Here is a 72,089-nt window from a genome sequence, read left to right as displayed (position 1 = left end):
ATAAACATGAAGTATTGATTTGAAAACTCAAACTGTCAATTGTTGACAACCAACATATTTTTTCGTTTCATACATAGATTAGTAGGACTCATTGATGTAGTAATTCAAGTACGAATTAAAAAGAAAATATGAAACTTTGTTTTATGGTGCATTATACGCTTTGTTATGCCCAACAAAGTATAAAAGTCAAAACACTTAAAGAAATGATTCTTAAAGGTTATGAGATGATGTATGATAAGAAATATAGGAAACAGGGAACAAAGAAAAGGAATAAGATTCCATTTCTACCTATTAGTGATGAGTTCATGTTATTGTAGTTAACTTAGCAACTCGTTATCTTCACAAGAATCAGATACTGCTTGAGTGTTCTGTTTGATTTCATGATGTCCGACATCAAGCGGAACAAAATTCATCCCAAAATCCACACACAAATTAAAGTAACTAAACATGCATATTAATTAACTACTACATAATTAACTAAGAAAGAGAAAGACGAAAATACCTTTGACGTGTGCTTCGCTCAACTCGAGCTCTTACTTGAAAGCGTTCAAAGCTTCGTACTTGCGTAAGCCTCCAACGGCTCTCAGCCTCAAGACCCGACCCGAACGACCCCTACCCCGGAGCTTAGCCGAGGCTAGACCAAAATACTTACAGTATTAGAACGAAAGTGTTCTCGCTTGTGAAGATCCTTTCAAGTTCACAACTCAAGTGAATTTCCTAATTCCCAATGATGGGTATTTATAAGCAAATCCCTTTAAGAATTCCAATCTCTGATCAATGTGGGAGAGTTGATAAAATACCTTTTTGTAATTTAATTTTAATTTAAAAATAAAATCAAAAAGCAAATCAATCAACAAACAACAAGTGTCACTAGAGACTAAGGGAGTAAGTGAGGACCAAAAGGAGGACCACATAGCCTCCTTGCTCCCAAAGCCAAAATCACATAAGCCAAATCTCCACACACGCGACAAATGGCACTGACAGCTGGTGTGGCATGCCTTGGGTGCCAAGGGTGCCTTGTTAGCGGCCTGGCCCCCTAGTTGGGCCTGCCAGCTGGTCATATGCGCTGGCAGCCCGCTTATAGGGGGGAAAACTAGGTCGTTGACAAATCCTCCCTAAGCCAAACAAAATTTATAATCACTTAACAAACCTAAATACAAGTATAGAGATAAGTCAAGGGTCGAACCATTACGAAAGGTTATGTTCAAGTGCTTTCAATGTGCGCCTAAGCTAGGTCGAAGTCAAAGGGTGAAGAAGGTAACACTAACAACTACTAAAACAAAGAAGCAAATAAATAAAACACTAGGGAATGGGGATCAACAAGTAATCACGACAATTGCAACAACTTAGGAAGAACATGCCAATCAACGATTGAAAAGACTAATAATAAGAGCTATCAATTGGAATCAAAGAGCTATCTCCTAATCGTTAAGCTAGTGGTCTCCACGAATAACAAACTAGGAGAATCACAATCAAATCAATCGATAATTGCAATTCCTAAATCAATGGGTTGTATCATTAGAAATCACAATGTAATCTAGCATAATTCTCAAGGCCTAATCAAATTACACACATGCAAACTTACATTAATCACTTTAGTCTCAACAATCAATCAACATAATTCCCAAATTAATCACAATCAATCAATCATACAAGTTTCACCCAATCTCTAGCCGAACAACTACTCAAGAATCATCATCTAATCAACAAGTAACAAAAGAAATCAAGAATCAATAAAATATGAAGAACAAGTACACTAATCAAGAATCAAACATCAAAATCAAATCAAACAAACATGAAATTAAACAAAGCAATAAAATGAGATAGAGTTAGAAATCGTTATTGATTGATTATGGAGATCTTCAATACAATTCTTGAATCTTCAATCAAACAAACATGAAATTATGTCTAAAAGCTTCTTTCAAAAGTCGGATTAAAATAGGTATTTATAAGAGGCGCGGAAACAAAAAGAGCGAAACCGAAAACCCGGGAGGAGCGCCCGCGCGGGTCAGGGCTTCGCACCCGCGCTCTTTTGGGTTTCTTCCACTCTTCGTATCTTCGTGCTCTCACAAATGATTCTTCGTGCGCGCTCGCAAGGTCTTCGTGATAGTCACTAAGCATGGCATATTCAAATGGACTTGACGGTGGGTTCAACACCGTGATTTCATGAGAGCACAAGAGCTATAACTTGGAGCATCCACTTTCTTGCATCTTGAGCTTTTCTAATGCTATAAGCTTGCTCCAAATGCATCTTCCAAATTAGAAAACCACCAATATCAAGACGCAAACCTCGTACAATACCTACAACCACAAAAAGAGGAGAAATAAAGGAGAAAACGCTAGGAAAACCATAAAAACACAAAATAAGAGAGAAAAGGGAAATAAAGAGAAAAACGCATAAAACTAAGCATTTATTAAGAAAGAAAGCTATGAAAAGAAGGTAAAAACAACCTAAATACTCATCAAATGTGTAATACCCCGTATTTTTATGTATTTTTTATAAAGTATTTAAGTATTAATAAAATGTATTGTTAAGGGCTCAAGTATTTTAATTAAATATTTTAAAGGGTTAAAGTATTTTAAGTATAAGGTTTTATAAAAGTAAAATATAATTTGGACCAAACGTTTATTAATTATTGGGCAATGTAAATTATTCTTACATACTCTTATTGGAATAACCCGTTCCAAAACCCATAATTTAAGCCCTATCCCATAACTTAAGCCCACATTTTTATAAGCCCAAATTTAACCCTACACTCCCTACTCTATAAATACACCATGAATCCCCAAAAATTTCCCACACAAAAAGGTTAGTCTTATTTTCTTTCTCCTTTATTTTATTAATTTGTGGTTTTGATTTTATTGTTTGAAATTAATTTAATTAGTATCAAATTGTATTCTGATGATTAAACTTTATAATTTCAGATTTTATAAATTTCATAATTTTCAGATTTTGTAAATTTTATAACCTAGGGTTTTTAATTATTGAAAATCACGATTTTAGGGTTTTTACGAACAATTGATTTAGGGCTTTTATAGTAATGATGTTTTGAAATTTTGGTGATTATAACTAATGATTACTTTAACTTAATTCCAGATTATTTTGAACACGTAAATTCGTGTTTTAATTTTTAGATTTCCGTTCGTTAATATTAATCCCGTTTTAATCCCGATCAGGTTCTGAACTCATCCGATTTTGATAAAAAAAAGTAGTATTTTCCATGTGTAAGCAACGTTTTTGATTTTTAACGAAGTTTTTTATGCTTAAAATTTTATCCTTGAGTTTGATTAATAAAATTAATTATGTTTAATGTTAATTAAGCATAAATATATGTTTTATTGAAGTTTTAAGAGGTTTTTAATCATATTATATTGTTGGAAATTACGTGGGTTAGTAATATTAATTGTTGTTTTTTTTTAGGAAGTGATTATTTCCTAGGAGACTTTTAATTGAGTATTAAAGTGATGTGTTGATAAAGTTTTGAAGGGTTTTTTTTTATTTAATCTAAAGTGCTGGAAATAGTTTCTAAGTACTACTTTTGATGTTTTATAAAGAGGGTTTAATCACCCATTAAAAAGGGAGAGTATATTAGGGATTTTTAAATAATTTTCAGATTTTTATTAAACTTTAAACTTGGTGTAATTTCATGTATAAGAATATATTTTAAGGTTTTTATGAAGAAAATTTAAAGAACTATATATAAGCCTTTAATTTTAACTAAAGGGAAGGTTTTAAAGTGTTGTTTGATTTGGATTTTGAAGGTTTTAAAGTAAGTTAGTATTGCTGTAAATTTGATTGATTGGGTATTGATTAAGATGTTATTGTTTGGTTTAGGAGAGGAGTTTATTGAAGGTGATTTCTAGATAGTAAAGTGGCATACCAATTCGTTTATTCAAGGTACGTACAAATTACAAAACCTTAATTTTAGGTGCATGTTTAAGGACGAATCGAGAACTTAGTATCATGTATAGGGATGACTGGGTTAAATTGTTTGGTTATACATTGTGAATTTCATTTGATGTGCACTATTCCTTATTGCAATTATTGGTTATGCTCTAATTATGCAAGGTGCGCTTAGAGGCAAAGGTATGTGATTGGTGAAATGATTTATTTATTACACATTCATGATTAATGAAATAGGATGAGTAAAGGAAAGATTCAAGTCTTATAAGACAAGGTTAAGAATTTGGGGTGCCTTATGCACTCAAGGTGTTTATACACCGAGGTAGTAAAGGAATAAATAATAAATGTTGTTTTGTCACTAATAAATCAAGAATTGAAATCGGAAACTTGTCTTGCTTGATTTAATTGTGTTTGGAATGTTTGTATTGTTATGCATATGAGTAATCACCAAGTTTAAACCTGTAAATCACGTAAAGTGCAAGATGGATGAGCAATAAAACTCTGGATTGGTGCACATCTGGAGTAATGACAATCAGGGGTTGGGGTACATGGGGTATTAGCCGTGTACTTTTCTCGAGGCCGTCTGATCTACGAGTCACTTATTTCAAATATTTTTCTTAAAACTAGGAGTTAGGTGAGATCTCATACTAACTACGATCACGGAGTCGCGCCCGTGGTCGTTGGATGTTTACTGATGTGTCCGAAAGGAGGCATGGGGTTTTTCTTTATTGATGTTCCAAATGGGACATGGGTTGGACAACCTTGTCTATTGCTAAATCCAATGAGTAAATTGAAATGAGTTAGCTACTATTAACTAGTGAAGTCTTAATAAATTGGATAGTTGAGTCATGTGTTGAGTTTATTATTTAATGATGCATATGTTTGATTATTAGTAGCATGTTAGGTATTTCTTAAATTATTTCGCAGCTTGTATGTACTCAGCTTTGCTGATTGCGTGCTTTTGTGTGTGTCTTTCTTTGGTCACGGCCTTCGCCTTTCAATGACCCTGTGACGATCCAATTTTTACACTTGTAATATTGGGGAGCAGATTAACCACAGGTTCTTACACATTCAGCATTCACATCAAGGTTGTGGGATTTTGAGTGGAGTGTTGGTTACTTTTCACTATTTATTTTGCTATTTATTTTTGAATTCATCAAACTCAATTTCATTTTATACTATTTTAACTAAATTGGGTTTTGAATAAGGGCCTTGATGGTTCCAAGTTGTAAGATTTAATTTAGTTTTGGTTATTGGTTTTGAAACTTATTTATAACTGATTTAGTTTTCCGCTGCTAATTTCTGATATAGCCTTAACGTTTGAACACGTGGCGGTAGCACGCCAATAATTCTCTTGAATATTGTTCAGGTTACTCCCAGGTGTAAAGAGAGAATTATTGGGGTGTTACAAAATGAGTGCCATAAATGGCACTCATCAAATACCCCCAAGCTTAACTTTTGCTCGTCCTCGAGCAAAACAAAAAACGAGCAAAGGGAAATGATGAGCTATTCAAACAAACAAAAGAAGAAGAGGGGAGATGAGAATATACACTAACTCACTTTCGTAGGAATCACGGTTGTTTTTAGCTACAACAAGCCCTTAAAACCCTAAAGTCGCCAATGAGGGTGAGTGAGGTCTCGTGAGGGTTTCCCAAGAGGTTAACCCACAACTCTCTCAAACCAAACAAACGTGGAAAAGCATGCATGAAAAAGAAATCAAAGGAAAAGAAAAGAAAACAAATGTTCATGAATGGACTTTTCCAAATGAGCAAGCACAAATGAATGCAATTCTTTCTAAACAAGTAAGGGAGTGCACGTTTCAAGATATCCAAAGTTGATTGAAACATAAAATATGCTAAGCGTCGAGAACTAATAAGGCACAATTCACCTTCACCCCAAAAAATCTTACCGCGTTCTCCCAACTAGTTTCAAAATCCACCTCTAGTGAGCATCTCAATAATTCCTCAAAGGAACCGAAAAAGAAGAAATTTTAGGACTACTTGACATCTTGACTATGCAAACCGCTCTATAGGATTGACTCACATCTCCCTCCAACGACTTGTGACTCAACCAAAGAGGTCAAAAGGTCTTAAAAAAGGTTGTAATGTAAGGGCGAAAAGGGTGAAGGTAGGCTAAAATTTGAAATTTGGTGGTATACCTAACTTGTGAAGCAAAGGGTGATCAATCCTTAACATCATAATCAAGCATTCACCAAACAAAAACACCAACACCCCCAAGCTTATTCAAAGCGAAAATCACAATCATATATACAAAAAGCGTAAGAACGCTTCCCCCCAAACTAAAATGGAGCATTGTCCTCAGTGCTCTAAATAGGGAGAATACACTTACATCAAAATATTTTTGGGCTTTTCAATTTTCTCATTTTTTATCACTTTTACCAAAGCATTTGCTTGTGCTTTGCTCTTTCTCTCTTTTAATATATATTTTCCACCTTATTGCTTTGTTCTCGCCTCTTTTAACTATGGATGGCTTTTTCAACTTTGTATTTGCCTTTATTCACAAAATATTCACAATACAATCTTGCTTTTAACATGAGAATCAAATAACCAAACTCATACACCATATTCTCCAACAATAATGATTAATTGTTTCATAAAAACCAAGAATGGAAACAAGAATGAAACAAAAGGCTCAAAAGCTAAAGATATGGCTTGAAAAGATGGTATATGGCTCAAATGGTTAGCAAGGAGGCAAATGTAAACCCAAAATAAAGAAATAAAATCTATCCTAATAAAAAGAAAAATTACCACCCTGAAAAGATGCCTTTGTCCTTCCTAAATGGTTCGGTCGCGATCTCGAGAGATAAAAGTCAAGTTCTAGATAAAGTAATCGATAGTCAAGGATTCATGTGCCGCTCATGCAAAATGTGTAGAAGGCTAGAAAAGAATGAAACCTCACATGGTTGTATCAATAACTCACTATTAGTTTCAAATTCACAAAAGGAAGCAACACCTTCTTACCACAAACAAGTAGACTCCGGCTTCAAGGTCCCAAATGTTCTAAACACACTACCTTAGCATACTCTATCCTGGAATCAACCAAGCATACTCTCAAACCGTGCACTCCGTTACCATTTAAGAAGAAAAGCATTCAATTGTACAAGTCCAAAATTATTTTGTCCAAAGCAAGAACAAACAAAACACATTGCAAATTTGCCTTGATAGAAACAAAAATATTTTTGGAGTTTTTCAAAATAAAACATGAAAATGCATATAAAATCATGCATGGCATATATGAATCAAAATCCCATCAAACATGATAGAATACCCTTCCCCAAGCTTGAATGAGACAATACAATCAAATCATAAATCATAGAATCCATGGAAGGGGAAAACGAAGAGATCAATCTAACAAACCAACACATGTCCAACAAGTCACCAACCATTAGAGGAAGAGCAAGGAAAGATATTACCGGATTTAGGTGGGTGTAACTACATGTAAATGACCCAATTAAACCTTTCAAAACCACTATCCTCTAGAATTGAATCTTGCTTTCCATATGCTAGTAAATGAGAGTCATACTTCCTTGAATCTTGATTCAAACCAATGCACTAAAGTATATCAAGTCATGTACCTAGCAAAAGGCACACAAACATTTCCATGAGTAAAAATCTATTCTAAAAAGAAAATAAAATGAAAGCAATAAAACACGGGTTACTTCCCGAGAAAGACTTGCTTAGGGTCCAAGCTTGACCGCTCTAATAAATAATATTGTAACGAACACAAGAGCTTGTCAAATGCACTACTACACATTTCATAAGAAAGTAAGTATGTACATGACAAAATGAAGGCATGCAACAAGCTTAGTGCACACCTATGAGGAGAGAGATGCCAAGAGAAAGAAAAAGGATCAAAGGAAAATTCAACAAAATAAGAAAAGGAAGAAGAAGAAAAATAAAATAAGGCAAATTCTCCTCAAGACATTTTTAGGTGGCAAAATCACCCTTTTCCTCAATAGAACACAAATGAGGGACATGTAAATCATCATAGATAAGGGGGTCCCCAATAGGCTTATTGACAAAAGAAGGGAGGGATGTAGGAGTATAAGGGATATGGTTAAATTTCCATGAAAAAGAGACATGAGAAGAGGGAATAGGGGCTATGGTCTCACAAATGAACTCTTCCTCACCACCATGCCTCACATCACCAATAAGAGCATGAAAATCAATCATAGAACCCTCAAAAGAAGAACACTCATGATCTCCATCTCCCTCAAACATCCAATTTCCAATAGGAACTACATAATCCCCTCCATCACAACAATGAACAACAATTCCCTCAACATCCTTAAAGCCCAAAGTTTCAGAACCATGCATGAATGGATGCAAATTCATTTCAAATTCATCTCTCTCCCATGAAGCATACTCAATGAACTCATTCAAAAGGCTATGGGTTTTCATTTGACTCTCAAAGAACACATTGGACATAACCTCAAACGAGTCCAAATACTCATGGATAGAAGAATCACAATCATGCACTTTAGACTCATCAAGATGGGAGAAGGGGTTGGGATTTTCAAATTCAACACTCTCTTCATTCTCAACTCCTTCACCATCACTCAAATGCTCTTTAATGGGATCCTCACACTCTCTTGGTTGCTCAAAATCATCATCATCATCATCATCCTCAAAACACACATTAGATTGGAATTTTTCACAAACAAGAATTAAAGATGACAATTGACTTTCCAACTCTTCTTTTCTTTTCAATTCTTCCTTAAAAAGCTCCTCACGCTCTCTAATTATCTCCAATTGGCTCTTCAAAGTTTCCATCATTTGTCTCTCAAAGGGCCTAAGATTAGGATTCATCTTCAACTCCCTCAAAGATGCATCGAATTGGCTATAAGGGATTAGAGACTCGTCACAAGAGTTTGGAGAATGAATAGGTGAAGATGGTTGATCAAGAGTAAAAGAAGAGTCACGACCAAGGGTAAGATCATCAACATTAAAATCATGAGCATATACATCACATTGGGGAGTGGGGGCACAATCAAGCACACGAGATTCGTCATTAAGGGAACAAAGCACATCACAAGAAGGCATGCTAAATAATGAAGAAAATTAAAACACACCATTAGCATCGACTTGAGCATGTACCTCATCATCTTAGCAATAGAGAAAATAGAGTTGAAATCATCTATTCTAGGTTCACTTATGGGATCATGTGACAATTTATGGGAATTCGTGTTAATATTAGAATAATCAAGACATTGCACATCAAATTTATAAACATGATTACCCCTATTATAAACATCCCAAACAAACCAAACATAGATTTCCCAAACATCATCGATTGATAATGCTCTAAATTCACCATTATGCATGCATTTAACTCCATCCCTAGTTTGCTCATTCAAATCAAAATAACAAATCTCACAAGCCTCCCAAAGACTATGACAATTTTAGTCAAGAAATCCCTTAAGTCTATTGTAATATTCACAAAAAGGCTCATTGTCATATTGAGGAAAATGAGAGACATGCCATTTTTTTTTTTTTTTTACAAAACAAACAAAAATCAAATAAAAGAAAAGTATATACAAAGACCTAGACTCAAGCAATCAAAAACACTCAAACAAAGACACCGTTCCCCGGCAACAGCGCCATTCTGACAGGGGGGGAAAACTAGGTCGTTGACTAATCCTCCCTAAGCCAAACAAAATCTATAATCACTTAACAAACTAAAATACAAGTATAGAGGGTTGAACCACTAGGAACCACTAGGAACGGCTATGTTCAAGTGCTTTCAATGTGCGCCTAAGCTAGGTCGAAGTCGAAGGGTGAAGAAGGTAACACTAACAACTACTAAAACAAAGAAGCAAATAAATAAAACACTAGGGAATGGGGATCAACAAGTAATCACGACAATTGCAACAACTTAGGAAGAACATGCCAATCAACGATTAAAAAGACTAATAATAAGAGCTATCAATTGGAATCAAAGAGCTATCTCCTAATCGTTAAGCTAGTGGTCTCTACGAATAACAAACTAGGAGAATCACAATTCAAACCAATCGATAATTGCAATTCCTAAATCAGTGGGTCGTTTCATTAGAAATCACAATACAATCTAGCATAATTCTCAAGGCCTAATCAAATTACACACATGCAAACTTACATTAATCACTTTAGTCTCAACAATCAATCAACATAATTCCCAAATTAATCACAATCAATCAATCATACAAGTTTCACCCAATCCCTAGCCAAACAACTACTCAAGAATCATCATCTAATCAACAAGTAACTAAAGAAATCAAGAATCAACAAAATATGAAGAATAATTACACTAATCAAGAATCAAACATCAAAATCAAATCAAACAAACATGAAATTAAACAAAGCAATAAAAGGAGATAGAGTCAGCAATCCTCGTTGATTGATTATAAAGATCTTCAATACAATTCTTGAATCTTCAATCTCTCAAATGCCCAATGAAATCCCTCACGTTCTCTCTCTAAATCTACTCCTAAAACTAACCTTAAAACTAGAGAGAAAAACTCTCAACTAAGCTAAAATTATGATCAAGATTATGTCTAAAAGCTTTTTTCAAAAGTCGGATTAAAATAGGTATTTATAAGAGGCGCGGAAACGAAAACGAGCGAAACCGAAAACCAACGAGGAGCGCCCGCGCGGGGTAGGGTTGCGCGCTCGCACTCTTTCGGGTTCCTTCGACTCTTCGTATCTTCATGTGTTTGCAAATGATTCTTCGTGCGCGCTCACAAGGTCTTCATGATAGTCACTAATTAAGCATGGAAGATTCAAATGGACTTAATGGTGGGTTCAACACCGTGATTTTATGAGAGCGCGGCTTGAGAGCGCAAGAGCTAGAACTTGGAGCATTCACTTTCTTGCATCTTGAGCTTTCCCAATGCTATAAGCTTGCTCCAAATGCATCTTCCAACTTAGAAAACCACCAATATAAAGACCCAAACCTTGTACAATACCTACAACCACAAAAAGAGGAGAAATAAAGGAGAAAAGCTAGAAAAACCATAAAAACACAAAATAAGAGAGAAAAGGGAAATAAAGAGAAAAACGCATAAAAATAAGCATTTATTAAGAAAGAAAGCTATGAAAAGAAGATAAAAACAACCTAAATACTCATCAAATGAGTGCCATAAATGGCACTCATCTCCCACGCTAGCACGCCACACATTATTGCGAGCTGCTGGGTGTTGCTGCCCTCGCATATGCGCGCGAGGCCCAACAAGCAATGGCTTGCTGCTGGCCTTATTGCTATGGTGCGGGCTGTGTGAGTTAGCACGCCTAGCTATTGCTAGTAGATGCTAGTGAGGCACAACACGCAAGCTTGCGGCTTGCCTTGCTAGCACTGCTAGCTTGCGAGCTCAGCCATAAAGCACCAGCTAGAACCTTCATGAGGCTGTTGGGCTTGCGGCCTTGCTTGCGGCTATGGTTGGCTAGCCTATATAGCCTAGCTCTCGATTGGCTAGACCAATCCGAGGCTAGGGCTATATTTTGACTTGTTATTTGCTTTATTTCTCGTCTCGTCGATTCCTAAATCCGACTCGACTTATGACATTCGGTTTCGACGCTCCTAGCTCGATATCCGACGTCTTCATTCATAATACTCTAATGACTCGTTTAATCCTTTGGATTAATTCGTCATCAAAAAATCGGTTACTCAATTGGGTGTATACCCGAAGGGTTAAGTCAAGATTAATCTGTAATATTAATAATGCATTAATATTACTGATTGGAAGCGGCCTCCAGCTAGGCATTCCGATCACTTGACCTCACTGAATAATTAACTTTCTAATAATTCTGAACCCTCTATCGGAATAATGCACTTGTTCGAAGGACACTATTCCTTTCATGTTCCACTTTTTCATGTTCCACTTTGAAAGTGACCTCAAACTATTGAAGTTAAGCTAAGTTATTGACTTACAAGCTTAGAATAAGTGGTGCTACATCAGTTGTAAGGTCGTATGCTTTGGTTTAAGACCTTTTAAGCTAAGGCTGGAACGAATAATGGTTATTGTGTTCCATAATCAGCAAACAATTCGTTTACACATGGAAAGACTCACATTAAAAATAAAAGAACACTAGTTGTTGGTTTTATTTGAATGGCATGGTTGTTTAAGCCATGAGTCAAGGATGCTTGATTATAACCAAACATTTCTCTAACATGAAAACTCACAAGTTCAAATCATGAACATGATTTGTGTTCCGAACTTCTTTAGCAATGTCACATCGACAAGAACGTACTTAAGGCTCTATTTGATAGACACTTAATATTTGATCGATTCAGAATCGTTCTAAGGCAAGTGCTTTTTTTTCTAGTTATGGTTTTTATCCCATAAGGGATTTTCCTAGTAAGGTTTTTAATAAGGTAACCCATACCCCATTTCATGTGAACATTCAAGGGAAAGTGTTGAAGAAGATAAAAAAAAATGAAGTTCACATGTAATATATATTGGCCAATTGACCAGATTGGTATATAAAAAAGACCCTTAACGACAAATTGGTAAAAAAAAATAACTCCAGCGACAATTTGATAAAACAAACTAACCCTAAGTAGGGTTGAACTTAGTCTGGTTTGGTGCGGTTTGAGTCCAAACCAAACCAAATCGCAAAATACAGTTTGGTCAATTTTTCAAACCAAACCAAACCATATTAGTATTGAAATCGGACCGAATCAAACCGTAATAATATGGTTTGGTGCGATTTGGTTTGCGGCTTATGATTAGATGCCATTTTTTCCTAAAATTTGCCACATAACACATCATTAACTTGTAATAAAAGTTTAAATAATTAGCCCAAACGGATTATATTGTATTACAAATTTACAATAATAATAACAATCTAAGAGCCTGTTCACTTCACCTTAATTTTCATTTCAGTTCAGCTCCTTTCAGTTCAGTTCAGCTCCTAATTTCCTTCTCTCATAAAATATTCATTTTAGTTCAGTTCAATTCAGTTTAGTTCAGTTCATTTTAGTTTAGTTCAGTCCAGTTCAACTCGAATCAGCTCAGTTCAGTTTAGTTCAATTCAGTTCAGCTCTATTCAGTTCAGCTCAATTCTGTAAATGTGAACAGACCCTGAGCTAAGTGCTAAGACATAATACAATAACAATCAATTTATCATCATAAATTGAAAATACATTATAGTCATTATTGTTTTTTTTTAATTTATAATAATTATTTTAATCTATTTAAAAACTATATAAATATATAATATGGTTTATTGGTTTACGATTTGGTTTATAATTTTTGAAAAACAAACCTAACCAAAAACCGTATTTACAAAAAAAATCGAAACCAAACCGTATTTTAACAAACCGTAAACCAAACCAAACTGCTAAAATGTTGTTTGGTCCGGTTTGGTTATGGTCCTGACCAAAGTATGTACAACCCTAACCCTAAATGACAATTTGGTAAATAATATAATCTCAGGCAACAATTAACGAACCTAAAAAGTACAAAATTTCCGATAAATTACTCGCGAATGCTTAATTTAGTTTGTATTTCGTAGTTTTTTGTACCAACCCTTATAATGGAAATAACAATTTCAAAAAAAAAATGTAAAATATCAATTTTCATTTAAGTTTCATACCCTTATTAACGAAATATTTTTTAAAGAAGGGGTTGGAAATAAATTTGGTTATGGGAATCTAGCAAAATATAAATGGGATGACATATTAATTTAAAATTTTAAATAGGAAAAATAAATTTAAAGACACAAAAACAAATTAAATTAGGATTTTTAACGAGTTTGTCCAAAAAAATTAGATTTTTTGGTCTAAATGTCATCGGAGTTTATTGTTTTTATCAAATTGTCGCATATGATTAGCTTTTTTTTTACTAAATTGTCGTCGGAGTAAGTTTTTTTACCAAATTGTCGCTAGTGGTCTTTTCCATTTACCAATCTGGTCGATTGGTTAATAATTATTTGAAACACTATTATATGCATAAGAGCACATTAATGGGTATATTTTATTGTAATATTTGGCCAATATAATTTTAACTTCACGTAGTAGCATACTACTACATTTGACCTCGTCTTCTTTCACTTCCTTTTTATACTAGTAAAAATACTATCGGTAAAAAGATTTTAATAGAGGTATTATTGTTTTGTTTAGTTAGATATTTTGGTCTCTGAAAGACAATCTTATAATTTTACTTAAGTAGAATTTTACATAGAAACAAATAGGGTGGCAGATTATGTACCTCTTTATGACATCTGATAGTTTGCCAGTTTGAGCCTAATCTAAAAAAGATAATAAAGCATTAACTAGTTTTGTGCCCCATGCGATGTCCGGGTTATTTATTAAATTTTAAGATATTCTATAAATCAAATTTTAAAATATATCATTGATATAAAATTAGTTAGGAATTGATGTGCTTTTGTGACGATTAGTAGACATGTAATGACTAATAATAATGTTAGTGGAAATGTTCGATTTAATACATTTAAAAAATTAAAAATTAGCAAAAAATAAATTAAATTAAATAAATGTTCAAATCCCGTTGGGTTGACCCGAACCCAAAACTTTGGGCAACAGTTGAACATTTCTTGACTCGTAACCTGAAGTGACCCAATCCGAAATGACTCATGACCCGACCCTAATTGACAGGTCTACATAGTTATAAATACTATTAGATTGTGAATTATATTATTTTAACTAATTAGCATATATTATAAATGTACGTTTTACGCTTTGAACTACTTCCTTCGCTCCAAAAAATATTATGATATAAAAAAAAAAATTATATGATAATTTTTTAGAATTATAATCTAATAATTTTTTTGAATAAAATTATAATTCAATTTGTACATCTATAAAATTGGTATTTTATCGAAATTAAAACTCTAAACTAACAATTTTATCCTAAAATTCTATCTAAATAGAATTCTAAACTTTTTTTTTTAATCTTATGAATTCTAGTTAAATCTATCCAACGTGGCGCGACACTTGGCGAAAAGTTAGAATGTCAAGTGTTGCTATCTCGTGTCTGGCTAAAAATTTAGCTTTATATATTAGTTATATGATATGATATGATTGAAAAAAAGAGAGAGTAGTATTTAACAAAAGACCAATGAATAAAATAAGTAGTAGACTTGTAATTTGAATATGTGAAATACTGATATCCAAACAGATCAAAAAGTTTTGCTTGCTTATGCAAACAAACACAATGACAGCCCGGAAATTTGATTTGTTATCTAAATTCTCAAATTGCCATACACCAACTTGAACGATTGGTTTGAAATTGAAATTGATTTGTTTCCGAAACATAACAACTTCGTCTTCAATTCGAATTGAAATTGATTTGGCAACGGTGGAGATGGTTGTGGCCAAGATCGTCACAATTGAGAAAATCTCAGAAAACCTGAAAGTCTGGGCAGACTGAAGAGTGTGTGATACTGTAGCTAGATAAACACAGTAACTCTGGTGTAATTTGAACAATAATTTCATTGTTTGCCGCAAATACATAGTACCCAAGTGTGAAGGTTCAGCTATTTACAACAAATCCTATCGTAAGCCAAGTTAATTAAAGTTCCCTTTGCCTTCTCCACAATTCCATCCCACCATTTTTACACCGAAGAAACAAGTTTCTAAGAAAATAGCATGCAATTCCATTACGGAGTCTGTCATTGTCTCTTTGCTAACGTCTTCTTCAATCCTCTGAGTATCTTCCCGAACCACATCAAGTTCATTGCAGCAAGCACAGATGGCACAACAAACACCAAAAAGAAGCCAAATACATGCATTTGCATTACCTACAATTATAATTTGATAGAAAAAACAGAAGTTCAGCACCTATAGTTATGTTGGTGGCTATATCATCAAGAAAACAGATTGAATGTTGGCATTTGATTGATGAAAAATTCAACTAAAGAAACTAGATAGAAGCCGTTTAGCAAATGTACACATCCAATTTTGGTTTGTATCACGAAGTAATGAAATAGCTTTACCTTTTTAATATGGATGCAACTACACATTACCTTTAACCTAGATGTCATATATATTTCTTGCCGCATAAACAAAATAGGACTCGTAAATGTACGATTTGCATATGAACAAAATAAAATACAACCAGGGGTAGTTAGTGAAACAGACAAAACATAGGCAGCGTTACTATGGTCTTTTTTGTCCCTTTTCTTATGAGTAATATTAAGAAGAAAAAAAACTATTATATAAGAAAGCAGTAGTGTTGACAAAATATTGTAATAGTATTATGCAGATATGATGAATCCAAACATTAATTTATTATGCTAAGTTGCTAACACAATCTCAACTTTGTACCCAGTACTTGTTTGTATTATAATCTTATGATCTAATTCCACATTCAAGACAGGTACCAATACTTACTAGAAGTAAGATGCTTCCCGAATTTCCAGGTTTGATATTTCACTTTTGTGTCTTATATAGTAAACCCTCCATTAAGGTAAGCATACCCAAGGGAGAAGAAATAACCAAAACAATATGGGATAAAGACAGACCAGTTCCATCCTAATGATTGCATCAAGCCAATCCACAACTAATTATCAAGATTAAGTTTTTACATGACCCATCTATAGATTTATAGTAAATCTTGATATATTTTGACTGATATAATGATATTATGCTTCAAGATGCTATCATCCTTGTTTCAAATGCCGAAATCAGAAATGAATTTTGATCAAAACATTCAATGACGGGCATTTGGTTCTTGAATGGATGACTTTTGATGACAATTTATGGGCTTGATGTTATTTAAGTTTACGTAAAGGACAACTCCGTAACAGAATTGGCTAAGCATGTTTTAGTGCACAGAAGATACAAGGAGTTAATTAGAACGGCTATTTCACCAAATGCCACTGAGTAATTTAAAAATTCACCAAATGCCATCGGACTTTTCAGAATTCACCAAATGCCACCCAGTTTTTAAAAAATTCACCGAGTGCCATTAATGACCAACGGCCGTTAACTCCGTTAGTCATTAGGGGTTAATCATGACACATGTCATGATATAATTGGTCAATTTATCTTAATTCATAAAAATTAAAAAAAAACAAAAAATTAAAAAAATAAAAAAAAAAAAAACAAAACCCCAAAATTTTCCCAGCCACCCTCACCACCACCAAACCCTAGCCCCACCCTTATCTCGCCGGAAAACGGCCAGCAACCACCTTAACCATCAAAAATCGTCCGGCCGACACTTAAGCGCCCCACCTGACCCACCGCCGACCCCCAAAACCACCCACACAAGGTGGTAGTTAAATCCCAATCCCAATCCCCTTCCCCTGCGCGCAACGCTACCCACCGCCAAATCCCAATCGCCGGCGACCCTAAACTGGCCCCCAACCCCTCCCTGTCCCGACTCTTTCTCCACCTCGACCACCACCTGAAATCGCATCCCCCATTCCGCTTGAAAACCGTAACCCATCCTATCCCCTTTTGTTGAAACCCGTAACACCCAAAATTAGCCATTTACTTGGGTTTTAATCCAATTTCAACAAAAAAAAAAAAAACAAACTTTACACAAATTAATTCATGGGAGAGGGGGTGGTCGAATTTTGCAAGGGACGAGGAGGGATGGTCGGATATTGTAGGGGAAGGGGTTAGGGTGGTCGATTTGGGGATTAGGGTGGTCGGTTTTTCATGGGAGAGGGGGTTGGGGTGGTCGGTTTTCATGGGATAGGGGTTAGGGTGGCTCGAATTTTGTTAGGGGTTATGAATGTGGGTTGCAATTGTTGGCTGCTAGGTGGCTGTTGGTGTTGGTGGATGCGTGAGAAGATGAGAGATTGGAGTTGGGAGGTGTTGTTTGGTTTGGTTGCTGCGGGGTGGTTGCAAGGAAAGCAGGGGTGGAGTGCGTGGGAGTTTGTGTTGTTGGCGTTGGCTGATGGAAGTTGTTGTTGATGTTGCTGTTATCGTTATTGTTGTTGTGGCTGGTGGTGGTTGCGTGAAGGTTGTAGGTGGAGCTGGTGGTTGCAACTGCTGTTGTTGATGGTTGTTGTCGCTGCTGTTGGTGTTGTTGATGGGGTGAAGCAGCAGTGTGGGCTTATTAATGGCTGGTTTGGGCTATGGTGGTGTAGTGCTGGTGGGAGCAGGGGATTGTGGTAGGTGGTTTGCGTGGTGTTGGCTGGTGTGGTGGAGGTTAATATGTAGGGTGGTGTATGATAAGGTGGTGGCCGGCCGTTTTCCGGCGAGATAAGGGTGGGGCTAGGGTTTGGTGGTGGTGAGGGTGGCTGGGAAAATTTAGGGGTTTTGTTTTTTTTTTTTTTATTTTTTTAATTTTTTGTTTTTTTTTAATTTTTATGAATTAAGATAAATTGACCAATTATATCATGACATGTGTCATGATTAACCCCTAATGACTAACGGAGTTAACGGCCGTTGGTCATTAATGGCACTCGGTGAATTTTTTAAAAACTGGGTGGCATTTGGTGAATTCTGAAAAGTCCGATGCCATTTGGTGAATTTTTAAATTACTCAGTGGCATTTGGTGAAATAGCCGTAATTAGAATGTTAGTGTAATTATCTAGTGGTCATAACATAGTTGTAAATCTTTGCATACAGTTTTCCTTGGTTATGCTTTATCTTCACTGTTTTGTCTAAATCCCAAACAGTTTGGTCAGTCTCGGAATACAAATACATTCTTGGTGTAGGAGTCATGTGCAACATAAATATTAATTTTTAGTGGGTGCAATTAGTCAATAAGCTTATACAATGGCAGTTGTACTCAGTTTTCCCTTGCAAAAGTAATTGCACTAGTTTTGTTTCACTTCAAGGCATTGAAACTGATTACATTCTAAACAATCTTTATATTAAAACCCCCTCTAATTAGTGTTGAGTGAAGTCCAAAATCTGCAGCTTTGTATGCACAAACTCCAAACATGATAAGTCAGGCCATTCGAGTGTTTTAGCAGAAACATCTAGAATTTCAGGTAAAGTCCTACCTAAGAAATTCCAAATGAGGATTAGAAACTTAATATGCGATGTTTTCTTTAAACCTACATTTCTCAGGTTTGATCCTCGCACACCGTTATCACTGGATACTATTCCAAAAGCTATACTCAAATGTAAACCACTTTCAGAATTTTAGATTTTTACATATAATAGCGATTTAGAAATTTCAACAAAGCAACTACATGCACAATACGCATGCTAATGAATAAAAGTACTCTACAAGACTTTCCTGCAGTACAGAGGACGGGTCACAAACATTAATTATACAAGGACGTCACCACATATACAGCAGGAAGAATCTAAGGCAGTTACCTGTTCATAGTGAAGGTAAACATGATAGAACATGTAAACAAAAAGCAGAATTCTTGCAACCTGCATTGCACATCACACTACATGTCAGGTTACAAAATAAAAAGCAACACATTCTAAGTATTAGCCACACTTCTAACTTTGATTTATAGCCAGACAATTTCTGTGGTTAGAACATGCATTTAAATTACTTCACTCAAAACAACTTGTACATTCTCACTCTAACACAAATGTATACAGCTTTAGTTTCAAGCATTTGTTCATCGTCTCAATGCTTTAAATTAGAAAGCCAGAAGCAAGAAATGAAAGACGAAAAGATAATATCCCTCAAAGAGCCATGTACTCACCAACCATGCAAAAAAAATCACAATTCCATTAATCAGATATGCATGAGATCTTTTCAATCCAACTGTATCAAGAAACCTTCATAGTAAAACAAAAAAACAGTGAGCACTGAGCAGCATTAACCAAAAAAAAAAAAACAGCTTTGTAAAGAGCTTACCATCGCATATTAATTTCAGGTGTTGTCACCTCAGAAATAAGGACCATGAAGGTGTAAAGTTGCCCTTCCCCAGAAAACATAGCATAAGCAACAGCAATTCCTGAGAGAGAATGATGTATAACCTGGGCAAAGTGGTCAGCATGTGAGAGAAGAATGGCAATAAAATGAACCAAGTAATATTGTGGGGTGTAGGAGGTTCAATGTGGTACCCTTGCCATTATCTACACTGACTTGGATTATCAAAGTTGTTTAGACTTTACCCTATAGTCATAAAACCTAGAGGATTTAGTACCCAATACATGATAGATCAATGAGCCTTCCACTTTACCTTTACTTTATCTTTCTTTTTATCTCTTATCTGAATTTAATTTACCACTGTTTTGCTATAAAGAAACTATATATCAATAAAAATACTCCCGCAAAGAAAAGGAGAGCATAGGGCTGAAAGATTTGGAAACTATGAAAACAAGCAGTGAGCTCAAGCAAATAACAGGCAGGGAGATTCCGTGGAGATAGTCTCTCGCTCCCCGTAGAAAAGGACATAGAAAAGTGGTACTGATATGACAGAGAGACAGAGGGAGAGGACATAGAAAAGTTAAGAGAGGGATAGACAGAAAAACAAAAACTCTTGATTGAATTCAGTCAGCAAGAATCTAGTTCTTGTACATATACATAGACCATGTGCGTTTCTACATGCTTATAGAGAAGCAAGCAAGCCAAAAAGTCAAGGAAGAGGACTGCCTAACTCAACAAAGTGAACCTTATTTACTACAAATTCTAAAACAACGGATCATAACATGAGGCACAAAGATCCAAAAAAGTTGTAGTGATTTAATCTCGAAAGTTAAAGTTAACTTAACAAAGCATAAAACTATTCTAGCCCTTAATTCTGTATCACTGACCATATTTCCACGGCACAAAAGGAATAGAGGAATTTGTCATCAAATCAATTTTGGCCTTTAGACGTAAACAATGAAATACCTTCAATTGGAGGAAAGAATAAATTTAATTACAGCTCTTTAAAACAAGCAGGAATTACGATCAGCATCAATAAAAGGTCATCTCTTAACATTAGAAGTTGCAAATAAATAATTCTATCTTCTAAGCTTATTGATATAGTAAACCAAGTGTACAAGGTCGTATAAGCCACTTTGAATCCTAAAGAAATTATGTTTTGACTGAGTGGAAAATGAGCAAGAAAGTTCTCTTTTTTGGCCAAATCTAGTAGACTGTATCTCAAACTCGAATTTTAGGGTGTAACTCCACTGAGCAAGCATATAGTAGGCCATAGATTTTAGTGTGAATACTCATTTGCAACAATGTTTTAATATTTTTAATAAGCTTAAGAAGATAGTACTCCCAGCCTCTCATATGAGACTTTACCATGATTTTTTCTCCTTTACCACTATGAACAGATTAGGAAGTGATACACTGGTTTTCCATTAGCAAATTACATAATTAAGCCTATATTGAAAAATAGCAAACACCAGTAAGATATCTGTCCCATGTAGACGAATCCACAATCCAGGCAACCTTAGATTGGAATAATATTGGCAACATCATCCCAGGAGAAACCAAAGCTCTTAAAGGCAAGCAAATAGATGTAAGCAGTCAAAGAATTGGCACATGCTTGAAAGCCAACCTCCTAAGATTATGGATTCTAACTCCAACCAAGGCTTAGGCTCAAATAACCAGTTTCCATAGCTGTGTAGTCAAAAAGGATGTGATAAGCAACGGAATTCTGCAATACTATCATTTAAAATTTAAGCTAGCAGGTAGATACTACAGTGGAAAGCAATCTCATGACAATCACCTCAAGTTGGTAGAGACATCTGAGATTTCTAAGCGTACTGAAAGCATAATGCAAATAAATAATGTGTATTCAAGGATCTAAAGTTTTATAAACTCTCTCAATCCCTGAATAAAAAATTAAATCACCAACAAAATTCTCTAAATAAAAGTATCATTTCTCCACTTTCGTTTTTATTTTTTATTTTCAGCTCAAATTGAACAAAAACAAACCATTTTTTATTCACTTTTTTCAAACAACCTCCACTATCTTGTTTTTTCAATTCACCTCAAATCGACTAAACCCGCTTTCTTCTTTTTTTACTCACCTTCCTAATATTGCATGCAAAAGTTATTGTGCTGATGCGCAAGGCACTAGGGGTAAGCGCGTAACTTGGTCTGAGGAGGCGTTTGTGGTTAGGTGCATGAGGTGCATCAAAAGAGCACTCGAGGTGCACATGAGGCCCATCTGAAGTTCAGCCAATTTTTTTTTTAATCGTTCATATAGGCGCCTCACTTTAAAGAGGCACACCTAGGCGCAGCAGAACCCCTCTCGCTTAAGCATGCCCTGAGCTTTTTATACATTGGTTAGAGGGAGGACAATGTGTAATATGAGGAGTTTCAAAAGCAAATTGATATATTGAGTAAATGGTTAGAAAACAAGTTGTCTGTGTTAGTTATTTTATCATAATTAACTATAAGTTTTTAACAAAGTGACCATTAATCATCACTCTTAATTAATGCCATGACCAGTCCATGATAGGAAAAAAAAAAAAAAACCAACTTTTCATGAAGAGGTAAAAAGTGGCTATGAAAATATACTAGGCTACAAAACATATTTCCAGGTTACGGGGATTTGTTAATTGTTATAGGCTTATAGCCTTGTAATTAGTAATCTTGACAGTTGGAAATTAACAAAAAATGCATGGATACGAGAGAGAGAGAGACTTACATACTCTATTCCACCCAAATAAGGATAGAGCCACATGATCATTGCAAGGTCTGCAATAAAGTACCCCACAGATACCTGTCAAATTTCATATCTGAGTTACCACAAATTACATTATATATTACTAGAAGATGAGTAAATTAAACTAATTTCCATAATCATCCTGACAACAAGCTAAGAATCCTATAGCATACGAATTATTATAACCCATATTAATACAGATTCTAGACTGCATTCTTTTTCAACTTCTTAATTTTAAGACAGCAACAGCAACAACAAAGCCATAATCCCAAAATAAACTAGGGTCAGCTAACATGAACTGTCATGAGGAATTGTCTGGAAAAAAACGGAACAGATATATCAGAGGAAGCATGGAACAAAGAAAATAAAGTAACTTCAACTACAAACAACAAGATGGTAAACAAGACTTTAAAAGCAAACACCAACAGTACCTGCCACGGATAGGATGGCTAACAGGTCAGAAATTGAGAAGTTTAAGAGCACCCCATGGTTGGGTGAGTTAGATAGATTGCATGCCATGCCATGATCCATTCAGCCTAACACACTATGCCCTTTGATTTTAAGTTGTAATTCAAAACTCTGTTACAATTTTTTAGCATCCTTAACATTTTTGAGTAGCATACAAACTGGTAAGCACTCTAACTTCAAAGACATAAGGGTAACCCCCATGGTTTGGCTGTTACAACTTTGATTATTATCAGCCCAATAAAGTGTTGATTTGGAAGTTGTACATAATAAAGGCAACATGTAAGTAAATCCTTTCCATCCCATCAAACCAAATCCCACACCAAGAAAGAACTCTAGAAGTCTAGATGCATAAGGAAACAACATTGAACCCCCAAAACAAAAAATAACGCAAACAAACCACCAACCCAGCTCTTAAATTCAGATGATCGTGCAAAACTCAGATAAGGAAGAAGTAATTGAAAACAGAGGGCCCATACAAAGCTCCACATTGGTGATGAAACTTGAACTCCCAAATTTTGAAACATTCACAGGGGTAGCCAAAAATTAAAGGAGATTATACAAATTAATATATAAATAAACTTGGGCTTGACAAAGGAAAAAAAATGAAAATCACATGCTTGTTGTATGCAAATGTCATTCTTATTTTTATTTTTTTGGCACTTCTTGAAATGATTAGTATGGCTAATGACAATTCAAAAGAAAAGGTTCCATAAAAACAAAAGTCCATAACTTTCATTTCAAGGTTATTAAACCCAAAATAAAGACTCCGCGAATGAATAAAATATCTTCAACAAATGATTAATTCGGGTAAACGGTTCGGTTTTGGGTTGGGTTTATCAATTTAGGGTTATAACAGGTCGGTTTATAACAGGTTGAAACAATTAGCGAGTTAGTTTGAGTCAATTTTAAAAATTATCGGTCAGTTCGGTTTGGCTTTTTTTTATTGAGGTTTCTATTAGGATCGGGTCCTAATCGGGTCAGGTTGTAATCAGTTAAAAAAGCTGTAATCAGTTTGGGTTAAACCGGGTGTGTTTGAAAACGGGTTTAGCCAGTTTAAAGCAGGTTTCGGTTCAAAACCGTTCAAGTCCCAATCAGGTCGAGTTGTAATCGGTTCAGGTCATAATCAGTTTAGGTTAAACTAGATCGATTTGAAAACAGGTTTCCATTCTATATAAATCGGGTAAAATTGGGTTGGGTTATTATTGGTTTGGGTCATAATCGATTTGGATTGAGTGGGGTCAGTTTGAAAACGGGTTTACCCAATTTAAAGTGGGTTTCAATTCAAATCAAATCGGGTTGAAATCGAGTCAAATCATTAACAAGTTGGGTTAATCAGATAATGGGTAGGAACGGGTTAGGTTATAATCAAGTTAAGTATTAAATAAGTTGGGCTTATTTGAGTAGTGGGTTGAAATGGCTCAGATGGGTTACGGAATGTAAATGGCTCGATCATAAAAGGTTACGGGTCGTAAACGGTACGATCTCAATGGGCTACTGGTTACGGGTTGAAAACAATTGGTCCACCGCATGTAACAAGCTATAAACGGTTCGATCACAACGAGTTACGCGCTGGAGCTTTTTAGGTTTATCAGATTTTTGCTGGGTTTAAACGATTTTTGATTTAAAAAGGGTTGGTTACTATCAAGTTCATACATAATCGATTCGGGTTGTTTTCAGTTTCGGGTTATTACGGTTGGGTTTGATAACGGGTCGGGTCAGTAACGGTTGGCATAAATTTGCTTCATTTCGTTTCGGGTTGGGAAAACTGGGTCGGGTCAGTTTTTGGTTTTCAAAAAACGGGTTTTTAACAAATTAGTTCAAAACAGTCGAGTTTAACGATTCGGGTTAGAAACTGATAGCTCTACATATGGACTATTATTTAGGGATTGAAGGAGAAGTAGTTAAGGTTTTATACAGACATAATCTTTCCCATCAAGTATCAAGCACTAACAAGTCTTTAAAAATTCAGATTGGACATGTAAAATGGGAAACCAAAATATAAAGAATACAAGGACAGTGGAGAGAATAATATAGAGTTTGGAAAACATTGGCATAAACAAATCTCAGGATAGACAAATTTCAGCTTCTGCATTTTTCTCCATTCCCACTAGATACACAAATAGTTGAGCAGCCATAATCAGAAGGTAAACAAGCAATTGAATTATTGTACTCGGTACAATTCTACAATCTGCATGGCATATAAAGAAAGGTTGGATGAAAACAGTGAGCAACCTCCAAAGCTCCTCAGCCCAACGACCTAGACATAAGTTGATACTACACCAAGTCGCTAAATGTCCAAAAATAAGACCCTATCTCTTCAAACATCAAAATTCAAATGTCAGCACCGACAACACACAGTTTTCTCAATCCCTGGACCATGTCAAAATGAATATCTTATCAGCACTAATTGTATATCATCATATGATCTCTGAGGCTTCTTTTCTGGCAAATAAATTCTAGGACCAAAATAAAGGAGTATAGTGTTTGCAGCACAGAACAAATGACAACAGCTTTACATTTAAAATACCAATAGAAATTCTTCCAATAACAACCTAAGCAAAAACTTACATTCAGGGCAACTAACAAGTGATGTTTGTGTTGTGTAGAAATTTAGAAAGAACATAATAAGAAAACCATGGGTAAAACATAAACACTTACTCCTAGGGTAAAAGTTGAGAGTGTTGAGCTACGGAAAGTAACATAACCATTGGTCTGGTAGTCAGCATATAGGTCTGACCAGTAAACAAAATATAACGACATTGCTGCAATAAAAAGGGCATGAACCGTCGAGATACCACTGCAAATTATTCAATCCAAAATAAGACAGGTTGCAAAAAAAAAATCAGAAAACAAAGGGTTCAGTGAGGAGTTGGGGACCAACCGATTGTTCCATTCGATCCTTTGTACTTTGTTAAGACCAGCATAACTCTTGAAGTACAGGGCACTAAACAACTGGGTAAGATTATAGATCTACAAACACAAAGTATCAACACACACCATGATCAAATTCAAACATTCAGCATAAATAGAAATTTCAAAAAATTACTTCAAATTCTGCTGCATTGCAAGATTACAACCTACCCAACAAACTTGAATATGAAATAAGCAAGTAAAAGCATTAATCATTTACTTAATATTAATAATCCGGATCAACCTGTTATTTTGTCATACATTCCTAGACTAATACCATTTCAGTATATATATTCATATCTTAATCTAAAGCCGAGCATATCATACCCTGAAAACGGAAGGGAGAAGTAAAATCTGAACATACCACTTTGCAAGCTAAAATGCCTGCAATGATTGAAGTGTAAGGAATTATAGGATCAGACAACAGATGATTCTTGACCAGATTTTCAGCCTGATTTTGGTAAGACTTGATAGCCATAACAGTCTGCTTTGAAACTGCCATTTACCAAATGATGAAACTCCCTCAAATCGACCAAAAATAATACCACTTTAGATTTCTGCCATTAAACTGAGCTTCCTGGAAAAATTATAAGAGCAAAACAATAAAGTCAATAACACATTTTCAAAATAACTGTCATTAAAATGCAATTGAATAATGCCCATTAATTCATTTGTATTGAACAATTGAAAATCAGACTAAAACAAGAAGAGGGTAGTTTACCTTGAAGCAGATCTGAATATTGTTGAAGAAGAAATTTTACTGCCTAATGAATCAACTGGGGTTTTTTTTAATTTTTTTAGGGGAATATTTCGAACTTGTGAGATTTATTAAGTGCGAATCTACGAGTTGAGGGAAATGATGTAGAATTTTTTTTTTTTTTTTTTTTTTGAACAAGAATGATGTATAAAAATCAGAAAATCAAAGATTGGACTCACTAAATATCTAAAACTACTTAGTGACCCAGGTGATGTCTCGGGTTTGTTTCTCTTTTTTTTTTTTTTTTTGGTATGAAAGATAGTGGATATCACTTAATTTTTTTTTACGTTGGTTTGATACTTTTTCGCAACTGAAAAATATTTAAACTTTGGTAGGAAAACTTTCAATAAATAAATCACATTAAGTACATACCGGTTACAAATTAAGTGGGTCAAAGCAATGTAAAAACATTGTAATTATTGTAATTATTCATCAGTCTAATTTTGCTCAAAATAAACTCAATCGGTTACAAAACTTAATTTGGGTGATGAAAATTAATTTAATTATTTTTTTGTAACAACTGATTTAATTGATTATTTTACAATCAATACTATAATACAATTGATTAATTTATCATATAATTTATTGTACACATATTTAACATGTATATGTAATCGTTTATGTGGCAATTTGATCGATGATGTGGCTAAATAAGAAAAAGAAAGTGACATGTGGCGATATGACACTCCTTGCCTTTGAGTTTTAGAAAGCACCTGGGCCAATCGAAGGAAGAAGTACGATTGAAAATTTAGGTGCATATGAAATTTTAGGAAGTATAAATGGAGGATTGTTATGTATTTATTGGTATATAACATGATAATTCGTAAATTTTTTAAAAATTAACATTAGTACCAATGAGATGTGAAATGTATCATTGTTATTACAGTAATATTAAAGATTGTTACAATGGTATACTTTTGAAGCTAATTTATGTACCACTAGATTGTAAAATTATGCCATTGGAGTTCAATGGTATAATAGTAGTTGTAATGGTATTAAAATGACTAGTGGTACAATTAAAACCTGAAAATTAAAGTGATAATATGTGGTCTCATCCCCTTTTTGTTGTACTAAGTTACCATCATACCCCAGTTATGTACCAATAGGTACATAACATTCCTCCCTTTAAAATGTCTCGTGCATAGATACATAGTATAAACATACGTGTAAATAAATTTATGTTTGAAAAAAAAAACAAACAAACAACCTAATGTACCACCTGTCTAATAGATTAGTTGGTTAACAAATATTCGCTTAAAAGTTTTTTTTAAAAAAAAAAATTACTTCAAATTTAAAAGTTCTAGTCACACTAGTCATTTTAGTTTTTCAGCAACAAAATTCGGCGAGTGAGACCCACTTATTTTTCCCTTGAAAACTTAAGCATACCCTCGTACATTAATAACAAACTTCATCCTTCTTTGCAAGGTCTCAACCTAAAAATACAAAATTTCAAACTTTAGTCATTTAAAGAAATGAAGGTAATTGGTGTTTTAGTTTATAGGTATCTAATGCTTCTAAATTGATGTTCAATTTTGAATTCTGGTTCTAGGGTTTAATTAGTACAATAATATTTGGTTTCTTTGTTGAACTAGAAATTAGGGGTTTTGCGAAGTTCGGGAAAATTTTCATTGTAATTGGCCAAGGTAGGGTATGAATCCACTGTTTTTGGCTTCTTAATTGTGTAAATCATTCACATCAAATACTTTACAAGCAATTATTAAATAATGTTCGAAATTTTAAAAAATTTCTTCATAAATGAAAAACCCCTTGAAAAATCTATTTTTGGGCAAAATTTGACCTTTGGACAGTCTCATCTAATTACATAGTAGGTATTAATCAATTTAGATCGTCGTTTCCACCACCCAACATTGCACCTCCGATTCAGGGTTGTTTTTCGATCAGTGCATTAATTTGAAAAAAACATCTAACGATTTCTAAAACCCTAATCTAATTAGGCCCGACTTTTAACCAATCTAACTGTTAAATTTTCAGGTTTGATTCCAATTTTGATTCAAGCCTTAATTAAAATTAGTCAGTTGAATTCAATACAAGAGGCTCTAATACCATTGTTGGGTTTACTCTAATCAAATTAGGAGTGCAGAAACAACCCTATGCCCAGATCCATGTATGATTCAAAGATTAATCAAAACATATAATCTGCTCTAAAGATTATACCTTTGAATCGTGCTTGTAAGTACAAACGGACCCAAGAATCACAAGCGCAATCCCCCCTATTGATAGTCTACCCACACGGTTAAACCCACTTCAAGTGTATTAGCTTAGAATACCGGTAAAGATCCCTCAAGGTAAAGTGTTTAGATCTAGGTTCTTACTTTTAAGGAGGCAACAAAAATTATGAAATTAATTGTAGGATCATCTAATTCTCTTAAGATGGCATCTATGCAACTACACAAAAAAACGGTTGGCCATGTGAAAGAGAGATCTACATCATATCCTAAAGCACAATAAAGAATCTTTTTTAAAAGCACCAATAACAAGACCACTACAAATATGACTTATTATGCACAAAAAAAAAATCGAGCATGCAAGCTAGTAAGGGTCTCACAATAAGGAGTTCTATCTTAAGACAAAAATATGGTCGGTTTTCTTAGAGGTGCATCAATTCCTAGCTTAGTAGTATTTCTTTGTGATAGATTTTTTAAGAAGATAGCTTTCACTACTACAAAAAAGGCCAAAGAGACCCGTCCAAAAAGGCCAAAGAGACTGCCTTAAAGGCGGTCTCTAGCTAAGCGGTCTCTTTGGTAAAGAGACTGCTTTGTTAGAGGCGGTTTCTAGAATGGAAAAACTCCGCCTATCTAAGATAGATAGTCTCTTTTTCGGAAAACCGAGACCGCTTATCTTAGATAGACAGTCTCTTTTTTCAGAAAACTGAGACCACCTGTTTAAGATAAGATAGGCAGTTTCTTTTTTCAGAAAGCTGAGACCAGTCTCTTTTGTTTCATTTAAATTTTTTAAAAATAAATACAGCTTATTTAATGTCTTTTTTCATATTATACGCATTGAGCCGTTGATAGATTGATGGATAATTGCAAATTGGCTTCAAAATTAAAGGAAAATAACATTGCTCAGCACTTTGATTAAATTCGTTTTACAAAATCTCTTTCAACTAATACTAAATCCTTAATATACTATTTTTTCGAATATCTCCTCTTTCGGTGCCTTCAGAACTAACACTTGCAGCAGCAGCAGATCCAACTTTCCCCCATCAGCAGCAACAAGCTTTGTAATGTTCTTGCCGTTCACTTGGGACATGAATAACTTAAGCAACACCAACTGTAACACAATGTAAAAGAGTTAGTAAAAAAAACTCTCAAATTACAACCAATGAACTATGAACCATCTTCTCACAGAATTAAACCAAAAACTTCTAGCAAAACCAAATAATAATTATTCAAATTACAACAAACTATTTAATTAATAAATTTTTAAGAACTGACACCCTATAACTCATAAAAAAAATAACAAAATTTAATAGATCCACAAACACAACATTATAATAAACACTAATAACCAAATTTACAAATCTAATAACAAAAAAAAAAACACAAAAATGCTGATCTATAATTCAACACAAAATTTCACAAATAGATAAAAAACACCACCACAAAAAAAAAAAAAAAAAAAAAAAAAAAAAAAAAAAATCTAAAACGAAAGTCAAATGAACATGAAATTTTACACAGAATTTGAAAAACAAAAATGCAAATTGAGAATCAAACAATTCTCTAATTACTTTCCTCTTCGTTTCTCTCCTTCCAAACCTCCCTTAATTAATTCATAACTTTATGATTTTTACTTATTTTTAGTGACATCTAAAATAAATAATAAATAAAAACTAAAGGGTATGAAAAAACAATGAGATAATAAAATGAAACAAAAAAATAATTGAAAAATAACCTGTTCTAAGTGGTTAACAATGGTATATCATCGAAATTGGAAGTTAGTCGTCCGTAAAGTCGCTAGATGGCAGATCAACTTCCTTGATGGTCTATTCTTTCTCTAAGACAACTCAGAAAATTGAGAAGAGAAGCTTTGAATGCCATTAAAACTACTTCTGAAGCTCTAATGGTTTACCCATGGAGACGAATTGAAAGACGTAAGGAATTTCTATAGTATCGAGGTTGAAAAAAATGATAAACGTCGAAAATTTAGGTTAAAAGTATGAAGAAAAGATGAATTGAAATGAGAATTGGAAGAATTTATGAAATGGTTAAGGAATGAGGAGTTTGAGGGTAATAGAGGAGGAGAGAGAGGCAGAGGAGACGGATTGAAGAAGGGGTGAGATTTTAGGGTTTAGTTATATTTTATTTTTGGAAACAAGGGAGACCGGTTAAGCATCACTACAGGTCTCTCCAAAACAAAACTTTATTTTATTTTTTATAAATAAAAAAGAGACCGGTTATGTAAAAATACGGGTCTCTCCTTTTTATTTTAAAAACAAAAAAATTAAGAGAGACCCGTTATCTCTAATAAAAGGTCTTTGTTTAATTTAATTTTTTTTTCAGAAAATTACCAGAGATCGGTTTTTTGTAATGTTGGGTCTCTTGAAACAAAGAGACCCGTTATGTGATTAATCATCTCTTATTTCGGGTCTCTTTAAGCATTTTTGTAGTAGTGTTTGGCTGTGTTTTGCACATGACTATTAGTTTACTTGTTTGTTTCATTGTATCTTGCATAATTTACTTAGTGTTTGTCTTTCTACGATAAGCCTACACTACTTAAACCTTGAATTTTTTTTGGAAAATCCAGTTTGATTGGGAAAAAAAAAAAGAGATAGCATGCCTATAGCGACTATACTATATTACTTATGCCCATCTCAATTCAAGCAACTACCATTAAGAATCTTCTACACAAAAGAGGTTGCTAAAAATTCCATACAAACTACAGGCTAATATCACCCACGCACAACTACTATATATGCAACTTGTTCTGATATAATGTGAATTTAAAGTGATATGGTACGCTATACAATATAGATGAATTTTTTATTAGAATTTTATAGCAAATAAGACAATCACTACATGCACCAACAAACTTGTAAAGATTAATACTTATATACATTTTATTTTTACCTCCTACCACAACAACCATGTGCTATATAAAAGCACCATTAGTAAGATATTGAATTACCTAGCTAAGCTTGGTCTATTGGTAAGCATTGTACTTTCTAACCTTGAGATTGGGGGTTCTATCTCCACTAGAGACACTTTTGTTAGAAAATAACTATGGGGGATGAATAATTAGGGACGTGTTTACACTGTCCTTGAAGCAATTTTAACCCTCAATATGATTGCTATGGGTTACCGGTTAATGTGCTTCCAAGATTTTCCTAAAAAAACGAGATTAATTATAGTAGTGTAATTGAAACTCACTAAGAATACTTTAATAATAATAAGAATAAATAAGGAAGAAGAATTTAAAGTGAGTTATAATTGGAGCCCATAAATATATATAATGTTCAACTTTTTAATCCAAGAGTCACTATTTTCCAAAATATAATTAATATAATAATCTGACTTTTAAAGAATAGTCACGATTATCATAGTTAATTATCGTTGGGAATTAACCGCTAACACTCGCCCGATTGGGCCATCAACCCTTTAGAAAATAGGTTTGCACTCGCGCCCGACCGGGCTAACTTAGCCCGATTGGGCCCGAGGTCAAAGTCTGCGACTCACGTTAAAACTTGTTATATGCTCCAAATATATATTAAACTTATACACTTGCTCCAAGCTAAACTTTTTCAATTTAACCAATGTGGGAGTTTCTTCTATACATCAAGTTATATAGAATAGAGTACGCTAATTTCCTCTAGTCAACCAATGTGGGATTTTCTTCCCATCAGTACAACAAGTTAAATAGAATTGTATAAGCTAACTTCTTCTATTCTATCAATGTGGGACTTCCTTCCCAATCTCAAGCTACATAGACTAAACTATATAACCAACTTCTATTCTACCAATGTGGGACTAATTTCCCAACATTAAATAAATCTATTATGAAGACTACTCTAACAACTTTGAGGGTAGAGATCCCTGGTTAAGTATTGGCGCATAGCTGCTATTTACATGACAAGTAAATAGCAGCTATAAGACAAAAGAGTGGTGATTTCTTTTTCCTAGTGGTACAAATATTATACCACCATTACCTATAATGGCTAATAAATAATACTATTAAAACAACTTATACTCTAGCAGTATAAAGTACATGTATAATAATACATCAAAAATACCACTGTAAGTATAATAGTACATTAAAAATGTCACTGTAGCAATAAAAATCACAAAAATTAAGTGAATTTACCAGTTAGTCCTCCTATATGCATCCCAAACAAATAGCATCTATACGCCTAGTTGCACTCAAGATCCCTTACCCTTACCCTTGTCCTCCCCCCCTCACACTCAAAGTGTATGACCTGCAAATATCGGACCAAAAAAACCGTGAAGGTTGAAAAAGTAAGATACTAAATTGGTTTTAGACTATGTTGCATATATTTTGTTTCTAAATTTATTTCTCCAACTTTTTTTTTTATCTTTTTAAAATGCGTACTCTTGCAATCTCAGAATTTTACCTATCAAACCAACCAGCTACACTGTAGCAATACACATACATTTATGTAAACAAGCATAAAAAAGAATTACATTTACCAATTCAGCGAACTACAATCATGACACATTTACTTACACACAAGGTAAACATAGTGATTAAATTTTTTCGGGATAAATTTCGCAAAATTGGGGGGGGGGGGGGGTTACCTGCGCTCCCACAAGGCCACAACTAGTATAGTATGTAGACATCTACTTTTGGCCTCCTATCCCGACCGGAAGTGCTATGACGATAAATAAACTATCTTTGTGTTGGATCAATGTGAAGAATGCTTATGGACAACTGATTAAGCCACAAGAATACGAAATAACTAGCCCAACCCAAAACAAAATGAATTAAAGTCCAAATCAACTAAGCTCGATCAGTAATTAGGCTTAAACCCGAAGTCTAAATCTAATTTTGACGGACTTAGAGGCGCCTAGGTTAAAAATTAAAGCCGCCGCAGAAAAATCAGCGCGCATCTCAATGAGTTCCGCTGGTCTGGCGCGCGTAACTCATAAGGTTGCGCGTGACGCCCAGCGCAGCCTCTAGTGATGTGCTCGCGATAGATTCAGAATTTCATAAAAATATAAAATAGAATCTTACCATAATACCGCATGCAAGACGTTCAATTACGCTGCCCATAGCAACGCACCTAGATCACTTGCGTTGAACAGGCGCGCGCAACCCATTAAGATGCGCGCGACACATGATGAGGCAGAACACTCGAAACCCTAAAAGCACCCATTCCCTATAAATAGGGGCTTAATACGAGGTCTAAACAGACAGAATTTAACTGGAAATTTTGGCAGAAACGTCGTGAACTTGTGTACTATCAACCCTCTTGTCCTAAACACTCACCCCTTTATTACTTGTTACAACGGTGGAGGTTCCCGAACAAGAAAGAGTCCATAAGTGTTCTAAACGAAGATCTAGTAAGGAAAAGTGGTAAATTCCCGAGCACTTAGATCAATCACCTTTTCTTTTCTTATTTAAATCACCTTTTAATTAATTAATAGGTGTTGTTTGATCATTTAATTAAAATAAACTTTTAATTAATTAATTCCACATAGTATTCTTTCGTTAATCAAAGAGTAGGAATTGAATAATTAATTGTTGATTGATCACCTAAGCCAAGGCGAATCTTGTTTATTTATTGTTCTTTCCACGAATATTAATTAAACAAAGAATAACGACTTTTGCAATGTATTTCCTACGTGATTAATGCTTGTAAATAAAATCAACTAACTTAGTTTTAGGTATCATGTTGCATATATTGTTTGGTGATGAAATTGTGAAAAAGGAAGAGCTAGAAGAGGCTGCACTAAGGCTAGAATAGCGATTCCCCCCTAAAGGGAACATTGTTTTAATACCCTTGCACCCGAACTCATTTTTGGAACAAGTAGACCAATTTTGGCATGGGTAAACTCATGTTCATGCGAAATATCCCTTGAACTCTACTTGGGAGAGAGGCATGAACGAGGTTTATGAGTTTTCCTAAAACTCATTGGCGACTCCTTACTAGTTTCTTACAAAAAAACATAATGATAGGATCAATTCTAATTCAAGGTCCCTAAACAGTCAGGAATTCAAATCCTAATACACCCTAACAAGTGTAAAGTCCTAGGCTTTTAAAGGGCCATGGGTATAAAGGAGAAGGATCCCCTACGATGGACACACCCTCCTTACAGTGGCGACTCCACTGGGGACTTAAAGGCTACAAGATTAGTTTTTAGTTATGGTCCAAGGTTTCCAACACTAGGTTGCCTATGGGTTGTAACGGGAATTAACTTGGATAATCTCTAGTTAGAGAGCGAGACTTGAACGCATAATATCTTCCTTTTTCTCAAAAGTAAAAGCCAAACAAGCAACATTGCATCATGCATAATCATATTATAGCACAATATAACCCATGGGGATTGGCTCATTGACTAGGGGGTGCCAACACTAGGCTTCTATCCCGAAATCAATAACAATCATCCCACCCATATCGCCAACAAAATGTTGGGAGGGCTATGTCATGAGTCAACACGTTGAGTGATTGATTTGTGCATCATTTCTTAAGATATGGTACCTTTGGACACCCAAACTTTTGACCATTAGAAAGGAATTATGTGGATCTTGGCTTACGGTATGCTTACATGATTACATGAATATTTACGACGTGTTTTAGGATAGCCTTTTTTTAGTTTTGGTTTAGGTTTAGGTTCCCAATTACGTAGTTGTCCCTTCGTAATTTTGAGTCACATTCGAAGGGTATCATAAAAAAAATCATCAAAAGTCATAAAAAAAGACACAAACAAAAGATAAAAAAATTGTTTGAAAAAAATCACACGAACATGTGGCGCGCACAACTTATTAAGTTGCGTGACCACACCCAGCGCAAAAGCCAGGGCTGCACGCACCATCCGGGCCCCAACCTAGCTCCTTGTGCGCGCCTTCTGCTACGAAGTCATTTCGATTTTCCAAAAAACGATTGGCTCATACAAACGATATCATTATTAATGAAATGTCTAAAGGTGATGCTATCCGTTTGAATGTATCTTGCGTCTTTCTTTTTCTCCTTTTTGTTTTAAAACAAGCGTATCGATTTTCATAATTCTTTTTACTTCCTTTAGGGCCGGTTTCCAAGCTTGGGAACGAAGACTCCCGGGGGCTCGCATTCTACGTTTACCATCAAACAATTCACCCCTTTCAAATCATCTTCCTTCGACAACTCACTCTAGTCCAACAACGATGTCAACCATAGAGCAACTCCAAGAAGAGATTGTTCGCTTAAGAGTGGAAAAGGCTCAAGAGGCCGAAGAGAGAAGAATTAAGAAACTTGAAAAAGCCGAAAAGAAAAATGCCGAACTTTGGCTTTGCAAAAAAAAATGGATGAACTTGATAAGAATCATTTATGGCACTCAATAGAATAGTTTTTAGTTCCTTTTTCTATATTTTCTTGCTTTATTTTCAATTAATTTTCCTAGCTTTCTTTGATTTTCCGTCTTAATAACTCATTTTGGTTTTTCGATTACTTTTATGAGTTTTTCATGATTTTAGTTCTTAATTTGTGATTTTAGTTTAGTTTCATTTCATTTTGTTTTCTCCCTTATTTTACTTGTAATTTTGTAGGTGAAGTTTCAAAGTTTAAGTTGCCGCGCTCTCACAGTTGCGCTCTCATTGATTTTAGGTGTTGATCACGCAATTATGTGAAGATCAAGGGCTGCCCTCCTTGCGAGCATCATCACGAGAGTGTCCTTGATAGGGATGCACGAGAGCGCTAGGAGCGAGACTTCACGCAAGGGGCCACGAGCTAGCAAGAGGAGCCGTGCGCGCCGCAAGAATGCAGCAGGGGTGCGCGCGCAGGCCCCCTTGTGCGTGCGCGCAGACCCTTGTGTGCGCGTGCACGGGGCTGTTGTGCGCTCGCACCGTCGCCTTCCGTCCCCTTATGTTCGTTTTACTATTTATACCCCTTGACTTTTCCTTTTTTAGGGGGATGACGTTTTTACTTGTACTTGAGACATTTTCCAGATTTAGTAGAGAGAGAAACACTAGATTACTTGATTTGTACTTCAAATTACTTCATTAAGCTTGGATTTATTCATTAATTAATGAAAATTAGTGAGAATTTCTTCCCTTGAATTACTTGTTGCTTGATCCTTCCTTTATTTCTTGAATGTTTGATTTGATTGTTGATCTTTGGTTTGAGCGTTTGATTTGATCTTCTTTTTTATTAAGCTTGAAATTGATGATATTTGTGATTCAATTTTCTTTGTTTTTCAATTTCATTATGTTTTGTGAGTAGATTAGTTGCTAGGGAGAAGGGGATGCATGCTTGATTGATGATCTTTGCTAGTTGATGATTCTTGGTTGATTGAATTGTTGCAATTAAATTGGTTGACATAGTTGTGCATGTGATTAATTTGATTAGGAGTGATCAACCTAGATGATTAATCTCGATTGCATAGCAAATTTCAATGACATGAACCCTTGATTTGAGAATTGCTTTAATTGGTTGAATTTGATTGTGATTTTCCTTGTTAGTCATTCATAGTGAACCCTAGCTTGAATTATTGGAGATAGCCTCTTGAATTCTATTAATTGTAATTATTGTTTGTCGTTTACAACATTTGAATCAATTGAGTTCTTCTTTGATTGGTATGATCATTGAGCTTGCATGTGGAACCTTAATCCCTAGTGTTTATCATATTAATTTTTTTGATTGTTTAGTTGATTCAAACCTTAGTTACACCTCAATTTACCTCCCATTCTTCGAAGTAGCTTGACAATAGGCTATAGAATTCTCCCCCTCATTCCTCATGGTTTGACTCGAACTTGTCCTATACTAGGAATAAGTTTGAATTTCTTAATTGTTTGATTGGTGGTGCTTTAGCTTTCAACGACCTAGATTACCACACATCAGAACTATCCTAAAAGAGAAGTTATTAGAGAAGCTTGTTCTTCGTTCCACAATGGGGAATAAGTACTTCGACGCTGAAAAGTTTGCTCCTCCTACAAGTTTCACTTTACCAGAAAAGTTCGTAGCTACGGACTTGCGAATATTTAAGGTGACTAATAATCCAAAAAATCATTTAATGAGTTTTACTGGCATCATGGCTTTAAACGGAGTTGATCCTAAGATTTATGCTTTGACATTCCCTTTATCTCTAGACCCAACCGCGAGAGAGTGGTATTATGGGCTAGATGCTAAGTTCAAAACCTCATGGGAAGATGCAGTCTCAGCTTTCATCACCCAATATGAGAGTAACATAGATTTCAAATTAACTTTGCGTGGACTTGAAATGCTCAAGCAAGGTGACGACGAAGGTTTCCTTGCTTTCTATGGTAGATGGCGAGAAAAGGCAGCCCATCTTGCCCAAAGGCCACCAGAACTCGAGTTGGTGAAAAAATTCATTAACAATTGTCATGACAAATACAACAAATATCTACGCTACCTTGGTTTAGACACTTTTCAAAAGGTCTATTATGTGGCTACTAGGATTGAAGATGATCTTGCTAAGGAAAAGGCAAATAAGCCTCATCATCATCAACCTAAGAATAAATACAAAAAGGGGATTGATAACACTTCATCCTCTATTGATGTATTTGCGACTTCCACGCAATATAATAGCACAATGCAATACAATGACCCACGGAAAAGGTGGTCAAGAGAAAGAAAATTTACGCAATTTCCTGTGAGCTGTAAAGAGTTTCTAGAAAAACTAAATGAAAAAGGATTGCTCGCACCAACAGGGCCAACGCCAATTCCTTCTCCAGAAAAAAGAAATTCTCAATGGGTTGGCAATGCCTATTGTGCTTATCATAGAGGTGTTGGACATGATACTGAACGTTGCTTTGTCCTAAAAACAAAATTCAAGACTTAGTAGACGATGGGAAAATTCCCACGCCTAAACCCAATAATAATATTTCCCCATTGGGAATATTTCACATTGATGAGGATCATATGAGAAGTAATACATTTAATCCTTTGGATTATATCACTCCCATAAGGAAGCCTCTAACCACAACACTCATAGGGGCAACTAATGAAGTGTGTGGGTTATGGGACGACGAGTTCCAAGACTTATACGTCTCTAAGTATACCGTCGTCCCACCTCCACCTTGTCTCCAAAGCGAAAAAAGTGGAATGCTTGATTGGGATCATTTCTTGGGGAAATCACAAGACTTATCAAATCTCTCCTTAGATGAGCAATGGCATCAAGCACAATATAATGGAACATCTTGAAATGGAGGCACAATCAAAGCCTCCAGAAGAAAGTTGGTTCACGAGTCCCAAAACTAACCCAAATGAGATAGATCATCTTGATAGGAATAGTGTCCTTCGAACAAGTGTATTATTCCGATAAAGGGTTCGGAGTTATTGAAAAGCTATTTATTCAGTAAGTTCAAGTGATCGGAATGCCTAGGTGGTGGCTGCTTCCGATCAGTAATATTAATGCATAATTAATATTACAGCTTAATCTTGACTGAACCCTTTAGGTCACACCCAAGCAACTAACGATCCGACACGACGAATTAATTCGGAAGGAATTAATGAGTCGTTCGAGTAATTAAAATTTAGACGTCGGAAATCGAGCTAGGAGCGTCGAGACCGAGCGTCGCAAGTCGAGTCGAATTAATTAAAGACGAGACGGTAAAATCACTAATTAATCAACAATTTACCGAAATACCCCTAGCATCGAAATGCCCCAAGCTAACCGAAGCCTAGGGGAATTTGGTATAGCCAAGGTGGCTAGTATGCGTACCAAGCCGAGCCAAGGCTGGCTGGTGCGTGCTAGCGCACCGAGGCTAGCATGGCACGCTCATAGCCGCAGCTGCTTTGGCGCGCTAGCAAGGCACGCACATAGCAACAACAGCTATGGCGCGCCAATGTGCTAACTATGCTTGCGGGGAAGTGCGGGGCAGCAAGGCAACAGCGCACAACAGCCTGCAGCAATGTGTGGCGTGCTGGCGCACATGTTGTAGGCCAGTGCGTAGCTGGCGTGCCCAGCCAAGGGGCCAAGCAGCCAGCTGGGCAGCCTTGGCACCCAAGGCTAGCAGCGCCAGCTGGCGCGCGCTGATTAGTGCAAATGGGTGCATATGGCCGGTTTTCCTCAAGCCTTGGGGATCAAGTGGTCCCCCCTTTCCCTTGTGGTCCTTACCTAACCCTTCCTCTAAATGTGCCACTTGTTGATTAATTAGTTGTTGGCTATTTTCTTTTGTTTTTGATTTAAAAATAAAAGGAGAAAATTGATTTTACCAACACTCCCACATTGATGGGAGAGTGGATTCTCACTTGAGTTTCCCTATAAATACCCAACTTGAGATATGGGAAGACTCACTTGAGTAAGAGCTTAGTTAGGCATCTCCACTTGAGAGAAAACCTATAAGCTCAATAATTACTCGGGTAGTCTTTTTGGTCGAACTTGGCTAACCTCCAAGTATTAGACCGGTCGGGTCGAGTTGTGGGTGGACTTTCGTTGGAGGTCCTTGCCATTTGTGAGGCTCGAATTTTCTCAAGTAAGAGCTCCGTCCAGGTGAGCGAAGCACTCTACAAGGGTAATTTAGTCTTTTCTCTATTCTTGTTATTTATGCATTTTGTTATATTAATTGTGAGTTTGTTCTTGGGCTCGGGTTTTCGCGGTGACTCGGACTCATGGAAACCCAACAACGATATTGGAGCCTTGCTCATTTATTTTTATAACAAATAATTTTCAAGGTGTTTTTATTGATTTATTTTTCTGGTTTATGTTACTAATTAGATTAGTAGCTCGGATTTATTAATTTTAAACCCGTTTTAAAGCTGATTATGGCCCCCGAACCCAGATTTTCGCCCAACAATAGTGAATTTTGGGTGGAAACAGCGTATTGGAAATGTTTTTACCCTTCTAGGACTGTAAAAAAGGCTAAAAATCTGAGCAAAAATGCCCTTTTTCGAGGGTTTTTCGTTTTGACGAAATTTTTTAAATCTTTTAACCTTGAACCTTAATGGCATATTTATGGTGATTATGTATATGGTTCTTTCCTTAATGTTACTGCATTTTTTGACCTCTTTAAGCATGGTTACTTTGTAGTAATAAGTGCTTGAAAGATTGGTTAAATTTTCACATAATTGCAAATCCATTGCATTAAGTGTGAAAAATTTGTTCTTTGAGGCTTCTAAGTACTAAAAATCCAATCTTTAATTGTTTTAAGTGGTTGGAACTTTGAGTTACTAAATTCCATGAATTTTTGGTTGAACTTTTGATATAATCATGTATTAAGTTGATTGGAATCATAAAGTTTGAATCTTGTGATAGAAATTTCATTTATCTTCATATTGGAAGATATAATTTTTCAAGGATTCACAAGTTAGAGTTGGAATCTTTATTTGAATTTTATGTTCATAATTCCAACTCCCCTTTATTTGTCAAGTCTCATGATTAATTTAATCAATTAAAGTAATAGTGAGTATTGCCCTTATTTATTTTATTGCACCAAGTTGAACCAATTTTATTAAAAAATAGTTCTTGGGAATAATTTTGGTTGTGTGCACTTTGATGAATTTTTATTTAAGTTGGACTTATTATAATTTTTCATTTTTGCTCATTAAATTAATTCTAAAATTAATTTGGAATTAATTAATTTATGTCACGCAAAAATTCGGGTTTAATCTCAAGAGTGTGGCACGCAAACCAAAGCACACTACCCTCGGCCAGCTAGGCTGCTAAGCAGCCCACATGTGGCTGCCAAAGGCTGGTGCGCTACACACACTAGCAGCGTGGCTAGTGCGCCCAGCTGCAGCAGCACTAGCCAGGCAGCAGCGCGCTGCGGCTATGCTATGTGCGTGCATGCTGCTGCCGTAGTGTGAGCAGTATGTGCGTGCTGCTGTATTGCGAGGCAGTGTGTGCATTTTGGTGCGTTGCGAAGGGGGCAAGCAGCCTTGTGCGTACTGACTTGCACCTTGCAACCCGCAGCAAACGCTTCTAGGCTTAGCCTAGCAAGTGATGCGTAGGGTGGTGCGGGAGCACGCACTAAGCCGCATTGTCCAAGGGGTGCTAGGCACCCTTGGCTAGTAATGGTGCGCACCTACGTGTTTGCTAATTTTTCCGTTTTAATTATTTTAGTTAATTTAATTATATTTTGTTTTAATTAATTTTAATTAAAATTTTTGGAGGCTAGGCCTCGGTTTTGAGCGGCATTGGCAAAATTTTATTTTGGCAAAATTTTGGGTTTACCGGCTTAATTAATTGGATTAATTAAGATGGATGGGGAATTTAGTGGGATCTTCAATTTTAATTGCGCTAAATTACATAATCGCTTAAACAACTTTGACTAGTTTTAATTAGGCGCGTTAATCGGATTAACAACCTAAATTAGTTACTAGTTTACGCGTGTTTATGCATTGTTACTTGTTTATCGTTGTAAAATGCATGGGCCATTCACATATAGTGAATGGATGAATATAATGTATATTCTCCCGCAGGTTTTATAAAAATGGCAACTAGTGAGGCCCGATTAGGATAGAAAATACGGACTGCGTTCTGTCTCGTATTTTTGTAAATCTAAATACGGTCTGCGAACCGTTGATTATTTTTGTACCTTAATATTTAGATTAGTCCTAATCGTAGATACTAGTATTTGCATAATTTTGGTTATGTCTTGAAGACGGAGGTTCTTGGAAGACAAAGCCATGAAGTTGCAAAAGACGACCCTTGAAGACTTGAAGACTCAAGGGGTCATGCTAGTTGCCAAATGCATCATTTATTTATGTTTTCGATATATATTTATGATTATATATATGAATTATATGTTAGATGCATGTTTAGGATTTCGAATGTTGCGATGATTAATTAAGTTCACTTAAATCGACCAACATAGAAACCCTAGGTCCCTAAATTATTGAGTAAAATTGCCATTCCAAAACAACACTTATCGACCTATTGAGAGTAGTGATGGGCTATGCCAAAGCGAGGCATCACTATTACTCCCTAGGATACATAAGGCATACCGGGTATGCAAGTTGGTTTTGGTTATACTCAACGATATGAGTGATGGAGTCCTAACATGTCGTGGCAAAGTGGATAAGTTGTTGAGAGAGCATTAGATGCGACGATTTATCTAACCAGGAGTGGCTTGGAGCCATTAGCAAAGAGTTGCTTACCTTAGAATATTGAGTGTTAAGACAAGCCAAAGCATGCTTAACTACTCATTGTTTCTTTGGATCTTGGAATCGACTTATTCTCACCTAATGGGGACAATTTAATGTGTGAATAAGATGTTTAAATAAGTTTGATTAATATGCATGATTTCAATCTTATTTAAGTATTATGAATGGTTTTTCATTTCAATTTCTTTCAATTGTAAGATCATGTCTTCAACTAACAACGAAAACAACCTAATGTGCCCGGAACTTCCCGAAAAGTTACCATTTTTGCTTGAACTTTGTGAACTTTAAGGAGTGGGAAGAAGAACTCCGAAAGACCCTCCGAAATTGCTACCTAGATCACATTCTTGACATACCCATCCCGAGTGTCTACTCAAAAGAGGTTATGAGCGATGAGGCTCATGAGGAGTGGAGTTGTGATTGCAAAAGAGTCTCACGACTTATGGCAAACTCCATCCCAGAACAATGGAAGGGGAAGTTCTCCAACTATTTTCCAGACATGCTCCTCAAAGATCTAGAGGATATAGTCAATTTGAGGGTTACCAAGAACATCAATGGCAACTATGATGGTCTCGTGGAGGAAGTGACTAGGTCGCTCTCCAACATGAAGATCAAGCCACCGCAAGAGGGGTGCCTAGCCAAGGAGAGGCAAGAGGTATTGATGAGCATCATTTATGGTGCTCAAAAGAATAACATTTAGGTTCATTTTCTATATTTTCTTTCATTATTTTCATATAATTTTCTTAGTTTTATTTGGTTTTCCATTTTAATAACTCTTTTTAGTTTAGTTTTTACGAGTTTTTCTCATTTTTAGTTATTAATTCGTAGTTTTAGTTAATTTTATTTTATTTTGTTTTCTCGCTTAGTTTTATTTGTGTTTTGTAGGTTAATAATCAAAGTTCAAGTTGCCGTGCTCTCGTGATTGCGCTCTCATCGTTTTCGGTAATAAACAAGTCAATTTGCACATTTAGAGGCTGCCTTGCTCGTGGGCATCACATGAGGTCGACAGTCGAAAGCGCAGACGAGTCCAACTCCTACTCAAGCAACAACAACCAACTACCACATCACGCACCTCAAGGCAGCAGCCACGCCTCCAAAATCAGCCACCAAATAGCAGCCCCGTAGCCTCAAATCAGCCACCTTTCTACCGCAACAACAACCGCACCTTCGCAGCTCCTTGCACTTCCCTTGTTGCCCCTAATCAGTTCTCAGACCACCAATAAACCACCTTCTAGCCACAACCACCATTACCTCCGTAATAACCATCTCATCCCGCAATAATTCCGCCAACAACATCAACTAATTTGACCAGCCCGCAAACTGCAGCTGTTGCCCCTTTCTCCAGCCACCAAAGCCACCTTCTACCTCCACGCAAACCACAACCTGTAGCCACCTTCGTAGCGCGCAGCACTCCCCTCCACCTCACGCACGCCGGCAGCCTATTCGACCCCTAAGTGCGCACGCGAAGACCCTTTTATGCGTGCGCACAGGTGGGTTTGATTTTGGCTAATTGATCTTGATTAAAATGTTGATCGAATGGTTGTGATGTGAGTAATCGGTGATGTGCAAAGCAGGGGATTAATTCCCACTTATAAGAGAAGGAAAAGCAAATCGAAAGTCCACTTCGATTCTTTATATTTTCTTTCTTTTAATTTTCTTTCTTATTTTCCTTTTATTTTCTATTTTCGTTTTACTTTCTTTTTGTTTTCTTATTTTATTTTATTTTCATTTTTCATTTTTCATTTTTTTTAATTTTCATTTTTCTTTTATTTTCTTTTAACCTTATAAATATAAATACCCATTTTTGGGGTAAAGTGAAGAGAACAATTTTAGAGAGAATTAAAATCCAATTTTAGAGAGAATTAAAATCCAATTTTAGATCTCATATTTTAGCTTAGGTTTAGGAGTAGTTTTAGAGAGAGAAAGTGAGAAATTTCAATGGTTATTTGAGAGATTGAAGATTCAAGATGATAATTGTATTGAAGATCTCCATTATCAATCAATGAGGATTTCTCACTCTCTCTCCTCTTTATTGCTTTGTTTAATTTCATGTTTTTTTGGTTTGATTTTGATGTTTTATTCTTGATTAGTGTATTTGTTCTTGATATTTTGTTGATTCTTGATTTCTTTAGTTGCTTGTTGATTAGATAATGATTCTTGAATAGTTGTTTGGCTAGGGATTGGGTGAAACTTGTATGATTGATTGATTGTGATTAATTTGGGAATTGTGTTGATTGATTGTTGAGATTAAAGTGATTAATGAAGGTTTACATGTGTGTAATTCGATTAGGCCTTGAGAATTATGCTAGATTGCATTGTAATTGCTAATGATACGACCAATTGATTTAGGAATTGCAATTATCAATTGGTTTGGACTGTGATTTTCCTTGTTAGTCATTCATAGTGAATCCTAGCTTGACTTATAGGAGATAGCTCTTTGATTCCAATTGATAGCTTTTATCATTAGTCTTCACAACCATTAATTGGCATGTTCTTCCCTACTTGTTGCAATTGTCATGATTACTTGTTGATCCCCATTCCCTAGTGTTTCATTTGTTTGTTTACTTGTTTAGTAGTTGTTTTGTGTTACCTCTTTACCCTTGACTTCGACCTAGCTTAGGCATAGATTGGAAATACTTGAACATAACCGTTCCTAGTGGTTCGACCCTTGACTTACCTCTATATTCGTATTTAGGTTTGTTAAGTGATTATAAATTTTTTTGGCTCTAGGGAAGATTAGATAACGACCTACATTTTCCCTAAGTTAGGTATGGGCACAAGTCTACAATGCTAGACTAAGACCCGGAATGTCACTTCGAGCCCACGTGCTTTGAATGACAAGGCTATTCACTCACTTGGCGCTCATTGACAAGCCAGTGGAGGATGAGCAAGCTGCTCTCATGCTATTGAGTTCACTCCACTCGGGCTATATCGTATTGAAGATGCGGCTAAATGCCAATCGTGACAAACTCACTTTGATGGAGGTTGTCAATGAGCTTCAGATGGCCAACCCTTGCGGAAGTGATAGACTCAAGCTTGCTTTAAAGGCAAAGAAGAAGGAGTTCAAGAACAAGGCAAGAATGCGATCCTTCTACTGTAGTAGGCGGGCCACTATAAGAGAGAATGCAGCATGTAACTGGAAGATGAGGCTAAGGGAAGAGAAATCTCCACCTCAGGTATCTTCTTTATAAACTACACTTGAATACAAGCAATTCATAAGGTATTAGATACCATTAATGACTTACTATATGCTCCTATTTCAGAAACCAAGTGAGAAGGGCTTACCAAGTGGATGTTGATGTACAAGCGGAAGAAGAAGTTAATCTTTCCGGAAGGCTTGTAATCACATGGTTTTTTCTTGACATAGAACTTGTTTAAGTTTTGTTATCAACCATACATTGATCTTTTGACGTTGGACGTCATGGTTTTGTTTTGATCACTAGACTATTGTTTCAAAAGTCTTGATGTTTATGGTATGACATGTTTTATCTAAAATGTGTGCTTTCATTAGACAAACAAGTTTATAATGTAAATAATACCGCTAAGAAAGCTAAGACCATGGAGTCAAATCAAACGTACTTGTGGCATTATCGTCTTGGCCACATTAACATCAAACGCATCAAGAAATTAGTACAGGAAGGTGTTCTTGACTCATTCGATTTGCAATCGTTTGAGAATTGCGAAGGATGTTTATTAGGCAAGATGATTAAGCAGCCATTCTCCAAATTGGGAGAAAGGGCAGGTGACTTGTTGGGACTAATACACACCGATGTATGTGGACCAATGAGCTCCACCACAAGAAACGGGCATCGATATTTTATCACCTTCACAGACGACTATAGTAGATATGGTTATGTCTACCTTATGTTGCATAAATCTGAATCATTTGAAAAGTTGAAAGAATTTCAGAGTGAAGTTGAAAATCAGCTTGGCAAGAAAATCAAAGCCCTTCGATCGGATCGAGGTGGTGAATACTTGAGCCAAGAATTCGATGACCATCTAAAAGAAAAGGATATACTTTCAGAATTGACACCTCCAGGAACTCCACAATGGAATAGAGTATCCGAAAGGAGAAATCGAACCTTGTTGGACATGGTACGATCAACAATGGGTCTTAGTAATCTTCCTATCTCTTTCTAGGGACACACACTTCTAACTGCGGCACTAACACTGAAACTGTGTTCCATCAAAAGTTGTAGAAAAGACTCCATACGAGCTATGGACGAAGAAACCTCCTAGGTTGTCTTTTTTAAAGATATGAGGATGCGAAGCATATGTCAAGAAATTAATTTCTGACAAACTTCACCCCAAATTTGATAAGGTTTTCTTTGTGGGCTACCCAAAAGAAACCAAAGGGTATTACTTCTACAATAAATCCGAGAACAAAGTGTTTGTTGCTAGCGATGGTGTCTTTTTGGAGAAGGAACACCTTTCCAAAATGACAAGTGGGAGGAAAATCGAACTCGATGAAGTTCGAGAGGACGAGCCACAAAATCAGATTGACAGTCAAAGTGCTCAAACAGCATCTGTTGACGCTGGTCAAAATGTGCAAAGTCAAACCGACAATACAAGTGCTCAGTCCGTTACCCTGCGTAGGTTGCAGAGGCCGAGGTCTCAACCTGATAGGTATCTTGGTATTGTATTAAACGAGAATCAGGACATCCTGGTAATGGATGGAGACGAACCGGCAACCTACAAGCAAGCGATGGCGAGCACCGACTCTGCTAAATGGCAAGAGGCCATGAGATCTGAAATGAATTCCATGTTTGAAAATCAAGTCTGGGACTTGGTTGACTTACCCGAGGGTTACACACCTATCGGATGTAAGTGGATTTTCAAATTGAAAACTGACAAAGATGGAAATGTATTCATTTAAGAAGCTAGATTGGTAGCAAAAGGTTACAGGAAAATTCATGGTATTGATTACGATGAAACCTTTTCTCTAGTCACAATGCTTAAATCCGCTCGGATTCTCCTAGTGATTGCTGCATATTACAACTATGAAATATGGCAGATGGACGTCAAAATCGCATTCCTCAATGGGTTTTTGGAAGAAACTGTGTACATGACACAGCTTGAAGGTTTTGTCAACCAAAACAATGCTGGGAAAGTGTGTAAGCTTAAAAAGTCCATCTATGGGCTGAAGCAAGCTAGCAGAAGTTGGAATCTGTATTTCGATGAAGCCATCAATAAGTTTGGTTTTATCAAGAATCTAGATGAATCTTGTGTTTACAAGAAGGTCAGTGGGAGTAACATCGCCCTCCTAGTCTTATATGTCGATGACATATTGCTCATTGGAAACAGCATTCCGATGTTAGAGTCTGTAAAGGCCTGGCTTGGAAAATGTTTTTCAATGAAAGATTTGGGAGAGGCTCAATTCATATTGGGTATCAAGATCTATAGGGATAGATCGTAAAGGATGATTGGATTGAGCCAGAGTACTTATATTGATAAGGTACTGGCACAATTCAGGATGGAAGAGGCCAAGAGAGGTCACTTGCCCAAGTCACATGGCATAATCTTGAGCAAGAAGCAGTGTCCAAAGACACATGATGAGTGAGAAAGGATGAATGAAATTCCATATGCTTCGCTAATTGGATCGATTATGTATGCCATGATATGTACTAGGTCAGATGTATCATATGCCTTGAGTGCTACGAGCCGATACCAATTAGGCCCAGGAGAGGCACATTGGACTGCGGCCAAGAATATCCTAAAGTACGTACCTGAAAAGGAACAAGGATAAATTCCTAGTATATGGTGGCTTAGAAGAATTAGTTGTTGAAGGTTATACCAACGCAAGCTTCAAAACAGACAGAGACGATTTCAAATCACAGTCTGGATATGTGTTTAGTCTAAATGGAGGAGTGTTAAGTTGGAAGAATGCCAAGTAGAGCACAACTGCAGATTCTACAACTGAAGCCAAATACTTAGCAGCTGCTGAAGCGGCTAAGGAGGCTGTTTGGATTCGTAAGTTCGTTGGTGAACTTGATGTTGTACCCTCTATCAAGGGTCCAATAGCACTCTATTATTGAAGGAGTTCTGTCTTCGATAAGTGCAATTACTAGATATATCAAGGATCACTATTATGGAGATAATAAGTTCGTTCTTTTGGGTTGTCATTGTTTGGTGCTAGATACGACAAATGATCTTTGGGCTAGTTAAATAGTCCAAAGCCCAATAGAATGGATCCTATAAGGTCACACAACAAGGGTATTGGGTTAAATAAGTAAGAGGCCCATTAATGGGCCTCATGAGATTATGACATACCGCATGGAGTGTTGGGCTAGAGGTTTTTGACTTGGCTTAGGAGTTTGGGCTTGACATGGGCTCTTATTTAGAGATATGATCTATAAATAAGATCCATGCCTAGGGTTGACATAAGTCACAATTAACAGTCAGTCAATTGAGAAACAAGGCAACCAGTATTCCATACCCTAATCCACCTCTCTCTCCTCAAATACACGGCTCTCTCTCCGCCCCTTCACATCTATACGACCGACCACCTTGGTGGCGCGTGTGGTGCTTGTTCGTGGTGGTTTGTGGTTAGTTTGTATCTCTCTTCTCCGTTGAAGGTTGATTGAAGGGTTCAATCACAAGTAACTAGCATTAGTGGAGGTTTTATCTGTGCCCGTGGACCAAGTAGGGGAATCACGCTTGGGGTTCTTTAACTCCCATTGTTCTTGCTCGATTGCACGTGGAATCACAGTTTAAAGGTACAATTATATGTTCTTTATGTGTTATGCATTAGATATTGGGATTAGGTGCTTCATGAATATGATTCATGTTTTCCGCAATCGTACCTATAAACTCCTACAATTATGACAACAATGGAGCTATTGCTTAGGCCAGAGAGCCAAGAGAACATCAGAAGGTCAAACATGTCAAGCTGCGATTTCACATGATAAGAGAATGGAAATCAGAGGGTGAAATTAGAATTTGCAAGGTCGTCTATTAGAGTGAGTTTTAGCATACCTCAGTCTAGCATCCTTTTCTAGAGTTATCAAATCCTCATTACTAGGATCCTGCTGCAACCTAGTCTAGATGTCTACTAACTGTTTCTCAACAATAGCATCTTTAGTTTCCGCACAAGAGAAATTAACCAACTTTAGGTCCTTCAAAATCCTCTTCACCTCTCTTAACTTTCTGACAAATTGATACATGGGAGTACCAGAATAGCTTGTTTTCCAGGCATCTTTAACACCTGGAAAAAAAAAAAAGGAGAATCCACCCAAATATTCACAAATCTAAAGGGCTTCTTAATCTGAGATCCAAAATTAAACAAATTAATCACACAAGGGCAGTGGTCCATCAATCCTTCAGGGAAGAAAGTTGCTTGCATATCAGGAATCATCTCCATCTAGACAACATTGACTATTACTCTGTCTATCTTAGAGCAAACTCTATCTATACCATCCTGCTTGTTATTCCAGGTATAGAACATACCCTCAGTAGCCCAATTAGTAAGATCATTGTGTCCTAGACAGGTCCTAAAAGGCTCAACCTCAGACAAAGACACAACACTCCCAATCCTATCATTGAGATTCAAAACATTATTAAAAACCCCTTACAGAATCCAAGGACCTTGGACAGTATAACTAATCACACCAATATGATCCCACAGTTAAACCCTAGCAGCAGCCTCATTCAGACCATACACCATGGTGCAGTAAAAAGCCAATCCAGAAGCTCTATGAGTTATATACAAGTGAATCAACTGCACCTCACATCTGATAATAGTAACATCAAAAAACTAGGACAACCAAATGACCCAAATTCTACCCCCTTGATGATGGGAGTAATTAGCACAAATGAACCACTCTCTTCCTAATCTTCCAAAAACATCACCAAATTTCCCAACCTTCACCTTAGTTTCAAGAAGCCTAAATAAGCCAACTCCATGATGCCTAATAAACCATAAGACATCACAGAGCTTGCTAGCTTTATTTAGGCCTCTTATATTCCAAAAACCAAGTTTATCCATGGAAAGTGTGAGAACACTTCCCCTCCTCCAAAACACTAAATTTATTACCACTACTGCTGATCAAAACAACACCTGGCTTCAGAATCTAAAGCTCCTGCTGCTTCTCCTGCTCCTTGCCAAGGCCACTAGTCAACCCTCCCCCCTCTTTAGGGCCTGTCCTGTTCCTTGTCTCCACCCCTTTGTCAGGATGCTAGACTGGAACAGGTTTCCAAACTGGTCTCCAAACCTTCTTGGGATGAGTATGCTGCCTCTTTCTTTCCTACACCTTATGATTTGGGCAGTGCTCATCCATATGCCCCAAACCACCACACACTTTGCATATCATAGGTCTCCATTCATACTCAACTATTTGGCTTACACAATCTCCATTCTCATTCAAGAACTCAATACTATCAGGTAAGTGAGCATTGAACTGCACTTCTACAAGAATTCTAGCATATTCTAGTGTTTCTTTAGTAGTTGTTGCTTTATCTATCCTCACAGGCTTACCAATTAATGAAGCAATTTTCATAAAGGCATTCTGCCCTTAGTATTTGAGCTCCAAACCAGTCAACCTCACCTATATTGGTACCTCAAAAATCATCTCATTAGTCAAGTTCAACCTAAGTTCCCAAGTGTAGGGAATATTTCAAGCCATCCTATACTTGAGCCCCACTGTGATCATACACTTAAGCATGGTGGCGTCCAAAGGGAAGGAAGCTAGAGCAAAAGAGTCGCCAACAAGTTTTAGGAACTTGTAAACCGTTCACAGGGTGAAGGTTACACCCCTTAACGATCCATGAGATCGTTAACTCCAATAGGTCTGGAACCATGACTGGAAGTTCGGGGATGAAGGTACAAATTCAATCTAAAAGAAAGAAGCTGCCCTAATAATAGACCTCTACTTCATTCTTCTCGTATTCATGTGCGCTTTCTGACTAACATGCAATCAATAGGTTAACCCTAAACCTGTTTATCTATGTTGGTTGAATTAAATGCACAAATAAAACTATTATTGGCGATCACTTGAATTATAATCATATTAGCCCTAAAAAAGATTATTAATTATCTTATTAAGCGTGATTACAAGTACAAGTTCCCTTTAAACATGCATAAAAGGCGTGATCAAGCAATAACAATAATAAAATATATCAAGCAACATAATAATAATAAAAATAATAATCATCATAATAATAATCATTATAACAATCATAAAAATTATAATTATCATAATCATGTTAAAGCATAATATTAATAGCAAGATCCTAGACATGATACTAACAAGATTAATAACAAACCCTAGCATGTCACTAAACAGTAAAAATAAAAGCTTTAGCCCTAACATGATACTAACATGCTATTAGGAAAGAAAATAGGAAGCATCCTAGAAATCATAATTGATATAAGCAAATCACCCTAAATATCATACTTAGGAAAGCATCCTAACATGATACTAGGAACCAAAATAACAATCTTAACATGATTTCTATATCAAAATATCAATTAAACAATTAATGCACTTACTTGGATGCCTCGTACCTCTTTCTAATAACAAAATACACACGTTAGTAACTTCAAGGAAAATAATAAAATCAAACAATTAAATTAAATAATTGAAATAGAGATTTGGGACCAAACCCTCAGAAATTATAACCTTTCACGTCTAGGGTGAAGGCAACTTTGAACTTGGCTAGGTGTGTCTAGTGCTAATGTATGAGGAATTGTGTAAGAGGGAAGGTTTAGAAAAAGAATAGAGAGAGAAAGCTTCTAGCTTTAGAGAGAGAAAGAGAGAGATGATGATTGTTGATTGTAGATTGTAAATTATTGGAAAAAGGGGAGATATGACCTTTATTTATAGGAAAAAAGAGAGTCGAAGAATAAGAAAAGAATCCGAATTCGAATCGAAATAAAACTCGTCGGTCAGCAGTTTTTGCAAATTTTGTTTTTATCATAACTTTTGATCCAGAAGTTCAAATAAGTCACATAATATGTATTTGGAAAGCTCTTGAAGTCTACTTTCCAATCCAATTTGAATAAGATTAAAATCTTTTGTAGATAAAAAGATATGGCCGAAATAGTGGGACGGTGTCAGTTTTGGATAGAGTTTCGTAGTCCTTTCATATCTTTTTTGTTATAGCTCGGAATTAATAATATAATATATCATTGGAAAGATAATTTCAAGATCTATCCAACCATATAATATTTGGATAAAAATTATGAGGCACGAAAATAATATCTGACTGTCTTTGAACATCTTTAAATTCGAATAGAATTAGGATTTAAAAAAGGAAAGTTTTAAAAAAGGAAAGTTTTATTCAATTTCAAATTCTATGATCTTATCTTTTTAAAAAGGATAATTAAGATCTTTTAGAAACTTATGGAAGTTTCTAATTAATCCTAATTAGTTTAGGAATAGGATTAAACCTTTGGACCCTCCACATGATCATTGGGTCGTAGGTAAAATCCGGTTTGGGCCCAGTTTAGTATTTTGGCCATAACTTCGTCATTATTCATCGGAATTGGGCTTATAATATATCGTTGGAAATGTCTTTTCAAGCCCCATCCAACTACACCATTATTGGACCCTTATCATGGACCAAAATAAACTGGACTGCACGTTTTCATAAATAGAGTATAAAAAGAAATATTTTCAAAAACAGAAAGAAAAAATATTTTAATAAAAAATCCTCATCACTAGACTTTTCACACTTTTGCCTCGTTCAACAATCAAATGACGTGAAAGGTATTCATCACTGGGTTTGATTTTGAGGAGACAAAATTGGGTGTCTACACCAAGGTTTCATGATCATAGGCTTTATCAAACAGTATGGGTCCTGCATTCAAAGCCTTATCTCTACCCTTAACAGTCCAAAATCAAACAAGGAACACACCATTAGACTTCATTGAGACTCTATCAATCCCAAATTTACCCCAGATTCTTCGCACAAACCCATTAATCACAGCTAGAGGAGGTTTAGCACAAATCACATAGCAAACAATGGCCGAGTTCCAGAATTCATTTTCTGGTTGAACATCATCCAACGTAAATTGAACCTTCTTAGTGTAATTACTAGATTCCCTCCTCCCAAATAAGTCGAACCCTTCATCCCTTGTCCCCTTGAACAACTATCCTTCTAGCTTAGTTGAGCAACAGGAGTGGGGATAGGAGGGTGAGAAACATGAGAATTCAATTCGGGGTTCATAGAAGTTGGGGAAAATACGTTCTCAGTGAAATTAGAGTTCTCAATCATAATGGAGTAGGATTACTAAATCCAATTACACTATCAAAACAAGCAGCAGTTCTAAGCTCATCATCAATGGCGGAAGAAGAAGAATGAATTACCTTCAACCATCGATTGAACTCCTCTTGATGCTTTTCACGGTCCTTCTCAGTCACCTCCATCACCGGAATAGTGCTCTCCGTTACTGCATCAAGCCAACTTTCATTCGAAACATCATCCGAAACCAAGCTCCGTTCTTTCCTGTATGTGAAGTATCGAGTTTTGGGTCTTGAATTTTGCTTCAACTTCTGCTTCTTCTTGGATTTTGAGCTTGAATTCTTGCTCCCCTTGCCCTTCTTCCTCTTAGCCATTAAAATCGAGCTCAAAATCGAAGAACAAAATCGCGGGTTTCAAGCTATGGAAGACTTTCTCTCTCTAGACTTTCTCCCTCTAGACTTTCTCTGCTTTCATTTATTCAATTAGCTTCGTAGAATGAATTTGACTTTCATTTTATTAAAAAAGCCTTATTTGAATGTGTTTAACTTTCATTTGATTCAATTAACTTTGTAAAATGCATTTGACTTTCATTTGATTCAAAAAGATTTGTTTGAATGTGTTTGGCTTTCATTTGATTCAATTAGCTTTGTTGAATGTATTTGACTTTCATTTGATTCAAAAAGCTTTGATTGAATGTGTTTGACTTTCATTTGATTTAATTAGCTTTGTTGAATACATTTGACTTTCACTTGATTCAAAAAGCTTTATTTAAATGTGTTTGACTTTCATTTGATTCAAAATGCTTTGTTTGAATGTGTTTGACTTTCTTTTGATTCAATTAGCGTTTTTGAATTTATTTTGCTTTTATTTGATTCAAAAAGCTTTGCTTGATGTGTTTGACTTTCATTTGATTCAAAATGCTTTGTTTGAATGTGTTTGAATTTCATTTGATTCAATTAGCGTTTTTAACATTTTTCTTTTATTAGATTCAAAAACCTTTGTTTGAATGAGTTTGACTTTAATTTGATTCAATTATATTAGTTGAATTTATTTGATTTTCATTTAATTTAAAAAGCTTTGTTTAAATGTGTTCGACTTTAATTTTATTCAAAAAGATTTGTTTAAATTTGTTTGACTTTCATTTGATTCAATTAGCTTTTGTTGAATGCATTTGACTTTAATTTAATTCAAAAAGCTTTGTTTGAATGTGTTTGACTTTCATTTAATTGAATTAGAATTATTGAATGCATTTGACTTTTATTTGATTAAAAAAGCTTTGTTTAAATGTGTTTGACTTTCATTTGATTTAATTATCTTCGTTGAATGCATTTGACTTTCATTCGATTCAAAAAGCTTTATTTGAATGTGTTTGACTTTTATTTGATTTAAAATGTTTTTTTTTAATGTGTTTGACTTTCATTTGATTCAAAAAGCTTTGTTTGAATTTGACTTTCATCTGAATCAAAAAGCTTTGTTTGAATGAGTTTGACTTACATTTGATTCAATTAGCTTTGTTGAATGCATTACATTTCATTTGATTTGAAATGCTTTGTTTGAATGTGTTTAACTTTCATTTGATTCAATTAGCTTTGTTGAATGCATTTAACTTTCATTTGATTCAAAAAGCTCTGTTTGAACGTTTTTTACTTTCATTTGATTCAATTATATTTGTAGAATGCATTTAACATTCGTTTGATTCTAAAAGCTTTCTTTGTATGTGTTTGACTTTCATTTAATTCAAAATGCTTTGTTTGAATGTGTTTGACTTACATTTGATTAAAAAAGCTTTGTTTGAATTAGTTTGTTATTCATTTGAATTAAAAAGCTTTGTTTGAATGCGTTTGACTTACATTTAATTCAATTAGCTTTGTAGAATGCATTTGCCTTTCATTTAATTTATAAAGCTTTCTTTGAATGTGTTGGACTTTAATTTGATTCAATTAACTTTGTTGAATAGATTTAAAGTCAAATGCATTCAACAAGATCAATTGAATCAAAATGAAAGTCAAACACATTCAAACAAAGTTTTTTGAATCAAATGAAAGTCAAATGCATTCAACAAAGCTAATTGAATTAAATGAAAGTCAAACACATTATAACAAAGCTTTTTGAATCAAATGAAAGTTAAACGCATTCAACAAAGCTAATTAAATCAAATGAAAGTCAAATACATTTAAACAAAGCTTTTTGAATCAAATTAATGACAAATCCATTCAACATGGCTAATTCAATCAAATGAAAGTTAAAAACATTCAAACCAAGCTTTTTGAATAAAATGAAAGTCAAACACATTAAAACAAAGCTTTTTGAATCAAATGAAAGTCAAATGCATTCAACGAAGATAATTCAATCAAATAAAAGTCAAACATATTCAAACAAATCTTTTAGAATCAAATGAAAGTCAAACTCATTCAAACAAAGGTTTTTTGATCAAATGAAAGTCAAACTCATTAAAACAAAGCTTTTTGAATCAAATGAAATTCAAATGCATTCAACAAATCTAATTAAATCAAATGAAAGTCAAACACATTCAAACAAAGATTTTTAAATCAAAAGAAAGTCAAATGCCTTCAACGAAGATAGTTTTATGAAATGAAAGTCAAACACATTCAAACAAAGATTTTAGAATCAAATGAAAGAAAACTCATTCAAACAAAGCTTTTTGAATCAAATGAAAGTCAAATGTATTCAACAAAGGTAATTTAATCAAATGAAAGTCAAACACATTCAAACAAATCTTTTAGAATCAAATGAAAGTAAAACACATTCAAACAAAGCTTTTAGATTCATATGAAAGTCAAATGTATTCAAACAAATCTTTTAGAATCAAATGAAAGTCAAACTCATTCAAACAAAGCTTTTTGATTTAAATGAAAGTCAAATGTATTCAACAAAGGTTATTGAATCAAAAGAAAGTCAAACTCATTCAAACAAAGATTTTTGAATAAAATGAAAGTTAAATGCATTCAACAAAGCTAATTGAATAAAATGAAAGTCAAACTCATTCAAAGAAAGCTTTTAGAATCTAATAAAGTCAAACATATTCAAACAAAACTTTTTGAATCAAATGAATGTCAAATGAATTCTACAAAGCTAATTGAATCAAATGAATGTGAAACACATTCAAGTAAAGCTAATTGAATCAAACGAAAGTCAAACACATTCAAACTAAACTGTTAGAATCAAATGAAAGTCAAATGCATTCAAGAAAGCTAATTGAATCAAATGAAAGTCAAACTCATTTAAATAAAGGTTTTAGAATCAAATGAAAGTTAAACACATTAAAACAAAGCTTTTAGAATTAAACGAAAGTCAAACTCATTGAAATAAAGCTTTTTGAATCAAATAAAAGTCCAATGCATTCAATGAAGATAATTTAATGAAATGAAAGTCAATCACATTCAAACAAAGCTTTCAGAATCAAATGAAAGTAAAATGCATTCAAACAAAGGTTTTATAATGAAATGAAAGTCAAACTCATTCAAAAAAAACTGTTTGAATCAAAAGAAAGTCAAATACATTCAACAAAGCTAATTGAATCAAATGAAAATCAAATTCATTCAAACAAAGACTTTTGAATCAAATGAAAGTCAAATGTATTCAACGAAGATAATTTAATAAAATGAATTTCAAACACATTCAAACAAAGCTTTTAGTATCAATTGAAAGTTAAACTCGTTCAAACAAATGTTTTTTAATCAAATGAAAGTCAAAATCATTCAAAGAAAGCTTTTTGAATCGAATAAAGTCAAACACATTCAAACAAAGAATTTTGAATCAAATGAAATTCATACACATTCAAACAAAGCTTTTTGAATCAAATGAAAATCAGATGCATTCGACAAAGCTAATTGAATCGAATGAAACTGAAAAACATTCAAACAAATCTAATTGAATAAAATGAAACTCAAACATATTCAAACAAAGCTTTTTGAATCAAATGAACGTCAAATGCATTCAACAAAGCTAATTGAATTGAATGAAAGTCAAACACATTATAACAAAGCCTTTTGAATCAATTGAAAGTTAAATGCATTCAACAAAGCTAATTGAATCAAATGAAAGTCAAATACATTCAAACAAAGCTTTTTGAATGAAATTAATGACAAATCCATTCAACATGGATAATTCAATCAAATAAAAGTTAAAAAAATTCAAACCAAGCTTTCTGAATAAAATGAAAGTCAAACACATTCAAACAAAGAATTTTGAATAAAATGAAAGTGAAATGCATTCAATAAATATAATTTAATCAAATCAATTTCAAACACAGTCAAACAAAAGTTTTAGAATTAATTGAAAGTTAAACTCATTTAAACAAAGGTTTTTTAATCAAATGAAAGTCAAAATGATTCAACAAAGCTAATTGAATTAAATGAAAGTCAAACACATTATAACAAAGCTTTTTGAATCAAATGAAAGTTAAATGCATTCAACAAAGCTAATTGAATCAAATGAAATTCAAGTAAATTCAACCAAAGCTTTTTAAATCAAATGAAATTCAAATGCATTCAACAAAGCTAATTGAATTAAATGAAAGTCAAACACATTTTAACAATGCTTTTTGAATCAAATGAAAGTCAAACACATTCAAACAAAGATTTTTGAATCAAATGAAAGTCAAATGCATTCAACGAAGATAATTTAATCAAATGTATTTCAAACACATTCAAACAAAGCTTTTAGAATCAATTGAAAGTAAAACTCGTTCAAACAAAGGTTTTTTAATCAAATGAAAGTCAAAATCATTCAAAGATAGCTTTTTGAATCAAATAAAGTCAAACACTTTCAAACAAAGCTTTTTGAATCAAATGAAAGTCAAACACATTTAAACAAAGCTTTATGAATCAAATGAAAGTCAAATGCATTCTACAAAGCTAATTGAATCGAATGAAAGTGAAAAACATTCAAACAAAGCTAATTGAATCAAATGAAAGTCAAATACATTCAAACCAAACTTTTAGAATCAAATGAAAGTCAAACTCATTCAAACAAAGGTTTTAGAATCAAATGGAAGTAAAAACTAATTCTAAAAAAGCGTTTTGAATCAAATCAAAGTGAAACACATTTAAATAAGTCAAACACTATCAATCAAAAGCTTTTTGAATCAAATAAAAGTCAAATGCATTCAACGAAGATAATTTAAACAAATAAAAGTCAAACACATTCAAACAAAGGTTTTAGAAACAAATGAAAGTCAAACACATTCAAACAAAGATTTTTGAATCAAATGAAAGTCAAATGCATTTAACAAAGCTAATTGAATTAAGTGAAAGTCAAAAACATTATAACAAAGGTTTTTAAATCAAATGAGAGTTAAATGCATTTAACAAAGCTAATTAAATCAAATGAAAGTCAAATAAATTAAAAAAAGCTTTTTGAATCAAATGAAAGTCAAATGCATTCAACGTAGATAATTTCATAAAATAAAAGTCAAACACATTCAAACAAAGCTTTTAGAAACAAATAAAAGTCAAACACATTCAAACAAAGATTTTAGAATCAAATAAAAGTCAAATGCATTCAACGAAGATAATATAATCAAATGAAAGTCAAACACATTCAAACAAATCTTTTAGAATCAAATGAAAGTGAAACTCATTCCAACAAAGGTTCTTTAATCAAATGAAAGTCAAGTAAATTCAACCAAAGCTTTTTGAATCAAATGGAATTCAAATGCATTCAACAAAGCTAATTGAATTAAATGAAAGTCAAACACATTTTAACAAAGCTTTTTGAATCAAATGAAAGTCAAACACATTCAAACAAAGATTTTTGAATCAAATGAAAGTCAAATGCATTCAACGAAGATAATTTAATCAATTGAAAGTCAAACACATTCAAACAAAGCTTTTAGAATCAATTGAAAGTAAAACTCGTTCAAACAAAGGTTTTTTAATCAAATGAAAGTCAAAATCATTCAAAGAAAGCTTTTTGAATCAAATAAAGTCAAACACTTTCAAACAAAGCTTTTTGAATCAAATGAAAGTTAAACACATTTAAACAAAGCTTTATGAATCAAATGAAAGTTAAATGCATTCTACAAAGCTAATTAAATCGAATGAAAGTGAAAAACATTCAAACAAAGCTAATTGAATCAAACGAAAGTCAAATACATTCAAACAAAACTTTTAGAATCAAATGAAAGTCAAACTCATTCAAACAAAGGTTTTAGAATCAAATGGAAGTAAAAACTAATTCTAAAAAAGCGTTTTGAATCAAATCAAAGTGAAACACATTTAAATAAGTTAAACACTATCAATCAAAAGCTTTTTGAATAAAATGAAAGTCAAATGCATTCAACGAAGATAATTTAAACAAATAAAAGTCAAACACATTCAAACAAAGGTTTTAGAAACAAATGAAAGTCAAACACATTCAAACAAAGATTTTTGAATCAAATGAAAGTCAAATGCATTTGGCAAAGCTAATTGAATTAAGTGAAAGTCAAACACATTATAACAAAGGTTTTTGAATCAAATGAAAGTCAAATGCATTCAACGAAGATAATTTTATAAAATACAAGTCAAACACATTCAAACAAAGCTTTTAGAAACAAATGAAAGTCAAACACATTCAAACAAAGATTTTAGAATCAAATAAAAGTCAAATGCATTCAACGAAGATAATATAATCAAATGAAAGTCAAACACATTCAAACAAATCTTTTAGAATCAAATGAAAGTCAAACTCATTCCAACAAAGGTTTTTTAATCAAATGAAAGTCAAACTCATTGAAACAAAGCTTTTTGAATCAAATGAAATTCAATAAAGCTAATTGAATTAAATGAAAGTCAAACACATTTTAACAAAGCTTTTTGAATCAAATGAAAGTCAAACACATTCAAACAAAGATTTTTGAATCAAATGAAGGTCAAATGCATTCAACGAAGATAATTTAATCAAATGTATTTCAAACACATTCAAACAAAGCTTTTAGAATCAATTGAAAGTAAAACTCGTTCAAACAAAGGTTTTATAATCAAATGAAAGTCAAAATCTTTCAAAGAAAGCTTTTTGAATCAAATAAAGTCAAACACTTTCAAACAAAGCTTTTTGAATCAAATGAAAGTCAAACACATTTAAATAAAGCTTTATGAATCAAATGAAAGTCAAATGCATTCTACAAAGCTAATTGAATCGAATGAAAGTGAAAAACATTCAAACAACGCTAATTGAATCAAATGAAAGTCAAACACATTCAAACAAAACTTTTAGAATCATATGAAAGTCAAACTCATTCAAACAAAGGTTTTAGAATCAAATGGAAGTAAAAACTAATTCTAATAAAGCGTTTTGAATCAAATCAAAGTGAAACACATTTAAATAAGTCAAACACTATCAATCAAAAGCTTTTTGAATCAAATGAAAGTCAAATGCATTCAACGAAGATAATTTAAACCAATAAAAGTCAAACACATTTATACAAAGCTTTTAGAAACAAATGAAAGTCAAACACATTCAAACAAAGATTTTTGAATCGAATGAAAGTCAATTGCATTCAACGAAGATAATTTAATCAATTGAAAGTCAAACACATTCAAACAAATCTTTTAGAATCAAATGAAAGTAAAACACATTCAAACAAAGGTTTTTTTTAAACAAATAAAAGTCAAACACATTCAAACAAAGGTTTTAGAAACAAATGAAAGTCAAACACATTCAAACAAAGATTTTTAAGTCAAATGAAAGTCAAATGCATTCAACGAAGATAATTTAACCACATAAAAGTCAAACACATTCAAACAAAGCTGTTAGAAACAAATGAAAGTCAAACACATTCAAACAAAGATTTTTGAATCAAATGAAAGTCAAACACATTGAAACAAAGCTTTTTGAATCAAATGAAAGGCAAATGCATTCTACAAAGCTAATTGAATCGAATGAAAGTGAAAAACAATCAAACAAAACTAATTGAATCAAATGAAAGTCAAACACATTCAAACAAAACTTTTAGAATCATATGAAAGTCAAACTCATTCAAACAAAGGTTTTAGAATCAAATGGAAGTAAAAACTTATTCTTATAAAGCGTTTTGAATCAAATCAAAGTGAAACACATTTAAATAAGTCAAACACTATCAATCAAAAGCTTTTTGAAAAAAATGAAAGTCAAATGCATTCAACGAAGATAATTTAAACAAATAAAAGTCAAACACATTCAAACAAAGCTTTTAGAAACAAGTGAAAGTCAAACACATTCAAACAAAGATTTTTGAATCAAATGAAAGTTTAGTGCATTCAACGAAGATAATTTAATCAATTGAAAGTGAAACACAATCAAACAAATCTTTTAGAATCAAATGAAAGTAAAACTCATTCAAACAAAGGTTTTTTTATCAAATAAAAGTCAAACACATTCAAACAAAGCTTTTTGAATAAACTGAAAGTCAAACACATTCAAACAAAGATTTTTAAGTCAAATGAAAGTCAAATGCATTCAACGAAGATAATTTAACCACATAAAAGTCAAACACATTCAAACAAAGCTTTTAGAATCAAATGAAAAGCAAACTCATTCAAACAAAGCTTTATGAATCAAATGAAAGTCAAATGTATTCAACAAAGATAATTTAATCAAATGAAAGTCAAACACATTCAATCAAATCACTTAGAATCAAATGAAAGTCTAACTCATTCAACCAAAGCTTTTTGAATCAAATGAAAGTCAACTGCATTCAACGAAGATTATTTAATCAAATAAAAGTCAAACACATTCAAACAAAGCTTTTAGAAACAAATGAAAGTCAAACACATACAAACAAAGATTTTTGAATCAAATGAAAGTCAAATGCATTCAACGAAGATAATTTAATCAATTAAAAGTCAAACACATTAAAACAAATCTTTTAGAATCAAATGAAAGTCAAACTCTCTCAAACAAAGGTTTTTTAATCAAATGAAAGTCAAACACATTCAAACAAAGCTTTTTGAATCAAATGAAATTCAAATGCATTCAACAAAGCTAATTAAATCAAACGAAAGTTAAATTCATTCAAACAAAGCTTTTTGAATCGAATGAAATTCAAATGCATTCAACAAAGCTAATTAAATCAAATGAAATTAAAATAAAGTCAAACAAAGCTTTTTGAATCAAATGAAAGTCAAACACATTCAAATAAAGATTGTGATCACGGGTTAAATAGGTCGTTATGCTACCACCCTAACCAAATTAATTATTTATAATACCTAAACCTACACTAAACTAGTTAGTGGCAAGTAAAGGGTCGAACCAGTAGGGAAGCACGCTAATTCAACATCAAATATCACTAATGCAAGAGTGAAAGGGGGATTGTTTTTGCCGGTTTTGTTGAGTAGAACACTAAAACTACAAGTAAGCAAGAAAATGATGATTAAAATCAATAGAAAATGACGCTAGGGATACGGGGGTGTCCAATATGATTAGAAAGAGGAGAATAATGGTGATTATCATGAAACATATGCCAAAGAACACAAGGTTCTACCTAAATAATTCATTCTCATGCAATAGTCTAGGCAAATCAATGAAAGAGGTCTACACTAATAAGGATCATTCTCATGCATCCTATTAGTTACAATCAAATCAAGAGAATAAAGAAGCACAATCCATAAAAACTCCACTTTAATAACTCATTCTCATGCAATCATTAAAATAGAGGTGATCCTAATGTAGTTCAAATCACTTTCATGCATTTAAACTAGAAAACATCAAATAGAGTGCAACAATAATCCCAAGCTAATAAAAATCATGTCTTTCATCAATATATGGCATAAGTTCAATCCAACCATCATCATTCATCCAATATCAAATCATATCTTCCACCCCCTTCTCCTAGCTAAAAGTTTAGCCTAGAGAAGGGAGATTAAATATAATATCAAAACTAGCAATAAACTCAAGAAACTCAAAACAAAACATGATTGAAATCAATGAAATCAATAATAACTAGATAAACTAATAAGATTGACAAAAATAAGTAACAATAAAACAAATAAATAATATTAAAGGAAAGGAGAAGAGATTACTAAAGAAGGGATTAATGAAAGATTAAAACTTGGATCCTTGCTTGATTGAAGAAAGATTAAAACTTGAGCAAAGTTGAATACAATAAAGGAAGCTTGAATAACAATCTATTTTTCTCTCTCTAGATTAGGCTAATGTTATCTGGAATTAGTACTAAGTTCATCCAAAAAAATCCCCTCAAAACGTTCTAAGATGGGACTTATATAGTCCGTACAGAGCCAGCTGAAAAAAGGAGAGGTCCGACTGAACAAAGGGAAGGTTCGGCAAGACTACAGGGTAGGTTCGGCCGAACCATGGGTAGGTTCGGTCGAACCTCCCTGATCCTGGTCTGGTCGAACTTCTGTGGTTCGACCACTCCTGCAAAATTGCCAAATTGCATCTTGTCCCTGCCTCGACGTTCGGCCGAACCACTGAGCAGGTTCGGCCACACCTTCAGGAGGTTCGGCCGAACCTCTTCTGAATCATGCTTCCTTCAGCTTCCCTTGAGCTTAGCTTCCTCCTCTTGAAAATCCCGATGGTTCCTACAAAGCATAAGCCTGGAAATCAAAATAAAAACAAAGCGAGAAGACTAAGAAAAAGGAAGATAGAGGAGAAAAGAAAGGAGGAAGCAAAACTAAGTAAAAATGCTTAGAAAAAGGGCCAAACAAGTGCAAATGAGGGGAGAATCCTTAGAGAAAAAGGATAAAAGAGTGGCATAAATGCCACTCATCAAAATCCCCCACACTTGCCTCTTGCTTGTCCTCAAGCAAGGAAAACTGGAACAAAAAGACAAACACAACAAACATAACATGACAAGGTTTTTAGCAAAACCAATCAAGCCTCAAGGTAATGAAATGCTCAATTTGGACTCATTTGCAAATAAATGCACCAAAGAATACTTATCTTTCTCAATTCAAAGAGGGAAAACACGTTCCAAGATGCCCAAGGTTGAGAAAGACAAACCTAAGCTAAGCGTAGAGAACTAATGATTTCATTCTCCGCCCTAGCCCCAACCAAGACGGTCCGCGTTCTCTCCACTAGCTTCAATTCATCCCCTAGCTAGCTCCTCATGGTTCCTCGAGGGAACCGGAAAAAGAAAAATTTTATGTGGAATCATAGGGTCATCCCGACATCTCAACTATGCATACTCTCTCCATTGGGTTGAAATCTATCTCCCTCCATCGTTCTTTGACCACGCCCCTCTAGAATCCAAGGATCTTAAGTAGGGTTGTAATGTCATGGCTAGGGGTTATGGTTGGGAAACAATTTGAAAATTTTGGTGGCAATTCCTAAGTGAAGTGTAAGAGTGGCCATCTCTCAAGAACATCCTAAGAATTGAACCTATTCTTCAAACTTACAACCTTTCAAAACAAACCACACCACATTACTTCAATTTTTTTTTTTTTTTTTTGCTTGGTTTTCATGAGTTTCAACTTTCTTGCCAAACCTATTTGCGTACTCTTTTCATGAATAGTCTTTCAAAACCTTATTTGAACCAAATTACACAACCTTCTTGCTCAATTTCAACATTATCAAACTCGAACCTCACAAGCCAATGCTTCACTAACTACAAGGGTCGGTAGAACATAGGCCGATAGGTTTGTAATATGGCTAAGTCAAGAAAGGGGAAATAAGGCTCAAATTGGTGAGCAAGAGGGTGAATGTAAAAATGAAAACCAAATTTGTAACAAAACACAAAGAAAACAAAGAAAAATGAGAAGAAATGCCCTCTTCCTCCTCTAAAGTTATATGGTCACGATCTTGGGAGCTAGATGCCAACACAAAGATTAAGACATGCATAGTTAAGGATCCTAAGTGCCGCTCACAAGAATGATGAAGGCTAGAACAAATGACGCTCACACGGGATGAGAAATATAGCAAATACTAACCAAAGGAATCCTATCCACCATAGAAAGCAACACCATCTTACCAATTTCCCGTGAACTAGGGGTTCAAACGCCCTCAAAAGTTCTAAACCGGGCTACCTTAGCTTACAATGTGTCTAACTCAACCCAAAGCATTCTCAAACCGTGCAAACCCTCATTAACTAGGAAGATAAGCATTCAAAGACACACCGAGGCAAACTAATCCAAAAGAGTGAGCAAATTACACATCAAAAATCATTTCAAATTGTCATATTATGCTTGTAACACAAAAAGGGGAAAACAAAACAAAAGAAAGAGGAAGAAATCAAAAATTTTCACATCCGAGACATATAATTCACTCAAATCCCAATCGTCATACAAGTGATTGTTCGATAACAACATCAACGATCCCAGGTTCCATAGAACCAAAAGCAAATATCCTCGAACCATTCAACTTCTTCCTAAGCTAACCTAGACTAAACACTCAAAGAAAGAGCAAATAAAAGAGAGGAAAGGTCTCACCAAATGCCGCTTGAAATGGAAGACAAGATATTTCATACAATCTCACCAAGGGAGCTTGTGTTGCTCCTTAACTTCCTTCGTTTCCGCTTTCAAGCTTCAAGAAAAATGAGCCAAAACAAAAGAAACTATGACAAAACAAGAAAAATAAAAAAAAAAGTTAGAAACAAAAGAAAAAGACTAAAGTTATAGATAAAAAGAAAAATAAATAAAAATTTATCTACAAAGTTTGGATTAAGGGAATTTGGATTGTCGGGAATTTCGAATTTTTTTTTTTTTGGGAGCATCTTCGCCTACACAAAGCTCAAGAATCATCAGAAATCGTCAAAAATCAGCAAAAATCATCATAAAAACATCATCAAAACATCACCATCACATCATCATCATCATCATCACAACATCATCAACAACATCATCAACTACAACAAGGCCACAATCCTCAATAGTCCTCCTCATGTACAAGCCACTACCCTACAACACTACCCTCCCCTCCTATGTACACTTCAACCAATCCAAAAGGAAAATCCTCCCCCACACTAGTCTTTTGCACGTCCCGAGCAAAAGTTAAAAGTTAGAAGTTCCGGGGGGAAGGAAGGGAACCCTCATCATGGGGTCCTGTCTCCTTGCCCTCTAGGTTGAGCGGGGTTCTCAAAATCGAACCCGGGAGTGTCCATAAGTGGGTGGAAGGGTTGGTTAAAGTGCTCATAGGGCCACCCCTGGTCACCCCATCCACCATCAAAAGGGTTTGGGGTGGTTGTGCGAGCCGGATCATAAGCCGGATCACACCCACCCGGGCGATAAGGATCATAAGGTGGGGTGCCAATGCGTTGAGAAGGGTCGATGGGACCTTCCCAATAGGGGTAGATGTTGGGGGTAGGGTTGTTGGGGTCATAGGGGTCCCAATGTGGAACTGGACCCTCTTGAGGGGGGTGGTAGGGGTAGTTAACATAGGGCGCTTGGATGCCCGTTTGTACAAGGTTATCATAATTCATCCTCCCGTAGTACCCCAATTGTTCAATGGAAGCTTGGTTATCCCGACGGATATCCTCGAGGGTACTACGGAGGGCATTCATATCAAAAGGAGGTAAGGAGGAAGAGGAAGATGCCTCACCTCCCCCGCTAAGGGGGGGAACGGTTTGCTCCTGGCGGTGGACCGGTGGAGGATGAGAAATTGCGCCCCGGGCTCTTGTTCTTCTTAATTCATCGGGGATGTGCTGCCGGGGGATCTTCCATTTGAGAGGAGAGGAGTGGTCCACCGTAGTGAGGGATGGGTCCGGAAGGACACACCATTCAACCTCTTTGTCCACTAAGAGGATGAATTTGCGCTTGCTTGTTGAGTAGTTGATGAAACGGTTGTGACGGAGAGCACTAAGGGAGAGAGAATAGGGAGGGAACTCGTCGGTGACTTCCTCTCGGGTTTGGTGCACAAAGGGGAGCATTTCTATTTGCTCCTTGTAAGCTCCATCTTTCAAGGAGAGGGCAATGATAGTGATCATGCCCCCCATAAAAATATCGTCCCCAAGACGGTTGTCCCTAGTATCCAAAAGCCTTTGGATGAAGGTGGAGGAGCATTGGAACTTGAGGCGCTGAGGGTTGTCGGACAAGAATAGACAAGCAACCTCATCCTTAACCATTGAGCCGAGGTTTGCTTTGAAGAACACGGCATATTGGAGGAGCCAAGCAAAATATCTCAAGGCTATGTGGATGATGTTGTTGACCTTAGATGTGTTGGTCCGAAAACTATCCCTGGTGGATATGCTCCTCCACCATTCTTGCTCGTTGTAGGGGATGCGATGAGTGGATGTCATCTCGCATGGATGATCTAGCCCGGTCGCATGCCAATGGAAAATCTCGTTTAGATCACTCTCGGTGAGGGAGTGATCCTCATTGAACATGCGGAAATGTATTACAAGTTGAGGCTCCTCATCATTAAATTCCGGCTCAATGACTTCCTTGCGAAGAGAGGCAAGGAATTCCAAAGTCACTCGCTCATAGGTGTGAGCGTGAAGATAGATGAAGTCGCCCCAACCAAAATTCTGTGCTAACCGGACTACCTCATCCAAGATACCGAGCTTTTGCAAAGTGGTAGGACAAAAGAACCGTGTTGCACGGATGGGACGCTTGATGAGGGCTTTGTAGACGTCCCAAAAATGCTCATTCGGAGCAATTATGCTATGATCATTGATGCCGGGAGGAGGCGGGAAACTAGTTGAAGAAGATTCACCCACTCTCTTCCTCTTTGACTTGCTCTTTCCGAAAACCATGATTCTACAAAATTACCAAGAGCTATTATTAGGAAAATTTGATAAGAGATGTCATAAGAACGCTAGCCACGGTAAAAGTGTATGCGTGAAAGTGGTTGCCTTGATTTGTGAAATAGATAAAAAGGATGACAACAATACAATCAAGGCATAAATGAACACATTTAAACCAAGGCATGGGTAAGAAATCCTATGACATTCATATAAAAGTCCTAACAAAGTCTAGGTGAATTTTGGCATGATGTCTCCTAATTATGTGATAATCATTCACCAAACCATCAAAATCAAACCAAAAACAATAAGAATCATTCTCCAACAACATCCAATTCATGAATTTCTCAATCACCAAATAGTAACATGAACACCCTAGCATGAAATCAACATTTTTAAGCAAAGACATTAAGATCAAACAAAACCAAGGTATACATGCATAATCATGAAAATAACACGTTCTACTATCAATTACAAATCAATTGCAACATGTAAATCCAAACAACCACAAGAAACAAGTAAGGTATTACTAACAATTTCAAAAATACCACAATTCATATTTAAACATGTAAAACATGGTATAACTATGAGAAATTGAAGAAATAAACTTGCAAAAGTTAAGAAAATCATACCACAATTGATTCTAAGTGAGTAGAAACCCAAAAACACCAAAACACTTAAACCCTAAAAATTGGGGGAAATGAAAAGATGGGATTTTTGTGAGGAGTTTTTGGTGGAGATTGTAGAAATGGAGTAGAGGATGGAAAATAAGTGAGAAAAAGAGAAGATTGGAGTGATTTTGATGGAGGTTTGAGGTTGTAGGAGGGGGTTGTAATGGAGGTTAGAGTGAGAAGGAGGAGAATAGAGAGAGAGGGGGTCGAATGAAATGAAATGGAGAAGAAGAGCAGCCCCGTTTTTTTTTTTAAAAAAAATCGACAAAGGTTCGGCCGAACCATGGGTAAGTTCGGTCGAACCATGGGTGAGTTCGGCCGAACTTTCTCAAGGTTCGGTCGAACCTTCTTTCTAACTTGAAATTTTCAAAAATGGCAGAAAGTTTTCAAGTTTTGATTCCAGAGCAGGTGCGACCGAACACAGCTATGTCTGGGCGAACCTAGGTTCGGTCGAACCTCTCCAAGGTCCGGTCGAACCTCTCCAAGGTCCGGTCGAACCTACTCTAGAATATGAATTTCTGCAGTTCTGGCAGAAAGTTTTCAACTTGAGGTTCTAGAGGAGGTACGACCGAACTCAAGAAGGTTCGGGCAAACCTTTCAAAAGGTTCGACCGAACCTTCAGGGAGTTCAGTCGAACCACCTGGCTTTTTCAAAGAATGCCATTTTGCAACACAATATGCACAAACACCTCTCTTCAAAACATAATAAACACCATACCATCATGCTAAGGCGAAGCATATCAAAAATTCCAACACAATCAAAATTCAAAAATCCAACAATCCAACATTGTAGATAGGAAAATAACAAAGCATCAAGAAAGGAGGAAAAAGAAAAGGGTTAGAGACTCGGGTTGCCTCCCGAGAAGCACTTCTTTATGAGGTCACTAGTTTGACCATGAGAAAAATTCTTCAAGTGGGAGGCTTGGGATCCAAAGGATCAAGCATTATACATTCGATGATACCAACTTCTTCCTTGCAAAAGTAATGCTTCAAACGATGACCATTAACCATAAACTTGTTACCATCCGCATCTAACTCAAAGCAACCATAAGGAGTAGTCTTTGATATCACAAAAGGACCCGACCACTTTGATTTGAGTTTACCCGGAAACAAACGAAGCCGTGAGTTGAAAAGCAAAACCTTATCTCCAACCTTAAAGTTCTTGTTTCGAATATGTTGGTCATGCCACATTTTGGTCTTCTCCTTATGTAACTTTGAGCTCTCATAAGCATCATCTCTAAGCTCTTCAAGTTCATTGAGCTTAAGCAATCTCTTCTCACTGGCCATGCATTCAACAAAGCTAATTCAATCAAATGAAAGTCAAACTAATTCAAATAAAGAATTTTGAATGAAATGAAAGTAAAAAACATTCAAACAAAGATTTTTGAATCAATTTAAAGTCAAATGCATTCAACGAAGATTATTTAATCAAATTAATTTCAAACACATTCAAACAAAGATTTTAGAATCAATTGAAAGTTGAACTCGTTCAAAGAAAGGTTTTCTAATCAAATGAAAGTCAAAATAATTCAAAGAAAGCTTTTTGAATCAAACAAAGTCAAACACATTCAAAACAAGCTTTTTGAACCAAATGAAAGTCAAACACATTCAAACAAAGATTTTTTGAATCAAATGAAAGTGAAAAACATTCAAACAAAGCTAATTGAATCAAATGAAAGTCAAACACATTCGAACAAAACTTTTTGAATCAAATAAAGTCAAATGCATTTAACAAGGTCAATTGAATCAAAATGAAAATAAAACACATTCAAATAAAGCTTTTTGAATCAAACTAAATTCAAATGCATTCAACAAAGCTAATTGAATTAAATGAAAGTCAAACACATAAGAACAAAGCTTTTTTAATCAAATGAAAGTTAAATGCATTCAACAGAGCTATTTAAATCAAATGAAAGTCGAATACATTCAAACAAAGCTTTTGGAATCAAATTAATGACTAATCCATTCAAGATGGCTAATTAATTCAAATGAAAGTTAAAAACATTAAAACCAAGCTTTCCGAATAAATGAAAGTCAAACACATTCAAACAAAGCTTTTTGAATAAAATGAAATTCAAATGCATTCAACAAAGCTAATTGAATCAAATGAAAGTCAAATTCATTCAAACAAAGCTTTTTGAATCAAATGAAAGTCAAACGCATTCAAACAAAGATTTTTAAATCAAATGAAAGTCAAATGCATTCAACGAAGATAATTTAATCAAATGAAAGTCAAACACATTCAAACAAAGCTTTTTGAATCAAATGAAAGTCAAATGCATTCAACAAAGCTAATTGAATTAAATGAAAGTCAAACACATTATAACAAAGCTCTTTGAATCAAATGAAAGATAAATGCATTCAACAAAGCTAATTGAATCAAATGAAAGTCAAATACATTCAAACAAAGCTTTTTGAATCAAATGAAAGTCAAACGCATTCAAACAAAGATTTTTAAATCAAATGAAAGTCAAATGCATTCAACGAAGATAATTTAATCAAATGAAAGTCAAACACATTCAAACAAAGCTTTTTGAATCAAATGAAAGTCAAATGCATTCAACAAAGCTAATTGAATTAAATGAAAGTCAAACACATTATAACAAAGCTCTTTGAATCAAATGAAAGATAAATGCATTCAACAAAGCTAATTGAATCAAATGAAAGTCAAATACATTCAAACAAAGCTTTTTGAATCAAATTAATGACAAATGCACAATGTTGTATATTTGGAGTATCAACCCGAAATATACAAGGGATGAACCAAGATAAGTAAGACTAATGAACCAAATAGCTTCTTAGCTACAGTCACACCACTAAGAAACGAAATGGGTTCCTAAGATCACAAGCC

The 72,089-nt window shown here is 34.9% G+C and overlaps 1 protein-coding gene across 1 annotated transcript; it reads right to left on the bottom strand.

Moving 5' to 3' along the window:
- Window positions 1–14,998: 14,998 nt before the first annotated feature.
- On the bottom strand, window positions 14,999–26,690 carry LOC145580191 (uncharacterized). Its single transcript, XM_081637586.1, has 9 exons — window positions 26,504–26,690; window positions 26,147–26,359; window positions 25,754–25,842; window positions 25,531–25,669; window positions 22,387–22,461; window positions 19,647–19,768; window positions 19,492–19,567; window positions 19,148–19,207; window positions 14,999–15,663 (listed from the first exon to the last, which is right to left on the bottom strand). Exons 2-9 carry the CDS (start codon window positions 26,282–26,284, stop codon window positions 15,535–15,537), a joined length of 828 nt encoding a protein of 275 aa, XP_081493712.1. The 5' UTR covers window positions 26,285–26,359; window positions 26,504–26,690; the 3' UTR covers window positions 14,999–15,534.
- Between the last annotated feature and the right edge of the window lie 45,399 nt (window positions 26,691–72,089).

This window comes from Chenopodium album, chromosome 14 (genome assembly GCF_948465745.1).
Source record: "Chenopodium album chromosome 14, dcCheAlbu1.1, whole genome shotgun sequence".
Lineage (NCBI taxonomy): Eukaryota > Viridiplantae > Streptophyta > Magnoliopsida > Caryophyllales > Amaranthaceae > Chenopodium > Chenopodium album.
Note: the sequence above shows the minus strand (reverse complement) of the source record. Positions and strands in the feature narration are given on the sequence as shown.

Coding starts and splice junctions, on each gene's coding strand:
- LOC145580191 (XM_081637586.1), bottom strand. CDS start 26,284: ATGGCAGTTTCAAAGCAGACTGTTATGGCTATCAAGTCTTACCAAAAT. Junction 22,462..25,530: donor TCTCAACTTTTACCCTAGGA/GTAAGTGTTTAT, acceptor GAAATTTGACAG/GTATCTGTGGGGTACTTTAT. Junction 15,664..19,147: donor TTTACCTTCACTATGAACAG/GTAACTGCCTTA, acceptor TTATAATTGTAG/GTAATGCAAATGCATGTATT.